At 45.2% G+C, this 70,875-nt stretch overlaps 1 protein-coding gene across 4 annotated transcripts; it reads right to left on the minus strand.

The window, feature by feature from the left end:
* Nucleotides 1-28,052: 28,052 nt before the first annotated feature.
* hdac11 (histone deacetylase 11) lies at nt 28,053-59,745 on the minus strand. 4 transcript variants are annotated; one of them, XM_084167753.1, is made up of 10 exons: nt 59,586-59,745; nt 53,200-53,348; nt 50,912-51,012; nt 48,867-48,983; nt 46,867-46,909; nt 41,258-41,334; nt 39,959-40,021; nt 37,437-37,533; nt 31,570-31,748; nt 28,053-31,247 (listed from the first exon to the last, which is right to left on the minus strand). In XM_084167753.1, exons 1-10 carry the CDS (start codon nt 59,597-59,599, stop codon nt 30,981-30,983), a joined length of 1,107 nt encoding a protein of 368 aa, XP_084023879.1. In that variant the 5' UTR covers nt 59,600-59,745; the 3' UTR covers nt 28,053-30,980. The 4 variants fall into 4 exon arrangements, with proteins under 4 accessions (XP_084023879.1, XP_084023880.1, XP_084023882.1 ...); XM_084167754.1 differs by lacking the exon at nt 59,586-59,745 and adding an exon at nt 58,790-58,838; XM_084167756.1 differs by lacking the exon at nt 59,586-59,745 and adding an exon at nt 58,779-58,821.
* Between the last annotated feature and the right edge of the window lie 11,130 nt (nt 59,746-70,875).

The raw sequence follows: 70,875 nt of genomic DNA on the forward strand, positions 1-70,875 counted from the left end.
AGAGTCTGTTTGCTCCTCATTACACACCACAGACCAACAAATATTCTTTACATCAACAACATAGGAATCACTACAAAACATATTGTATGGCCTCTTATACACTATATTAGGCCAAACATTTGGAACTTTGGTTTTCCTAGATATGGCTACTATATTGTGATCACTACATCCAATGGATTTAGATACTGCTTTAAAGCAAATTTCTGCAGCATTAGTAAAGATGTGATCAATACATGTTGATGATTTCATTCCTGTGCTGTTTGTAGCTACCCTGGTAAGGTGATTGATAACCTGAACCAGGTTGCAGGCAATAGTTACAGTTTGAAGCTTTTTCTTGAGTGGGCAGCCTGATGAAAGCCAGTCTATATTTAAATCACCCAGAATATATACCTCTCTGTTGATATCACATACAGTGGGGAAAAAAAGTATTTAGTCAGCCACCAATTGTGCAAGTTCTCCCACTTAAAAAGATGAGAGAGGCCTGTAATTTTCATCATAGGTACACGTCAACTATGACAGACAAAATGAGAAAAAAAAATCCAGAAAATCACATTGTAGGATTTTTAATGAATTTATTTGCAAATTATGGTGGAAAATAAGTATTTGGTCAACAACAAAAGTTTCTCAATACTTTGTTATATACCCTTTGTTGGCAATGACACAGGTCAAACGTTTTCTGTAAGTCTTCACAAGGTTTTCACACACTGTTGCTGGTATTTTGGCCCATTCCTCCATGCAGATCTCCTCTAGAGCAGTGATGTTTTGGGGCTGTCGCTGGGCAACACGGACTTTCAACTCCCTCCAAAGATTTTCTATGGGGTTGAGATCTGGAGACTGGAAATGCTTCTTACGAAACCACTCCTTCGTTGCCCGGGCGGTGTGTTTGGGATCATTGTCATGCTGAAAGACCCAGCCACGTTTCATCTTCAATGCCCTTGCTGATGGAAGGAGGTTTTCACTCAAAATCTCACGATACATGGCCCCATTCATTCTTTCCTTTACACGGATCAGTCGTCCTGGTCCCTTTGCAGAAAAACAGCCCCAAAGCATGATGTTTCCACCCCCATGCTTCACAGTAGGTATGGTGTTCTTTGGATGCAACTAAGCATTCTTTGTCCTCCAAACACGACGAGTTGGGTTTTTACCAAAAAGTTCTATTTTGGTTTCATCTGACCATATGACATTCTCCCAATCCTCTTCTGGATCATCCAAATGCACTCTAGCAAACTTCAGACGGGCCTGGACATGTCTGGCACTGCAGAATTTGAGTCCCTGGCGGCGTAGTGTGTTACTGATGGTAGGCTTTGTTACTTTGGTCCCAGCTCTCTGCAGGTCATTCACTAGGTCCCCCCGTGTGGTTCTGGGATTTTTGCTCACCGTTCTTGTGATAATTTTGCTCCCATGGGGTGAGATCTTGCGTGGAGCCCCAGATCGAGGGAGATTATCAGTGTTCTTGTATGTCTTCCATTTCCTAATAATTGCTCCCACCGTTGATTTCTTCAAACCAAGCTGCTTACCTATTGCAGATTCAGTCTTCCCAGCCTGGTGCAGGTCTACAATTTTGTTTCTGGTGTCCTTTGACAGCTCTTTGGTCTTGGCCATAGTGGAGTTTGGAGTGTGACTGTTTGAGGTTGTGGACAGGTGTCTTTTATACTGATAACAAGTTCAAACAGGTGCCATTAATACAGGTAACGAGTGGAGGACAGAGGAGCCTCTTAAAGAAGAAGTTACAGGTCTGTGAGAGCCAGAAATCTTGCTTGTTTGTAGGTGACCAAATACTTATTTTCCACCATAATTTGCAAATAAATTCATTAAAAATCCTACAATGTGATTTTCTGGAGAAAAAAATTCTCAATTTGTCTGTCATAGTTGACGTGTACCTATGATGAAAATTACAGGCCTCTCTCATCTTTTTAAGTGGGAGAACTTGCACAATTGGTGGCTGACTAAATACTTTTTTCCCCCACTGTACATTATCAAGCATTTCACACGTTATCCAGATACTGACTGTTAGCACTTGGTGGTCTATAGCAGCTTCCCACCAGAATGGGCTTTAGGTGAGGCAGGTGAACCTGTAGCCATATTACTTCAACAGTATTTAACATGAGATCCTCACTAAGCTTCACAGGAATGTGGTTCTGAACATAAACAGCAACACCTCCACCATTGGCATTTCTGTATTTTCTGTAGATGTTATAATCATGTGTTGCTACCACTGTATCATCAAAGGTATTATCTTAGTGAGTTGCAGAGATTGTCCGAATATTAATGTAATCTGTTACTAGCAAATTATTGATTTCATGAACCTTGTTTCTTGTTATGGTGGGCTATTTTTAATACTTTTCTAGGATGCTTGATTGCTTTCATTGCTTTACTGGGAAGCTTAGCAGAAGTATGCATGCTCATGTTATACAGTTGAAGTCGGAAGTTTACATACACTTAGATTGGAATCATTAACTGCCAAGTGGCACAGTGGTCTAAGGCACTGCATCGCAGTGCTAGCTGTGCCACTAGAGATCCTGGTTCGAATCCAGGCTCTGTCGTAGCTGGCCGCGACCGGGAGACCCATGGGGCGGTGCACAATTGGCCCAGTGTCGTCCAGGGTAGGGCAGGGATGTAGCTCAATTGGTAGAGCATGGCGTTTGCAACGCCAGGGTTGTGGGTTCATTTCCCATGGGGGTCCAGTATGAAAAAAATAAAATAAATGAAACTGTAAGTCGCTCTGTATAAGAGCGTCTGCTAACTAACTAAAATCAAAACTCATTTTCAACCACTACACTAATTTCTTGTTAACAAACTATAGTTTTGGCAAATCGGTTAGGACATCTACTTTGTGCATGACACAAGTAATTTTTCCAACTATTGTTTACAGACAGATTATTTAACTTATAATTCACTGTATCACAATTCCAGTGGGTCAGAAGTTTACATACACTAAGTTGACTGTGCCTTTAAACAGCTTGGACAATTCCAGAAAATGATGTCATGGCTTTAGAAGCTTCTGATAGGCTAATTGACATCATTTGAGTCAATTGGAGGTGTACCTGTGGATGTATTTCAAGGCCTACCTTCAAACTCAGTGCCTCTTTGCTTGACCTCATGGGAAAATCAAAAGAAATCAGCCAAGACCTCAGAAAAAAAATTGTAGACCTCCACAAGTCTGGTTCATCCTTGGGAGCAATTTCCAAATGCCTGAAGGTACCATGTTCATCTTTACAAACAATAGTATGCAAGTATAAACACCATGGGACCACGCAGCCGTCATAATGCTCTGGAAGGAGATGCGTTCTGTCTCCTAGAGATTAACGTACTTTGGTGCAAAAAGTGCAAATCAATCCCAGAACAACAGCAAAGGACCTTGTGAAGATGCTGGAGGAAACAGGTACAAAAGTATCTATATCCACAGTAAAACGAGACCTATATCGACATAACCTGAAAGGCCGCTCAGCAAGGAAGAAGCCACTGCTCCAAAACTGCCATAAAAAATCCAGACTACGGTTTGCAACTGCACATGGGGACAAAGATCGTACTTTTTGGAGAAATGTCCTCTGGTCTGATGAAACAAAAGGATGCCTACAAACCTGACTCAGTTACACCAGCTCTGTCAGGAGGAATGGGCCAAAATTCACACAATTTATTGTGGGAAGCTTGTGGAAGGCTACCCGAAATGTTTGACCCAAGTTAGACAATTTAAAGGCAATGCTACCAAATACTAATTGAGTGTATGTAAACTTCTGACCCACTGGGAATGTGATGAAAGAAATAAAAAATGGAATAAATAATTATCTCTACTATTATTTTGACATTTCACATTCTTAAAATAAAGTGGTGATCCTAACTGACCTAAAACAGGGAATTTTTACTAGGATTAAATTGTGAAATTGTGAATTGTGAAAAACTGAGTTTAAATGTATTTGGCTAAGGTGTATGTAAACTTCCGACTTAAACTGTATATGTTAGTGCAGGGTGAGCTGCACACAGCGGCCTTCCTTCTAGGGCGCACCGCCTCAGTGCTAACATTATAACTCTCATTCATAGGCACATGATTACTGCATACAATAGCTTTAGGATCAGCAGAGGCATTTAGGGCAATTAGTTTACTTACATTGTGTCTTCCAACACCCCTAGGATAATGTACATTTGCTGAAGCATTATGACAACTCAGCAACACAATGGTAGGGATTAACTGAGCTAGGCTTGGGTCATTGATAAATCATTGTCTCAACGCAGCCTTATAATGCTGTGAAAGGTTCCACGAACTCAAATGATTTGGGTGGATCCCATCCTCTTTATAAATGTTACACCCACAGAGCTGCAATAGTCTCGTAGCCAGTTATGTAGGGCTAAAAGTCTGCTGAAACGTTCAATGCCATGATTTAGGGAGGGCACGGGACCAGATATTATGGGGGTGTTTGTTGATGTCAAGCAGAGACCCAATCGGTTCTTTAAAATCCATCTTCAGCTATTCTGAGCTGCCCTTCATAATGTAATTGAATCCCACATGAACTATGATAGACTCAATTTCCTGATGTATGTTTAAAATGTTTGGGAGCAGCTTATTGATGTCCTGTACTCGTGATCCTGGATAGCACACAGTTTTTGCTCCAGGGACTGAGACATTTCTCACCATTGAACTGCCCAATACAACGGCCGGAGAAAGGGATGGAAAAGTCCGCCCATTCCTACCCATCACACAATTAGTTGATCCTTTCACGGGCCCATGAGAACAGGATAGCATACGCCCGCTGCTCCCGGCAATAGGTCTAGACCACCCACAGCAGGCAGTGCCCCGTCAAATCCAGAGAGAGGGAAAGGAGCCGAACTCAACGACGAAGCCGCTACTAGAGTCAGCGTAGTTGGAGTCAGCACCGGCATCGCAGACACAGGCAGTCCCAGACACAGGCAGTCCCAGACACAGGCAGTCCCAGACACAGGCAGTCCCAGACACAGGCAGTCCCAGACACAGACACAGGCAGTCCCAGACACAGGCAGTCCCAGACACAGGCAGTCCCAGACACAGACACAGGCAGTCCCAGACACAGCCGTCCCAGACACAGGCAGTCCCAGTGATGAAGGCGCAGGTAGATCAGGCACCAGGGCGACGAAGCTATTCCTCATGTCACAGACACTCCAGTCCACTTCAGTTTCCACGACTTGTGACATGCTGTCGTCGCCGCCTGCACGATCTGTGAGCAGAACAAGACTCCTCTGCTGGTCTCCTCCAACCTCTGCCTGTTCCTCACCGTCCCTGGTCTCACCTATCCCTGGACTTTGTCATGGTTCTTCCCCCGTCTGATGGCAACACCGCCATCCTTACTGTTGTGGACCGGTTTTCCAAAGCCGCCCACTTCATTCCTCTCCCCAAGCTTCCCTCCGCCAAAAAGACGGCCCAGCTCATGGTGCAGCACGTCTTCCGGATCCATGGACTCCCAGTGGACATGGTCTCTAAATGAGGTCCTCAGTTCTCATCCCGGTTCTGGAAGGCATTCTGCACATTCATTGGGTCGTCAGCTAGCCTGTCCTCCGGTTTCCACCCTCAGTCCAACGGCCAGTAGGAGCGAGCCAACCAAGACCTGGAGACGACTCTGCACTGCCTGGTCTCCACCAAACCTACCACCTGGAACCAGCAACTAGTGTGGGTCGAATACGTCCGCAACACCCTTCCCTGCTCTGTCACAGGTCTTTTGCCCTTTGAGTGTTCTCTGGGTTATTAGCCCCCGCTCTTCCCGGAGCAAGAGGAAGAGGTCGGCGTACCCTCGGCCCAAATGTCGTCGTGCCTGGAGGAGAGCCCGGTCGGCTCTTCTCAAGACCACCTCCAGGTATCGACGACAAGCAGACAGCCATCGGACCCCGGCTCCCCGGTATCGTCTCAGGTTGAAGGTATGGCTGTCCACCTGAGATCTGCTCCTCCGGGTGGAGTCCCGCAAAATTTCCCACCGGTTTATTGGCCCTTTCCCCTTTCCCCATCTCCAAGATCATTATTCCCTCTGCTGTTCGTCTTCTGTTGCGCCGTACCCTCCGTATACATCCCACTTTTTATGTGTCTAGGATCAAACCCATGTCTCACAGACATTTGTCTCCTGTTTCCAGGCCCACCCCTCTCCCCGTCTCATCGATGGCAAACCGGCGTACACTGTGAGGCGTCTCCTGAAGGTTCGACCTCCGGGTAGGGGATTCCAGTACCTGGTTGACTGGGAGGGTTATGGCCTGGAGGAGAGGTGCTGGGTCCCCGCTAGAGACATCCTGGACCCATGCCTCATCGCTGAGTTTCAACGCCGGCACCCTGGTCAACCAGGTATACGCCAGGTGACACCCCTAGAGGGGGGGGGGGGGGGGGTACTGTCACACCCTGATCTGTTTCACCTGTTTTTGTGATTGTCTCCACCCCCCTCCAGGTGTCGCCCATCTTCCCCATTATCCCCAGTGTATTTATACCTGTGTTCTCTGTTTGTCTGTTGCCAGTTAGTTTTGTTTCGTCAAGCCTACCAGCGGTTTTCCCCTTGCTCCTGTCTTTCTCAACTTCCTGTTTTCTAGTTTTCCTGGTTTTGATCATTCTGCCTGCCCTGACCCTGAGCCTGCCCGCCGTTCTGTACCTTGTCACACCACCCTGATCTGGATTACTGACCTCTGCCTGTCTTTGACCTGTTGTTTGCCTGCCCCCTGTTTATGTAATAAATGTTTGTTACTTCGACACTGTCTGCATCTGGGTCTTCTCCTGAAACGTGATAGCTGTGGTTAATCAGAGTTGTATGTGCTTTAAATGATCCTCTGTCATTCTGCAGATCACACTGAGATCACTGAGGGGACCTACAGAGACCTTCAGGACGTTGTGTAGCAACCAGCAACCTAGACTATCCTGAATTTAGTCTAGTCCAATTGCTAACCTGAACTTAGTCTGGTCCAATAGCTAACCTGAATTTAGTCTGGTCCAATAGCTAACCAAGACTTCAAAAACTGTTGGTTGGTGTAATCTGTGAACCATGTGTTGAGTGGAGTGGTGTTATGTACACTGAGTATACAAATATTAAGAACACTGACTGGTTTTCATCAAGCTGTCCGCACAAGAGGAAGTTTCTCACTGTAACCAGTGCCTGTAATCTGGTTCAGGTTATTAATCAACCTACCAGGGTGTTTACAAACACTACAAGAACAAGATCATCCACATGTATCAATCACATTTGTACTAATACTGTAGAACTTTGTTCTGAAGCTGTATCCGTACCCATTGGATGCAGTGATCACAATATAGTGGCTATATCCAGGAAAGCCAAAGTTCCAAAAGCTGGGCCTAAAATAGTGTATAAGAGATAATACAAAATATTTTGCTGTGACTTTTATGTGGATGATGTTCAAAATATATTTGTTGGTCTGATGTGATTAATAAGGAGCATCCAGACGCTGCACTTTATGAATTTATGAAATTACTTCTTCCAATTACTGATAAACATGCACCTGTTAAGAAACTGACTGTTAACATTTTTAAGGCTCCATGGATTGATGAGGAATTGGAAAACTGTATGGTTGAAAGAGATGGGGCAAAAGGATTGGCTAATAAGTCTGGCTGCACATCTGACTGGCTGACTTACTGCAAATTGAGAAATTATGTGACTAAACTCAACAAAAAGAAGAAGAAACTGTATTAAGAAGCCAAGATCAATGATATAAAGAATTATGGAAAAAAAACTTTGGATTATTTTAAATGTTAAATGAAATTATGGGCAGAAAGACAAATTCAACTCCATCTTTCTTTGAATCAGATGGCTTAATCATCACAAAAACATTTAATTTTTAAAACATTTTTATTTCACCTTTATTTAACCAGGTAAGCCAGTTGAGAACAAGTTCTCATTTACAACTGCGACCTGGCCAAGATAAAGCAAAGCAGTGCGATAAAAACAACAACACAGAGTTACATATGGGATAAACAAAAACATACAGTCAAAAATACAACAGAAAATATATATACAGTGTGTGCAAATGTAGTAAGTTATGGAGGTAAGGCAATAAATAGGCCATAGTGCAAAATAATTACAATTTAGTATTAACACTGGAGTGATAGATGTGCAGAAGATGATGTGCAAATAGAGATACTGGGGTGCAAATTAGCAAAATACATAACAATATGGGGATGAGGTAGTTGGGTGGGCTAATTTCAGATGGGCTGTGTACAGGTGCAGTGATCGGTAAGCTGCTCTGACAACTGATGCTTAAAGTTAGTGAGGGAGATAAGAGTCTCCAGCTTTAGAGATTTTTGCAGTTCGTTCCAGTAATTAGCAGCAGTGAACTGGAAGGAATGGCGGCCAAAGGAGGTGTTGGCTTTGGGAATGACCAGTGAGATATACCTGCTGGAGTGCAGACTACGGTTGGGTGTTGCTATGGTGACCAGTGAGCTAAGATAAGGCGGGGATTTGCCTAGCAGTGATTTATAGATGGCCTGGAGCCAGTGGGTTTGGCGATGAATATGTAGTGAGGACCAGCCAACAAGAGCGTACAGGTCACAATGGTGGGTGGTATATGGGGCTTTGGTGACAAAACGGATGGCACTGTGATAGATTACATCCAATTTGCTGAGTAGAGTGTTGGAGGCTATTTTGTAAATGACATCGCCGAAGTCAAGGATCGGTAGGATAGTCAGTTTTACGAGGGCATGTTTGGCAGCATGAGTGAAGGAGGCTTTGTTGCGAAATAGGAAGCCGATTCTAGATCTAACTTTGGATTGGAGATGCTTAATGTGAGTCTGGAAGGAGAGTTTACAGTCTAACCAGACACCTAGATATTTGTAGTTGTCCACATACTCTAGGTCAGACCCGCCGAGAGTAGTGATTCTAGTCGGGTGGGCGGGTGAAAGCAGCGTTCGGTTGAAGAGCATGCATTTAGTTTTACTAGTGTTTAAGAGCAGTTGGAGGCTAAGGGAGGAGTGTTATATGGCGTTGAAGCTCGTTTGGAGGTTTGTTAACACAGTGTCCAATGAAGGGCCAGATGTATACAAAATGGTGTCGTCCGCATAGAGGTGGATCTGAGCTTCACCAGCAGCAAGAGCAACATCATTGATATACACAGAGAATAGAGTCGGCCTGAGAACAGGAGGTACCAGAGGTACAGGAGGTACAGGAGGTACAGGAGGTACAGGAGGTTCAGGAGGTACAGGGGGTTCAGGAGGTTCAGGAGGTACAGGAGGTTCAGGAGGTTCAGGGGGTACCAGAGGTACAGGAGGTACAGGAGGTACAGGAGGTACAGGAGGTTCAGGAGGTACAGGAGGTTCAGGAGGTTCAGGAGGTACAGGAGGTACAGGAGGTTCAGGAGGTACAGGAGGTACAGGAGGTTCAGGAGGTACCAGAGGCACAGGAGGTACAGGAGGTTCAGGAGGTACAGGAGGTACAGGAGGTACAGGAGGTACCAGAGGTACAGGAGGTTCAGGGGGTTCAGGGGGTACAGGAGGTACAGGGTGTTCAGGGGGTACAGGAGGTACAGGAGGTACAGGAGGTACCAGAGGTACAGGGTGTTCAGGGGGTTCAGGAGGTACAGGAGGTTCAGGAGGTTCAGGAGGTACAGGAGGTTCAGGGGGTTCAGGGGGTTCAGGAGGTTCAGGGGGTTCAGGAGGTTCAGGAGGTACAGGAGGTTCAGGAGGTTCAGGGGGTACCAGAGGTACAGGAGGTACAGGAGGTACAGGAGGTACAGGAGGTACAGGAGGTTCAGGAGGTACAGGAGGTTCAGGAGGTTCAGGAGGTACAGGAGGTACAGGAGGTTCAGGAGGTACAGGAGGTACAGGAGGTTCAGGAGGTACCAGAGGTACAGGAGGTACAGGAGGTACAGGAGGTACAGGAGGTACCAGAGGTACAGGAGGTTCAGGGGGTTCAGGGGGTACAGGAGGTACAGGGTGTTCAGGGGGTACAGGAGGTACAGGAGGTACCAGAGGTACAGGGTGTTCAGGGGGTTCAGGAGGTACAGGAGGTTCAGGAGGTTCAGGAGGTACAGGAGGTTCAGGGGGTTCAGGGGGTTCAGGAGGTTCAGGGGGTTCAGGAGGTACAGGAGGTACAGGAGGTACAGGGGGTACCAGAGGTACAGGGTGTTCAGGGGGTTCAGGAGGTACAGGAGGTTCAGGAGGTACCAGAGGTACAGGAGGTACAGGAGGTTCAGGGGGTTCAGGAGGTACAGGAGGTTCAGGAGGTTCAGGAGGTTCAGGAGGTACAGGAGGTTCAGGAGGTACAGGAGGTACAGGAGGTTCAGGAGGTTCAGGAGGTACAGGAGGTACAGGAGGTTCAGGAGGTTCAGGAGGTACCAGAGGTACAGGAGGTTCAGGAGGTTCAGGAGGTTCAGGAGGTACAGGAGGTACAGGAGGTTCAGGAGGTTCAGGAGGTACCAGAGGTACAGGAGGTACAGGAGGTTCAGGGGGTTCAGGAGGTACCAGAGGTACAGGAGGTACAGGAGGTTCAGGAGGTTCAGGAGGTACAGGAGGTTCAGGGGGTTCAGGGGGTTCAGGAGGTTCAGGGGGTTCAGGGGGTTCAGGAGGTACAGGAGTTACAGATGTTTTGTTACTTACCACCTGGGGGCAGCCCGTCAGGAAGCCCAGGATCCAGTTGTAGAGGCAGGTGTTTTACATCATCAGATGTCACAAAGTGCTATACATTTACATTTACATTTACGTCATTTAGCAGACGCTCTTATCCAGAGCGACTTACAAATTGGTGCATTCACCCTATAGCCAGTTGGATAACCCCCCAATTTTTTTTGGGGGGGGGGTAGAAGGATTACTTTATCCTATCCCAGGTATTCCTTAAAGAGGTGGGGTTTCAAATGTCTCCGGAAGGTGGTGAGTGACTCCGCTGTCCTGGCGTCGTGAGGGAGCTTGTTCCACCATTGGGGTGCCAGAGCAGCGAACAGTTTTGACTGGGCTGAGAGGGAACTATGCTTCCGCAGAGGAAGGGGAGCCAGCAGGCCAGCGGTGGATGAACGCAATGCCCTCGTTTGGGTGTAGGGACTGATCAGAACCTGAAGGTACGGAGGTGCAGTTCCCCTCACTGCTCCATAGGCAAGCACCATGGTCTTGTAACGGATGCGAGCTTCAACTGGAAGCCAGTGGAGTGTGCGGAGGAGCGGGGTGACGTGAGAGAACTTGGGAAGGTTGAACACCAGACGGGCTGCGGCATTCTGGATGAGTTGTGGGGGTTTAATGGCACAGGCAGGGAGCCCAGCCAACAGCGAGTTGCAGTAATCCAGACGGGAGATGACAAGTGCCTGGATTAGGACCTGTGCCGCTTCCTGTGTAAGGCAGGGTCGTACTCTCCGAATGTTGTAGAGCATGAACCTGCAGGATCGGGTCACCGCCTTGATGTTAGCGGAGAACGACAGGGTGTTGTCCAGGGTCACGCCAAGGCTCTTCGCACTCTGGGAGGAGGACACAACGGAGTTGTCAACCGTGATGGCGAGATCATGGAACGGGCAGTCCTTCCCCGGGAGGAAGAGCAGCTCCGTCTTGCCAGGGTTCAGCTTGAGGTGGTGATCCGTCATCCATACTGATATGTCTGCCAGACATGCAGAGATGCGATTCGCCACCTGGTTATCAGAAGGGGGAAAGGAGAAGATTAGTTGTGTATCGTCAGCGTAGCAATGATAGGATAGGCCATGTGAGGATATGACAGAGCCAAGTGACTTGGTGTATAGGGAGAAAAGGAGAGGGCCTAGAACTGAGCCCTGGGGGACACCAGTGGTGAGAGCACGTGGTGCGGAGACAGCTTCTCGCCACGCCACTTGGTAGGAGCGACCGGTCAGGTAGGACGCAATCCAGGAGTGAGCCGTGCCGGAGATGCCCAGCTCGGAGAGGGTGGAGAGGAGGATCTGATGGTTCACAGTATCAAAGGCAGCAGACAGGTCTAGAAGGACAAGAGCAGAGGAGAGAGAGTTAGCTTTAGCAGTGAGGAGAGCCTCCGTGACACAGAGAAGAGCAGTCTCAGTTGAATGACCAGTCCTGAAACCTGACTGGTTTGGATCAAGAAGGTCATTCTGAGAGAGATAGCAAGAGAGTTGGCTAAAGACGGCACGCTCAATAGTTTTGGAAAGAAAAGAAAGAAGGGATACTGGTCTGTAGTTGTTGACATCAGTGGGATCGCGTGTTGGTTTTTTGAGAAGGGGTGCAACTCTCGCTCTCTTGAAGACGGAAGGGACATAGCCAGCGGTCAAGGATGAGTTGATCAGCGAGGTGAGGTAGGGGAGAAGGTCACCGGAGATGGTCTGGAGAAGAGAGGAGGGGATGGGGTCAAGTGGGCAGGTTGTTGGGCGGCCTGCAGTCACTAGTCGCAAGATTTTATCTGGAGAGAGAGGGGAGAAAGAAGTCAAAGCATAGGGTAGGGCAGTGTGAGCAGGACCAGCAGTGTCATTTGACTTAACAAACGAGGATCGGATGTCGTCAACCTTCTTTTCAAAGTGGTTGACGAAGTCATCCACAGAGAGGGAGGAGGGGGGGGGGGGGGGGGGTGGGGGGGAGGATTCAGCAGTGAGGAGAATGTGGCAAAGAGCTTCCTAGGGTTAGAGGCAGATGCTTGGAATTTAGAGTGGTAGAAAGTGGCCTTAGCAGCAGAAACAGATGAAGAAAATGTAGAGAGGAGGGAGTGAAAAGATGCCAGGTCGGCAGGGAGTTTAGTTTTCTTCCATTTCCGCTCAGCTGCCCGGAGCTCTGTTCTGTGAGCTCGCAATGAGTCATCAAGCCACGGAGCTGGAGGGGAGGACCGAGCCGGCCGGGAGGATAGGGGACACAGGGAGTCAAAGGATGCAGAAAGGGAGGAGAGGAGGGTTGAGGAGGCAGAATCAGGAGATTGGAGGGAGAAGGATTGAGCAGAGGGAAGAGATGATAGGATGGAAGAGGAGAGAGTAGTGGGAGAGAGAGAGCGAAGGTTGCGGCGGCGCGTTACCATCTGTGTAGGGGCAGAGTGAGTAGTGTTGGAGGAGAGCGAGAGAGAAAAGGATACAAAGTAGTGGTCGGAGACATGGAGGGGAGTTGCAGTGAGATTAGTAGAAGAGCAACATCTAGTAAAGATGAAGTCAAGCGTATTGCCTGCCTTGTGAGTAGGGGGGGACGGTGAGAGGGTGAGGTCAAAAGAGGAGAGGAGTGGAAAGAAGGAGGCAGAGAGAAATGAGTCAAATGTAGACGTAGGGAGGTTGAAATCCCCCAAAACTGTGAAGGGTGAGCCATCCTCAGGAAAGGAACTTATCAAGGCGTCAAGCTCATTGATGAACTCTCCAAGGGAACCTGGAGGGCGATAGATGACAAGGATATTAAGCTTAAATGGGCTAGTGACTGTGACAGCGTGGAATTCAAATGAGGAGATAGACAGATGGGTTAGGGGAAAAATTGAGAATGACCACTTGGGAGAGATGAGGATTCCTGTGCCACCACCCCTCTGACCAGATGCTCTCGGGGTATGCGAGAACACATGGTCAGACGAGGAGAGAGCAGTAGGAGTAGCAGTGTTTTCAGTGGTAATCCATGTTTCCGTCAGCGCCAGGAAGTCGTGGGACTGGAGGGTAGCATAGGCTGGGATGAAGTCAGCCTTGTTGGCAGCAGAACGGCAGTTCCAGAGGCTGCCTGAGACCTGGAACTCCAGGTGTGTGGTGCGTGCAGGGACCACCAGGTTAGAGAGGCAGCAGCCACGCGGTGTGAGGCGTTTGTGTAGCCTGTGCGGAGAGGAGAGAACAGGGATAGGCAGAGGCATAGTTGACAGGCTGTAGCAGATGGCTACAATAATGCAGAGGAGATCGGAATGAAATGAACTAAACATCTGGGAAAGGAGAGAGCAGGGCCTCCCTCACCAAAAAAATATAACTCTCCCAACTTCCACTTTAGAAATTAGAATTGTTGTAAACTACAGCGGTTCAATGTTTCAAGGAATGTACTCAACTTACTTTATTCAGCTAGCTAACTATGACACCATAGCTAACTAGCATGCTAGCATCCAATAACACACAGTTTAGCACCAATACTTGGTTACAACAAACTACCAATAGTGTGTTAACACACTAAACAGATAATTTGTGTCCGTGTCTAGTTCTTTCATAACGCAGCAATAATTAAACGTTGGCTAACTAGCACAAAGATATTGTATTTAGCTACTACAGTACAGCTAGCTGGTAGTGTTGGCTAGCTAGCAATGGCTGCTGTGTTGACTTTGTTTGAAAAACGGCGTCGCTGCGCACGAATGTAGCTGGCTAAAAGGTTACCGTTGCTAATAGCTACTAGCCAGCTAGTCCAGGAGGTGAGTTAGCTAGCTAGCTTCGTGCTACACCCGGCACCGCCGAATACAAAAGTAACCTACAATAACTACATACAACAACTACCCACAACAGCCCACGATGCCTACCTATAATACCTAATAATATACAGCCCACGATGCCTACCTATAATACCTAACTACAACCTAAATACATAGTTTAAGCCTTACTCGACAAAGCCCAAGCTATGTATAAAGCCAGTAGCTGTAATTAAGTACAGCAGCCACCAACCACCTAACGTTAATGCCTCGGATAATGAGGTTAGAAAAACAGCTGAATGGTAGGTAGCTAGCTGGCTCAATTACAGGTACTCTTAAGCGTGAAATAACATTGGAAACAACTAACCATAGTTGCTAAAAGTTACCAGTAGCTACCCGCTAGCTAGCTAGCTTTGTTGGTCCAAGTAGTGGGTTAGCTAGCACTCGTGCTTCGCCGGGGTCCGCCGAATACAATACTTACCTACAATAATTACCTACAATAACATACAATAACTACCTAAGTAAACTACCTATAATACCTAACTACAATACCTACCTACAATCTAAATACATGGTTTAAGCTTTACTCAACACCATATAAGAAGCCAAGCTTACCTCCTGCTAGAGAAAACACAACCTCTCCCGACCACTGTATCTAGAAACCCAGCCTAAAACCCCAAACAGCAAGCAATGCAGATGTAGAAGGACAGTGGCTAGGAAAAACTCCCTAGAAAGGCAGGAACCTAGGAAGAAACCTAGAGAGGAACCAGGCTCTGAGGAGTGGCCATTCTCCTTCTGGCTGTGCCGGGTGGAGATTATAACAATACATGGCCATTAAGGCCAGATTTTTTCTCCAAGATGTTCAAACGTTCATAGATGACCAGCAGGGTCAAATAATAATCACAGTGGTTGTAGAGGTTGCAACAGGTCAGTACATCAGGTGTAAATGTCACTTGGCTTTTCATAGCCGGGCATTTAGAGGTTGAAACAGCAGGTGCGGTAGAGAGAGAGAGTTGAAAACAGCAGGTCTGAGACAAGGTAGCACGTCCAGTGAACAGGTCAGGGTTCCATAGCCGCAGGCAGAAGAGTTGAAACTGGAGCAGCAGCACGACCAGGTGGACTGGGGACAGCAAGGAGTCATCAGGCCAGGTAGTCCTGAGGCATGGTCCTAGGGCTCAGGTCCTCCGGGAGGGGAGGGAAAGAGGGAGAGAGAGAGAATTAGAGGGAGCATACTTAAATTCACACAGGAAACCAGATAAGACAGGAGAATAACACCAGATATAACAGACTGACCCTAGCCCCCCGGCACATAGACTATTGCAGCATAGATACTGGAGGCTGAGACAGGGGGGGGTTGGGAGACACTGTGGCCCCGTCTGACGATACCACCGGACAGGGCCAACCAGGCAGGATATAACCCCACCCACTTTGTCAAAGCACAGCCCCCACACCCCTAGAGGGATATCAACAGACCACCAACCTACTACCCTGGGACAAGGCTGAGTATAGCCCACGAAGATCTCCTCCACTGCACGAGCCCGGGGGGGCGACAAACCAGACAGGAAGATCACTCAACCCACTCAAGTGACGCACCCCCTCTTAGTGACGGCATGGAAAGCACCAGTAAGCCAGTGACTCAGCCCCCGTAATAGGGTCAGAGGCAGAGAATCCCAGTGGAGAGAGGGGAGCCGGCCAGGCAGAGACAGCAAGGGCGGTTTGTCGCTCCAGTGCCTTTCCATTCACCTTCGCACCCCTGGGCCAGACTACACTCAATCATAGGACCTACTGAAGAGATGAGTCTTCAGTAAAATACTTAAAGGTTGAGACCGAGTCTGCGTCTCTCATGGATAGGCAGACCATTCCATAAAAATTGAGCTCTATAGGAGAAAGCCCTGCCTCCAGCTGTTTGCTTAGAAATGTTAGGGACAATAAAGAGGCCTGCGTCTTGTGACCGTAGCGTACGTGTAGGTATGTACGGCAGGACCAAATCGTAGAGATAGGTAGGAGCAAGTCCATGTAATGCTTTGTAGGTTAGCAGTAAAACCTTGAAATCAGCCTTAGCCTTAACAGGAAGCCAGTGTAGAGAGGCTAGCACTGGAGTAATATGATCAAATGTTTTGGTTCTAGTCAAGATTCTAGCAGCCGTGTAGCACGAACTGAAGTTTGTTTAGCATTGAGGGCACTATGGTGTTGAACGCTGAGCTGTAGTCAATTAATAGCATTCTCAAGTAGGTGTTCCTCTTGTCCAGGTGGGAACTTCATGGCTACAGATGTGAGTGCTACGGGTTGGTAGTCATTTAGGCAGGTTACCTTAGTGTTCTTGGGCACAGGGACTATGGTGAAAATTATCTTGGTAAATAGTGTGGTCTACATCTTATCATGAGATTTGTATTTGTATTTGAATTTATTATGGATCCCCATTAGCTTCTGCCAAGGCAGCAGCTACTCTTCCTGGGGTCCAGCAAAATTAAGGCAGTTCATACAATTTTTTTAACATTACAATACATTCACAACACACTGTGTGCCCTCCGGCCCCTACACCACCTCTACCACATATCTACAGTACAGAATCCATGTCAACTATACCTCAGGCGAGCAAAACCTTGAGACTTCCTTAATATTAGATTTCGTGCACCAGTTGTTGTTTACAAATATACACAAACCGCCACCCCTTGTCTTACCGGAGTCAGCAGTTCTATCCTGCCGATGTACAGTATTGTATATCCCGCCAGCTGTATGTTATCCATGTCGTCGTTCAGCCACGACTCGGTGAAACATAAGATATTACAGTTTTTAATGTCCCGTTGGTAGGATAACCGTGATCGTAGCTTGTCTATTTTGTTATCCAATGATTGTACGTTGGCTGATAGGACTGATGGTAGAGGCAGATTACCCACTCGCCGTCGGATCCTTACAAGGCACCCCGACCTACGTCCCTGATATCTCCCTCTCTTTCTCATGCGAATGACAGGGATTTGGGCCTTGTCGTGTGTCTGAAGAAAATCCTTCGCGTCCGACTCGTTAATTAAAAAATCTTTGTCCAGTACGAGGTGAGTAATGCTGTCCTGATATCCATAAGCTATTTTCGGTCATAACAGACGGCGGCAGAAACATTATGTACAAAATAAGTTACAAATAACGCGAGAAAACACACACAATAGCACAATTGGTTAGGAGCCCGTAAAACGGCAGCCATCTCATCCGGCACCATTCTCCTCCGGCACCATTCTCCTCCGGCACCACTACTCCGGCGCACATGCTGTGTACTGTAAGACAATATCACCTGTTAACTAGCAAATACAGTACATGTCAGGTGGTTCTGACTTGTTCAAAAGCAAAGCAGCTGTGGAAGGGTTACTGAAGTGTTGAGTAAACAGTAGAAGAAATAGAGAGTAAGACTGTGGATTGGACTAGCTCTCTGAATGCTTCCGAATGTGGCTTACAATAGCTCTCTGAATGCTTAAGAATGTGGATTGGATTAGCTTTTTTAATGCTTAAGACTGTGGCTTGGACTAGCTCGCTGAATGCTTAAGAGTGTGGCTTGGATTAGCTCTCTGAATGCTTAAGAATGTGGCTTGTACTAGCCCTCTGAATGCTTAAGAATGTGGATTGGATTAGCTCTCTGAATGCTTAAGACTGTGGATTGGACTGAATGCTTAATAATGTGTCTTGGACTAGCTCTCTGAATGCTTAAGAATGTGGCTTGGACAAGCTCTCTGAATGCTTAAGAATGTGGATTGGATTAGCTCTTTGGATGCTTAAGAATGTGGATTGGATTAGCTCTTTGGATACTAAAGACTGTGGATGGGAATTAATGGTTAATAATGTGGCTTGGACTAGCTCTCTGAATGCTTAGGAATGTGGATTGGATTAGCTCTCTGAATGCTTAAGACTGTGGATTGGACTGAATGCTTAATAATGTGTCTTGGACTAGCTCTCTGAATGCTTAAGAATGTGGCTTGGACAAGCTCTCTGAATGCTTAAGAATGTGGATTGGATTAGCTCTTTGGATGCTTAAGAATGTGGATTGGATTAGCTCTTTGGATGCTAAAGACTGTGGATGGGAATTAATGGTTAATAATGTGGCTTGGACTAGCTCTCTGAATGCTTAAGAATGTTGATTTGATTAGCTCTATGGATGCTTAAGAATGTGGCTTGGACTAACTTTCTGAATGCTTAAGAATGTGGATTGGATTAGCTCTGTGAATGCTTAAGACTGTGGATTGGACTGAATGCTTAACAATGTGGATTGGACTAGCTCTCTGAATGCTTAAGAATGTGGCTTGGACTAGTTCTCTGAATGTGTAAGACTGTGGCTTGGACTAGCTCTCTGAATGCTTAAGAATGTGGATTTGATTAGCTCTTTGGATGCTAAAGACTGTGGATTGGACTGAATACTTAATAATGTGGCTTGGACTAGCTCTCTGAATGCTTAAGAATGTGGATTGGATTAGCTCTTTGAATGCTTAAGACTGGATTGGAATGAATGCTTAATAATGTGGCTTGGACTAGCTCTCTGAATGCTTAATAATGTGGCTTGGACTAGCCCTCTGAATGCTTAAGAATGTGGCTTGGACTAGCTCTCTGAATGCTTAAGAATGTGGATTGGATTAGCTCTTTGGATGCTAAAGACTGTGGATTGGATTAGCTCTCTGAATGTTTAGGACTGTGGATTGGACTGAATGCTTAATAATGTGGCTTTGACTAGCTCTCTGAATTCTTAAGACTGTGGCTTGGACTAGCCCTCTGAATGCTTAAGAATGTGGCTTGGATTAGCTCTGTGAATGCTTAAGACTGTGAATTGGACTGAATGCTTAACAATGTGGATTGGATTAGCTCTCTGAATGCTTAAGACTGTGGCTTGGACTGAATGCTTAACAATGTGGATTGGATTAGCTCTGTGAATGCTTAAGACTGTGAATTGGACTGAATGCTTAACAATGTGGATTGGATTAGCTCTCTGAATGCTTAAGACTGTGGATTGGACTGTGTTACGTGAGACATGTTTTTCTTTCTCCCAATCGTCCTTTGTAGTGTGTGTTTGGTTCAGAGTGGTTGTTCTGTTTGTGTGTTCTTATACACTAACTTTCACACATCTAGATGGCCGGGCGGGGTGGTTGTGGAGCCAGAGACAGCAGGGGTTCAAACTGTAGAACCCAGGTCCTACATTTGAATATAAAAATGGATTTTATCAAACAAAACTATGCTACATTTTATCTCTGGGACCCTCAGGATGACAAATCAGAGCAAGATTACTGAGTGTAAGTACCTTATTTACCTTCAGAGGTGAATGTATCAAACCAGTTGCCGTGATACGTTTTTTGTTGTTGTGCACTCTCCTCAAACAATAGCATGGTATTTTTTCACTGTAATAGCTACTGTAAATTGGACAGTGCAGTTAGATTAATTAGAATTTAAGCTTTCTGCCCATATAAGACAGGTCTATGTCCTGGAAAGTTTGTTGTTACTTTCAACAATCATGCTAATCACATTAGCGCACGTTAGCTCACACAGAATAACAGAGACAGTAAAACAGACGGCCTCAATCTCACACAAATTATCAAGTAACCTACCAGGTACAACCCTAAATCCGTAAACATGGGCACCCTCATAGATATCATCCTGACTAACTTTACCCTGTAAATACACCTCCGCTGTCTTCAACCAGGATCTCAACGATCACTGCCTCATTGCCTGCGTCCGTAATGGGTCCGCGGTCAAATGACCACCCCTCATCACTGTCAAACGCTCCCTAAAACACTTCAGCGAGCAGGCCTTTCTAATTGACCTGGCCCGGGTCTCCTGGATGGATATTGACCTCATTCCGTCAGTAGAGGATGCCAGGTTGTTCTTCAAAAGTGCTTTCCTCTCCATCTTAAATAAGCATGCCACATTCAAAAAATGCAGAACTAAGAACAGATATAGCCCCTGGTTCACCCCAGACTTGACTGCCCTTGACCAGCACAAAAACATCCTGTGGCGTACTGCATTAGCATCAAACAGCCCCCGCGATATGCAACTTTTCAGGGAAGTCAGGAACCAATATACACAATCAGTTAGGAAAGCAAAGGCTAGCTTTTTCAAACAGAAATTTGCATTCTGTAGCACTAACTCCAAAACGTTTTGGGACACTGTAAAGTCCATGGAGAATAAGAGCACCTCCTCCCAGCTGCCCACTGCACTGAGGCTAGGAAACACTGTCACCACCAAAAAATCTACGATAATCGAGAATTTCAATAAGCATTTTGCTACGGCTGGCCATGCTTTCCACCTGGCTACCCCTACCCCAGCCACCAGCTCTGCCACCCACCGCTGCAACTTGCCCATGCCCAAGTTAACAAACAGATCACCGTCCATTTCAAATCCCACCGTACCTTCTCCGCTATGCAATCCGGTTTCCGAGCTGGTCATGGGTGCACCTCAGCCACGCTAAAGGTCCTAAACGATATTATAACCGCGATCGATAAAAGACAGTACTGTGCAGCCGTCTTCATCGACCTGGCCGAGGCTTTCGACTCTGTCAACCACCGCATTCTTATTCAGACTAAATAGCCTTGGTTTCTCAAATGACTGCCTCGCCTGGTTCACCAACTACTTCTCAGATAGAGTTCAATGTGTCAAATCGGAGGGCCTGTTGTCTGGACCTCTGGCAGTCTCTATGGGGGTGCCACAGGGTTCAATTCTCGGGCCGAATCTATTCTCTGTGTATATCAATGATGTCGCTCTTGCTGCTGGTGACTCTCAGATCCACCTCTACGCAGATGACACCATTTTGTATACATCTGGCCCTTCATTGGACACTGTGTTAACAAACCTCCAAACGAGCTTCAATGCCATACAACACTCCTCCCTTAGCCTCCAACTGCTCTTAAATGCTAGTAAAACTAAATGCATGCTCTACAATCGAACGCTGCTTGCACCCGCCTGCCCGACTAGAATCACTGCTCTCGGCGGGTCTGACTTAGAATATGTGGACAACTACAAATACCTAGGTGTCTGGTTAGACCGTAAACTCTCCTTCCAGATTCACATTAAGCATCTCCAATCCAAAGTTAAATCCAGAATCGGCTTCCTATTTCGCAACAAAGCCTCCTTCACTCATGCTGCCAAACTTGCCCTCGTAAAACTGACTATCCTACCGATCCTTGACTTCGGCGATGTCATTTACAAAATAGCCTCCAACACTCTACTCAGCAAATTGGACGTAGTCTATCACAGTGCCATCTGTTTTGTCACCAAAGCCCCATATACTACCCACCATTGTGACCTGTACGCTCTCGTTGGCTGGCCCTCACTACATATTCGTCGCCAAACCCACTGGCTCCAGGTCATCTATAAATCACTGCTAGGCAAATCCCCGCCTTATCTTAGCTTTAGTCACCATAGCAACACCCACCCGTAGTATGCGCTCCAGCAGGTATATCTCACTGGACATCCCCAAAGCCAACACCTCCTTTGGCCGCCATTCCTTCCAGTTCTCTGCTGCTAATGACTGGAACGAACTGCAAAAATCTTTGAAGCTGGAGACTCTTATCTCCCTCACTAACTTTAAGCATCAGTTGTCAGAGCACCTTACCGATCACTGCACCTGTACACAGCCCATCTGAAATTAGCCCGCCCAACTACCTCATCCCCATATTGTTATTTATTTTGCTCATTTGCACCCCAGTATCTCTATTTGCACATCATCTTCTGCACATCTATCACTCCAGTGTTAATACTAAATTGTAATTATTTTGCACTATGTGTCACGCCCTGACTCAGGGGACGCTTATATGTTGAGTCAGGGTGTGTATTTTCTATGTTGTATATTTTCTATGTTTTGATCTAGTATGTGTATATCTATGTTGGCCGGTGTGGTTCCCAATCAGAGGCAGCTGTAGCTGGTTGTCTCTGATTGGGGATCATACTTAGGCAGCCTATTGGCACTGTCTAGTTGTGGGATCTTGTTCCGTGTAAGGTATGTTGTGTGTGCTACCTTGGATTTCACGTTTCGTTTATTGTTTTGTCGAGTGTTTATTGGTTTAATAAACATGTACATATATCACGCTGCGCCTTGGTCTGTCCCGTCATTCAACGGACGTGACACTATGGCCTATTTATTGCCTTACCTCCATAACTTGCTACATTTGCACACACTGTATATATATATTTTCTATTGTGTTATTGACTGTACGTTTTTGTTTATTCCATATGTAACTCTGTGTTGTTGTTTTTATCGCACTGCTTTGCTTTATCTTGGCCAGGTCGCAGTTGCAAATGAGAACTTGTTCTCAACTGGCTTACCTGGTTAAATAAAGGTGAAATAAAATAAAAGTTCCCCTCCGGACCTGATCACCCTGTCTCAACCCCCCTCGCTCCAGCCTCAGCCTCCGCACCTGGTTTCCAGCAGTTTCCCCTGACATGCACTCCATCTTCCCCGTTTCAATAAATACCTTGATTACTTCATCCCAGTCTCCTCGTCTGAGTCTGCTCTTGGGTTCCCCCGTTCCACTCCAAATAACCCTCTCAATGGAATGTTGACCAGTATTCTGCCTCCTCAGTAATCTCTCTCTCAATGGAATGTTGACCAGTATTCTGCCTCCTCAGTAATCTCTCTCTCAATGGAATGTTGACCAGTATTCTGCCTCCTCAGTAATCTCTCTCTCAATGGAATGTTGACCAGTATTCTGCCTCCTCAGTAATCTCTCTCTCAATGGAATGTTGACCAGTATTCTGCCTCCTCAGTAATCTCTCTCTCAATGGAATGTTGACCAGTATTCTGCCTCCTCAGTAATCTCTCTCTCAATGGAATGTTGACCAGTATTCTGCCTCCTCAGTAATCTCTCTCTCAATGGAATGTTGACCAGTATTCTGCCTCCTCAGTAATCTCTCTCTCAATGGAATGTTGACCAGTATTCTGCCTCCTCAGTAATCTCTCTCTCAATGGAATGTTGACCAGTATTCTACCTCCTCAGTAATCTCTCTCTCAATGGAATGTTGACCAGTATTCTGCCTCCTCAGTAATCTCTCTCTCAATGGAATGTTGACCAGTATTCTGCCTCCTCAGTAATCTCTCTCTCAATGGAATGTTGACCAGTATTCTGCCTCCTCAGTAATCTCTCTCTCAATGGAATGTTGACCAGTATTCTGCCTCCTCAGTAATCTCTCTCTCAATGGAATGTTGACCAGTATTCTGCCTCCTCAGTAATCTCTCTCTCAATGGAATGTTGACCAGTATTCTGCCTCCTCAGTAATCTCTCTCTCAATGGAATGTTGTAATAGCGATGTGTTCTGACTCAGAGTTAGCATGCGATTTTAATGTGTATTTTATTAGCAGCAGCTACTCTTCCTGGGATCCACACTAAGCATGAACCATGACAGAACATTAACAGACAAGAACAGCTCAAGGACAGAACTACATCAATTTAAAAAAGGCACACGTTGCCTACATATCAATACATACACACAAACTATCTAGGTCAAATATGGGGAGAGGCGTTGTGCTGTGAGGTGTTGCTTTATCTGTTTTTTGAAACCAGGTTTGCTGTTCATTTGAGAAAACATGAGCTGGGAGTTCCATGCAATAATGGCTCTATATAATACTGTACACTTTCTTGAATTTGTTCTGGATTTGGGGACTGTGAAAAGACCCCTGGTGGCATGTATGGTAGGGTAAGTGTGTGTGTCAGAGCTGTGTGTAAATTGACTATGCAAACAATTTGAAATTTAACATATTGTTTCTTATAAAAAGAAGAAGTGATGCAGTCAGTCTCTCCTCAACTCTTAGCCAAGAGAGACTGGCATGCATAGTATTAATTTTAGCCCTCTGATTACAATGAAGAGCAAGACATGCCGCTCTGTTCTGGGCCAGCTGCAGCTTAACTAGGTCTTTCCTTGCAGCACTGGACAATAATCAAGAAGCCTGCAAGACTTGCTTTGTGGAGTGTGGTGTCAAAAAAGCAGAGCATTTCTTTATTACGGACAGACCTCTCCCCATCTTTACAACCATTGAATCTATATGTTTTGACTATGACAGTTTACAATCTAAGGTAACGCCAAGTAATTTAGTCTCCTCAACTTGTTCAACAGCCACACTATTCCATACCAGATTCAGCTGAGGTCTAGGACTTAGGGAATGATTTGTACCAAATACAATGCTCTTAGTTTTAGAGATGTTCAGGACCAGTTCATTACTGGCCACCCATTCCAAAACCGACTGCAACTCTGGTTTCAGTGACTTCATTAGCTGTGGTGCTGACACATAAATGTTTGTAATAGCGTTTAATTACCTTAGAGTTAGCTCAGTCTATCTTATTCATATATCAGACAGTGGTCTAACCCCATATCTAGCTTGAGATGCAACAACCTGAAACCAATGAATGACTGCAGACTAGTGTTTAGCATTACGTTGTGCTGACAGCAGGGTCACTTTGTCTGGTGAAGACTAGACAGCCTCCAGCTCAGCCCTAGACAGCCTCCAGCTCAGCCCTAGACAGTCTCCCAGCTCAGCCCTGGACAGTCTCCCAGCTCAGCCCTGGACAGTCTCCAGGACAGCCCTAGACAGTCTCCAGCTCAGCCCTAGACAGTCTCCAAGCTCAGCCCTAGACAGTCTCCAGGACAGCCCTAGACAGTCTCCAGGACAGCCCTAGACAGTCTCCAGCTCAGCCCTAGACAGTCTCCAGCTCAGCCCTAGACAGTCTCCAGCTCAGCCCTAGACAGTCTCCAGGACAGCCCTAGACAGTCTCCAGGACAGCCCTAGACAGTCTCCAGGACAGCCCTAGACAGTCTCCAGCTCAGCCCTAGACAGTCTCCAGGACAGCCCTAGACAGTCTCCAGGACAGCCCTAGACAGTCTCCAGGACAGCCCTAGACAGTCTCCAGGACAGCCCTAGACAGTCTCCCAGCTCAGCCCTAGACAGTCTCCAGGACAGCCCTAGACAGTCTCCAGGACAGCCCTAGACAGTCTCCAGCTCAGCCCTAGACAGTCTCCAGCTCAGCCCTAGACAGTCTCCAGGACAGCCCTAGACAGTCTCCAGGACAGCCCTAGACAGTCTCCAGGACAGCCCTAGACAGTCTCCAGCTCAGCCCTAGACAGTCTCCAGGACAGCCCTAGACGGTCTCCAGGACAGCCCTAGACAGTCTCCAGGACAGCCCTAGACAGTCTCCAGGACAGCCCTAGACAGTCTCCAGCTCAGCCCTAGACAGTCTCCCAGCTCAGCCCTAGACAGTCTCCAGGACAGCCCTAGACAGTCTCCAGCTCAGCCCTAGACAGTCTCCCAGCTCAGCCCTAGACAGTCTCCAGGACAGCCCTAGACAGTCTCCAGCTCAGCCCTAGACAGTCTCCAGCTCAGCCCTGGACAGTCTCCAGCTCAGCCCTAGACAGTCTCCAGGACAGCCCTAGACAGTCTCCAGGACAGCCCTAGACAGTCTCCAGGACAGCCCTAGACAGTCTCCAGCTCAGCCCTAGACAGTCTCCAGCTCAGCCCTGGACAGTCTCCAGCTCAGCCCTAGACAGTCTCCAGGACAGCCCTAGACAGTCTCCAGCTCAGCCCTAGACAGTCTCCAGGACAGCCCTAGACAGTCTCCAGGACAGCCCTAGACAGTCTCCAGGACAGCCCTAGACAGTCTCCCAGCTCAGCCCTAGACAGTCTCCAGGACAGCCCTAGACAGTCTCCAGGACAGCCCTAGACAGTCTCCAGCTCAGCCCTAGACAGTCTCCAGCTCAGCCCTAGACAGTCTCCAGGACAGCCCTAGACAGTCTCCAGGACAGCCCTAGACAGTCTCCAGGACAGCCCTAGACAGTCTCCAGCTCAGCCCTAGACAGTCTCCAGGACAGCCCTAGACAGTCTCCAGGACAGCCCTAGACAGTCTCCAGCTCAGCCCTAGACAGAACCATACGTGGTACAAAAGACCACAAATATTTGGGAATATGGTCCTTCGAGCCAGATTGATAACAATACATTTCTTTTTTGCATGGGAAATCGGCAAAAAAAATGTGGTTTAATGATGCTCTCTCAAACTTTTGTAGTTTTGAAAGTGTTGCTCACGGGCCAAAAGTGGTCGCCGTTCTTTGTGCACTACATCATCCAATTGTGTACTATGTCATGCATTTTGTGTACTATGTCATGCATTTTGAGTGATATGTTCCGAATTTTGAACTGTGTATATCATACGAATTTTGCAATTCATGTGATATGTTATGAATCCAACTTGCTCAATATGTTACCAATTTGTTGTGCTTAAGATCCTGGAGTGCATCTTTAACTATAAGTTAATGTGAAGTGTACCATATTACATATTGGATTGTTAAAAGACAACTTCTACATTAACCTGTAGTTTACTATAGAATGGGCTGATGGTGAATAATAATAATATGCCATTTAGCAGACGCTTTTATCCAAAGTGACTTACAGTCATGTGTGCATACATTTTTTGTGTATGGGTGGTCCCGGGGATCGAACCCACTACCTTGGCGTTACAAGCGCCGTGCTCTACCAGCTGAGCTACAGAGGACTAGACATACTTGGTATTCATATCCCTTAAGATATAAAAACACACTTCAATAGAAAGTTAGCAAAAAGCTCCTGCAACCATGGAGAGGTAAATACCTGTCTATTTGTGGAACAATCACCCTGATGAACAGTTTAGTCATATCACAGTTTACGTCTTGACTTATGGCGCTGCCTACTCCAGACAAAGTTATTTTTTCAATTATGTGAAAAAAATAAAATAATAATAATAATTTATTTGGAACGCTAAGCCAGACAAAATTAAACATGCCTATTTATATAATGAATATCATTTTGTGGGGGAAGAAATGATTAAATATTAAACAATTAAACCTCTCATCTAAAGCTTCACTCATACATAAATTAAACCCCAACTGGTTCTTCAGTAAATTACTAAGAAAGGCTTTGTTCAAAAATGGCCTTTTTGCCTTTATACAGATTACAACTTCTTATTTTTGGTTAATTGAAAATGAAACCTTGCTCAAAGTATCGCCCTTTCTTAAACAAGCCATACAAAGCTGGTTACAATTTCAATTTTATCCTCCAGAAAATACAGAACAAATACTACAACAAATATTATGGTTAAACTCAAATATACTGATCGATCAAAATAAATATAAATCTTTATGGAAATTTAAACAAAAATATGATTTATATTTATTAATGAAATAATGAATAGAAATGGTGGAGTTGTCACACATGCAGCTATCAAAATTATATGGGAATGTTTGCTCAATACAAAGTTACAACCAATTGATTGCAGCATTACTGCAGAAATGGAGAAGGCAAGTGTCTGCCCTATTTTTAAAGATCAACATTGGCTGAAAAAAGATTGGCATAAATAAACAAATATATACCAGTTTCATTTGAGGACAAAATGTTGCCAGCTGTGCCATACAGGTTGGAAAATAGCTGAGAAGCCATTTTCGACGTAGTGATTCATCGGTTTATGAACTGATACACAAAACCACGCTGGATTCAACACAGATTTTTTCAATTAAAATGTTTATACAACATTCTTGCCACTAACAGAATGTTGTATATAAGTGGAATACAACAGAATGTTATATATAAGGGGAATACAACATATTTGTTATATATATATGGGGAATACAACAATCTCAGCTCTGGAGATTTTGCTGCGAAGAAACAGAATCACTAGATCATTTATTCTGGTATTGTCCCCATATAGCTTGTTTCTGGTCACAGGTTCAGGTGGTTAAAAAAATCACAACATTCATTTAAAGTTAACCCTACTAATAGCAGTGTTAGGTGATGGAAAGCCATAGCCAATCAATCAACAACATAATAAAACTCTTAGGAAAAATATTAATGTTTAATATACAATCTGTGGATACTATGAGATTAGAAAGGTTCAGAATTCATGTAAGACATCGCAGCAAAGTTGAACAATATACGGTACAGTATAAACATATAGTACATCGAAAACAGGAGAGGGGGTCTATGGAGATAGATGGGATGGGCTGGGGGTCTATGGAGATAGATGGGATGGGCTGAGAGTAGCAGGAGAGGGGGTCTATGGAGATAGATGGGATGGGCTGAGAGTAGCAGGAGAGGGGGTCTATGGAGATAGATGGGATGGGCTGGGAGTAGCAGGAGAGGGGGTCTATGTAGATAGATGGGATGGGCTGAGAGTAGCAGGAGAGGGGGTCTATGGAGATAGATGGGATGGGCTGGGGGTCTATGGAGATAGATGGGATGGGCTGGGGGTCTATGGAGATAGATGGGATGGGCTGGGGGTCTATGGAGATAGATGGGATGGGCTGGGGGTCTATGGAGATAGATGGGATGGGCTGGGGGTCTATGGAGATAGATGGGATGGGCTGGGGGTCTATGGAGATAGATGGGATGGGCTGAGAGTAGCAGGAGAGGGGGTCTATGGAGATAGATGGGATGGGCTGAGAGTAGCAGGAGAGGGGGTCTATGGAGATAGATGGGATGGGCTGAGAGTAGCAGGAGAGGGGGTCTATGGAGATAGATGGGATGGGCTGGGAGTAGCAGGAGAGGGGGTCTATGGAGATAGATGGGATGGGCTGAGAGTAGCAGGAGAGGGGGTCTATGTAGATAGATGGGATGGGCTGAGAGTAGCAGGAGAGGGGGTCTATGGAGATAGATGGGATGGGCTGAGAGTAGCAGGAGAGGGGGTCTATGGAGATAGATGGGATGGGCTGAGAGTAGCAGGAGAGGGGGTCTATGGAGATAGATGGGATGGGCTGAGAGTAGCAGGAGAGGGGGTCTATGGAGATAGATGGGATGGGCTGAGAGTAGCAGGAGAGGGGGTCTATGGAGATAGACGGGATGGGCTGAGAGTAGCAGGAGAGGGGAATCTATGGAGATAGATGGGATGGGCTGAGAGTAGCAGGAGAGGGGGTCTATGGAGATAGATGGGATGGGCTGAGAGTAGCAGGAGAGGGGGTTTATGGAGATAGATGGGATGGGCTGAGAGTAGCAGGAGAGGGGGTCTATGGAGATAGATGGGATGGGCTGAGAGTAGCAGGAGAGGGGGTCTATGGAGATAGATGGGATGGGCTGAGAGTAGCAGGAGAGGGGAATCTATGGAGATAGATGGGATGGGCTGGGAGTAGCAGGAGAGGGGGTCTATGGAGATAGATGGGATGGGCTGAGAGTAGCAGGAGAGGGGGTCTATGGAGATAGATGGGATGGGCTGGGAGTAGCAGGAGAGGGGGTCTATGGAGATAGATGGGATGGGCTGAGAGTAGCAGGAGAGGGGGTCTATGGAGATAGATGGGATGGGCTGAGAGTAGCAGGAGAGGGGGTCTATGGAGATAGATGGGATGGGCTGAGAGTAGCAGGAGAGGGGGTCTATGGAGATAGAAGGGATGGGCTGAGAGTAGCAGGAGAGGGGGTCTATGGAGATAGATGGGATGGGCTGAGAGTAGCAGGAGAGGGGGTCTATGTAGATAGATGGGATGGGCTGAGAGTAGCAGGAGAGGGGGTCTATGGAGATAGATGGGATGGGCTGGGAGTAGCAGGAGAGGGGGTCTATGGAGATAGATGGGATGGGCTGAGAGTAGCAGGAGAGGGGGTCTATGGAGAAAGATGGGATGGGCTGGGAGTAGCAGGAGAGGGGGTCTATGGAGATAGATGGGATGGGCTGAGAGTAGCAGGAGAGGGGGTCTATGGAGATAGATGGGATGGGCTGAGAGTAGCAGGAGAGGGGGTCTATGGAGATAGATGGGATGGGCTGAGAGTAGCAGGAGAGGGGGTCTATGGAGATAGATGGGATGGGCTGGGAGTAGCAGGAGAGGGGGTCTATGGAGATAGATGGGATGGGCTGAGAGTAGCAGGAGAGGGGGTCTATGGAGATAGATGGGATGGGCTGAGAGTAGCAGGAGAGGGGGTCTATGGAGATAGATGGGATGGGCTGAGAGTAGCAGGAGAGGGGGTCTATGGAGATAGATGTAAGTAGTGCACTAACTAGTAGGGAATCGGGTGTTAGGCCACGGCCCCCATGAGTTTTCCCTGACCAAACCATGTGATTAGACCAGGTAAAAGCCCTTTTTTCATAGATTGGTCCTTCAAGTCGAATATGAACTCGCAACCTAAATCAGTGGCAGTATCAAACCTTACAGGCCCCTTGGCTGAATGTAGTGCACTAAATAAGGAATAGGGTGCCATTTGGGTCATAGCCCAGGAGTTTTCCCAGACCAGGTGAAACTCTAACCCAGACATAACCAAGTTCCTGACCGTCATCAATATTAGGGGGAAATACCTTCTTTCTCCCTAGATCGGTCTTTCAAGCTGGATATGAACCAGAAACCTAAAGTCTATCTTAATGTCTAATGTCTGTGAAGTCTCTACATGGTTCAGTGTTAGTTTTAAACGCTACTGTCCACAGAATGCTGTACCTCTCTGTCTAAGACATTTACATTTTAGTCATTTAGCAGACACTCTTATCCAGAGCGAATTACAGGAGCAATTAGGGTTAAGTGCCTTGCTCAAGGGCACATCGGCAGATTTTTCACCTAGCCGGCTCGGGGATTCAAACCAGCGACCTTTCGGTTACTGGTCCAACGCTCTTAACCACTAGGCTACCTGACCAGCCCTGTCCCACTGCCTACCCCTGCCACAGTCACAGTGGGCATCAGTAAGATCGGGGGGAAGTCTGAAACGGCACTCTATTCCTGGAGCACACTATTTTTCCTCTAGTGCACTAGGGAGCCAGGAGAGGCTCTGGGCCCTAGGATCCAACTCATGTTCAGTTCCAGTCAGATGGTGTTGGGGGCTGGTCCTGGTGACACACAGGAAGGGGAGGAGTCAGAGCTGCTCATCATGAGGGTGACTCCGCCCGCACACTCCTCTGGCCCCTCCCCATCCTCGTCCCCTCCAATCAGGCCCTGGCATCGCAGGTTGATGATGGAGTCAGCGATGATACGAGCGGTCTTCTTCTGGTATCCACCAGACGTCACCATCAGGATGGAAATCCCTCTCCTCCGCGCTGCCCGGAACACTATTTCATCCCTTCTTACTATGCCCTGGAGGAGAGGAGAATTTACACCCCAGTTTGAGTCAAGACAGCCTCTAAAAAACGGTTTCATCATTTTGTCTTTGTCCTTTAATCTTAGCAATAACAACCCAAAGCTATGAGGATGAGGAAACATAACGTCATACTATGATAGAATCATTCCACACCCTTTCCCCTGAGGGCTATGTTACTACTCCTCCCCTAACCCTAACCCTTTCCCCATCTGGACAGGGGGGAGAGGTGGAGACATAACAATGAGGTCAGCTGATCTGGAGAGAAAGAAATAGTGATTACCATTACAGGGAATGGAAAAACTCCTCTACCAACACTACCTGTGGTGAGATAGCCAGTCCTCCCAGGGGGTCTCCGTCCAGGACGTCTGTCCCGGCGTTGTATACTATGATGTCAGAACGGACCTCGTTGAGAGCACCCTCCAAGTGGAGCTCTACCTTCTGGAGGTACTCATCATCCTCCGTCCCCCAGTCCAGCTCCACCTTACGCTTTATGGCTCCTGAGAGAGAGAGAGAGAAAGGTGTTCAGACAGACAGGTAGACAGACAGGTCCTCCGTCCCCCAGTCCAGCTCCACCTTACGCTTTATGGCTCCTGAGAGAGAGAGAGAAAGGTGTTCAGAGACAGGTAGACAGACAGGTCCTCCGTCCCCCAGTCCAGCTCCACCTTACGCTTTATGGCTCCTGAGAGAGAGAGAGAAAGGTGTTCAGAGACAGGTAGACAGACAGGTCCTCCGTCCCCCAGTCCAGCTCCACCTTACGCTTTATGGCTCCTGAGAGAGAGAGAGAAAGGTGTTCAGAGACAGGTAGACAGACAGGTCCTCCGTCCCCCAGTCCAGCTCCACCTTACGCTTTATGGCTCCTGAGAGAGAGAGAGAAAGGTGTTCAGAGACAGGTAGACAGACAGGTCCTCCGTCCCCCAGTCCAGCTCCACCTTACGCTTTATGGCTCCTGAGAGAGAGAGAGAAAGGTGTTCAGACAGGCAGGTAGACAGACAGGTCCTCCGTCCCCAAGTCCAGCTCCACCTTACATTTAATCGCCCCGGAAACACAAGAATGTACAGTGCATTCGGAAAGTATTCAGACCCCTTGACTTTTTCCACATTTTGTTACGTTACAGCCTTATTCTAAAATGGATTAAATCAAATAATTTCATCAATCTACACACAATACCCAATAATGACAAAGTGAAAACAGGTTTTTAGAACATTGTGCTAATTTACAAAAAAACTAAAACAGAAATACCTTATTTACATAAGTATTAAGCCCCTTTGCTATGAGACTCTAAATTGAGCTCAGGTGCTTCCTGTTTCCATTGATCATCCTTGAGATGTTTCTACAACTTGATTGGAGTCCACCTGTGGGAAATGCAATTGATTGGACATGATTTGGAAAGGCACACACCTGTCTATATAGGATCCCACAGTTGACAGCGCATGTCAGAGCAAAAACCAAGCCATTAGGTCGAAGGAATTGTCCGTAGAGCTCAGAGACAGGATTGTGTCGAGGTACAGATCTGGGGAAGGGTACCAAAACATTTCTGCATCATTGAAATTCCCCAAGAACACAGTGGCCTCCATCATTCTTAAATGTAAGAAGTTTGATGTTTTTCTGTGGAGATGGGAGAATCTTCCAGAAGGACAACCATCTCTGCAGCACTCCACCAATCAGGCCTTTATGGTAGAGTGTTGCCAGACGGAAGCCACTCCTCAGTAAAAGGCACATGACAGCCCGCTTGGAATTTTCCAAAAGGCACCTAAAGGAATCAGACCATGAGAAACAAGATTCTCTGGTCTGATGAAACCAAGATTGAACTCTTTGGCCTGAATGCCAAGCGTCACGTCTGGAGGAAACCTGGCATCATCCCTACGGTGAAGCATGGTGGTGGCAGCATCATGATGTGGGGATGTTTTTCAGCGGCAGGGACTAGGTGACTAGTCAGGATCGAGGGAAAGCTGAACGGAGCAAAGTACAGAGAGATCCTTGATGAAAACCTGCTCCAGAGCGCTCAGGACCTCAGACCGGGGTGAAGGTTCACCTTCCAACACGACAACGACCCTCAGCACACAGCCAAGACAACGCAGGAGTGGCTTCTGGACAAGTATCTGATTGTCCTTGAGTGGCCCAGCCAGAGCTCGGACTTGAACCCGATCGAACATCTCTGGAGAGACCTGAAAATAGCTGTGCAGCGACGCTCCCCATCCAACCTGACAGAGCTTGAGAGGATCTGCAGAGAAGAATGGGAGAAACTCCCCAAATACAGGTGTGCCAAGCTTGTAGCGTCATACCCAAGAGGATTCGAGGCTGTAATCGCTGCCAAAGGTGCTTCAACAAAGATCTGAGTAAAGTGTCTGAAAACCTATGTAAATGTGATATTATTACTTATGTTTCATATAAATATATATATTTACATTTGCAAAAATGTCAAAAAACCTGTTTTTGCTTTGTCATTATTGGTTATTGTGTGTAGATTGATTAGAGAAAAAAACAATAAGGCAACAAAAGGGTCTGAATACTTTCCCAATGTACTGAATACAGGTATATAGACAGACAGGTTATTAGATGTGTTCCAACTGGTCTTTCAGGACTATTAAGGTTATTAAAACCCATCATATCTGGCCCTGTGTCTCTGAATCGTGGCATTGAACGCTTTAGCAGGACTGGCCCCTCAGGGGCCCCTCAGGGGTGCGTGCTCAGTCCCCTCCTGTACTCCCTGTTCACCCACGACTGCATGGCCAGGCACGACTCCAACACCATCATTAAGTTTGCCGACGACACAACAGTGGTAGGCCTGATCACCGACAACGATGAGACAGCCTATAGGGAGGAGGTCAGAGACCTGGCCATGTGGTGCCAGGATAACAACCTCTCCCTCAACGTGATCAAGACAAAGGAGATGATTGTGAACTACAGGGAAAAAAAGAGGACTGAGCACGCCCCCATTCTCATCGATGGGGCTGTAGTGGAACAGGTTGAGAGCTTCAAGTTCCTTGGTGTCCACATCACCAACAAACTATCATGGTCCAAACACACCAAGACAGTTGTGAAGAGGGCACGACAAAGCCTATTCTACCTCAGGAGACTGAAAAGATTTGGCATGGGTCCTCAGATCCACAAAAAGTTCTACAGCTGCACCATCGAGAGCATCCTGACTGGTTGCATCACCGCCTGGTATGGCAACTGCTCGACCTCTGACCGCAAGGCACTACAGAGGGTAGTGCGTACGGCCCAGTACATCACTGGGGCAAAGCTTCCTGCCATCCAGGACCTCTATACCAGGCGGTGTCAGAGGAAGGCCCTAAAAAGTATGAAAGACTCCAGCCACCCTAGTCATAGACTGTTCTCTCTGCTACCGCACGGCAAGCGGTACTGGAGTGCCAAGTCTAGGTCCAAAAGACTTCTTAACAGCTTCTACCCCCAAGCCATAAAACTCCTGAACAGCTAATCATGGCTACCCGGACTATTTGCATATTTAAATATTGACTGGCTTTCATCAGGCTGCCCACTCAAGAGAAAGATTCAAACTTTAACTAGTGCCTGCAACCTGGTTCAGGTGACCAGTCAACCTACCAGGGTAGTTACAAACAGTACAGGAATTAAATCATCAACATGTATTGATCACATCTTTACTAATGCTGCAGAGATTTTTTTGAAGCAGTATCCAAATCCATTAGATGTAGTGATCACAATATAGTAGCCATATCTAGGAAAACCAAATTCCAAAGGCTGGGCCTAATATTGTGAATAAGAGGTCATACAATTTTGTAGCGATTTCTATGTTGTTGATGTAAAGGATATTTGTTGGTCCGTGGTGTGTAATGAGGTGCAAACAGACGCTGCACTTGACACATTTATGAAATTGCTTATTCCAGTTACTAATAAGCACGCACCCATTAAGAAAATGGCTGTCAAAACTGTTAAATCCCTGTGGATTGATGAGGAATTGAAACATTGTATGGTTGAGAGGGATGAGGCAAAAGGAATGGCAAATAAGTCTGGCTGCACAACCGATTGGCAAACGTATTGCAAATTGAGAAATCATGTGACTAACCTGAATAAAAAGAAGAAGAAACTACACTATGAAACAAAGATAAATGACATAAAGAATTATAGTAAAAAGCTTTGGAGCACCTTAAATGAAATGTTGGTAAAAAAGGCAAATTCAGCTCCATCATTCATTGAATCAGATGGCTCATTCATCACAAAACCCACTGATATTGGCAACTACTTACATTATTTTTTCATTGGCAAGATTAGCAAACATAGGCATGACATGCCAGCAACAAACGCTGACACTACACATCCAAGTATATCTGACCAAATTATGAAAGACAAGAATAGTAATTTTTGAATTCCATAAAGTGAGTGTGGAAGAGGTGAAAAAATAATTGTTGTCTATCAACAATGACAAGCCACCGGGGTCTGACAACTTGGATGGAGAATTACTGAGGATAATAGTGGACGATATAGCCACTCCTATTTGCCATATCTTCAATCTAAGCCTACTAGAAAGTGTGTGCCCTCAGGCCTGGAGGGAAGCAAACGTCATTCCGCTACCTAAGAATAGTAAAGCCCCCTTTACTGGCTCAAATAGCCCACCAATCAGCCTGTTACCAATACTTAGTAAACTATTGGGAAAAATGGTTGTTTGACCAGATGCAATGCTATTTTACAGTAAACAAAATGACAACAAACTTTCAGCACGCTTACAGAGAAGGACATTCAACAAGCACAGCGCTTACACAAATGACTGATGATTGGCTGAGAGAAATTGATGATAAAAGGGTTGTGGGGGCTGTTTTGTTAGACTTCAGTGCGGCTTTTGACATTATCGATCATAGTCTGCTGCTGGAAAAACGTATGTGTTATGGCTTTACACCACCTGCTATATTGTGGATAAAGAGTTACCTGTCTAACAGAACACAGAGTGTGTTCTTTAATGTCTAGACCCATTACTTTTTTCAACCTCTACTAATGACATGCCACTGGCTCTGAGTAAAGCCAGTGTGTCTATGTATGTGGATGACTCAACACTATACACGTCAGCTACTACAGCGACTGAAATGACTGCAACACTTAAGAAAGAGCTGCAGTTAGTTTCAGAGTGGGTGGCAAGGAATAAGTTAGTCCTAAATATGTCAAAAACTAAAAGCACTGTATCTGGGACAAATCATTCACTAAACCTCAACTAAATATTGTAATGAATAATGTGGAAATTGAACAAGTTGAGGTGACTAAACGGCTTGGAATAACCCTGGATTGTAAACTGTCATGGTCAATACATTGATACAACAGTAGCTAAGATGGGGAGAAGTCTGTCTATAATAAAGCTCTACCTTCTTAACAGCACTATCAACAAGGCAGGTCCTACAGGCCCTAGGTTTGTCACACCTGGACTACTGTTCAGCTGTGTGGTCAGGTGCCACAAAAAAGGACTTAGGAAAATTGCAATTGGCTCAGAACAAGGCAGCATGGCTGGCCCTTTGATGTACACAGAGAGCTAATATTAATAATATTCATGTTGATCTCTCCTGGCTCAAAGTGGAGGAGAGATTGACTTCATCACTACTTGTATTTATGAGAGGTATTGACATGTTGAATGCACCAAGCTGTCTGTTTGAACTACTGGCACACAGCTCAGACACCTATGCATACCCCACAAGACATGCCACCAGAGGTCTCTTCACAGTCCCCAAGTCCAGAACAGACTATGGGAGGCGCACAGTACTACATAGAGCCATGACTACATGGAACTCTATTCCACATCAGGTAACTGATGCAAGCAGTAGAATCACAATACTGTAGATATGTGGTAGTGGTGGAGTAGGGGCCTGAAGGCACACAGTGTGTTGTGAAATCTGTTATGAATGTATTATAATGTTTTTAAAATTGTATGAACTGCCTTAATTTTGCTGGACCCCAGGAAGAGTAGCTGCTGCCAAATACAAATACAAATATATCGGTTGTAGAGGGTTAGGGGTCATAGGTTAGGGGTCAGGGGTTAGGGGTCATAGGTTAGGGGTCAGGGGTTAGGGGTCAGGGGTCATAGGTTAGGGGTCATAGGTTAGGGGTCAGGGGTCATAGGTTAGGGGTCATAGGTTAGGGGTTAGGGGTCAGGGGTTAGGGGTTAGGGGTCATAGGTTAGGGGTCATAGGTTAGGGGTTAGGGGTCAGGGGTCAGGGGTGCCTTACTCTTAGCGTATCCGTCTCCAGGGTAGATGTATCGGTTGTAGACGTCCATGATGAAAACACGTCTGTCATCCAGGAAGTCACGCTCATGACCGTTCCCCTAGGCAGGAAGACGAAGTGATGTCAGAGCCAGTTTACACAGAGACCCTTTAGCATTCCTGATAGTATTCCTGATAGTATTCCTGATAGTATTCCTGATAGTATTCCTGATAGCATTCCTGATAGCATTCCTGATAGTATTCCTGATAGTATTCCTGATAGTATTCCTGATAGTATTCCTGATAGCATTCCTGATAGTATTCCTGATAGCATTCCTGATAGTATTCCTGATAGTATTCCTGATAGTATTCCTGATAGTATTCCTGATAGCATTCCTGATAGTATTCCTGATAGTATTCCTGATAGTATTCCTGATAGTATTCCTGATAGCATTCCTGATAGTATTCCTGATAGCATTCCTGATAGCATTCCTGATAGCATTCCTGATAGCATTCCTGATAGCATTCCTGATAGTATTCCTGATAGTATTCCTGATAGCATTCCTGATAGTATTCCTGATAGTATTCCTGATAGTATTATATTACCTGCTGACAGCCAGAGTGACAGCGTGAGATGAGGGCTAAATAATGCTGCCGTCCGTTCAAAGATGTTCCTGTTGAAATGATTCTCATCCCAAAGTCAATGCCTCTCCATCACTCTCCATCACTCTCCATCACTCTTCATCACTCTTCATCACTCTCCATCACTCTCCATCACTCTTCATCACTCTCCATCACTCTCCATCACTCTCCATCACTCTCCATCACTCTCCATCACTCTCCATCACTCTCCATCACTCTCCATCACTCTTCATCATTCTTCATATCCTTCCATTTCTCGATCTATTCACTAGTGTCAGGAAGCTGTCACGGCTGCTGTCACTTTTACATTACAGTGTCAGGAAGCTGTCATGGCTGCTGTCAGTTTTACATTACAGTGTCAGGAAGCTGTCATGGCTGCTGTCAGTTTTACATTACAGTGTCAGGAAGCTGTCATGGCTGCTGTCAGTTTTACATTACAGTGTCAGGAAGCTGTCATGGCTGCTGTCAGTTTTACATTACAGTGTCAGGAAGCTGTCATGGCTGCTGTCACTTTTACATTACAGTGTCAGGAAGCTGTCATGGCTGCTGTCAGTTTTACATTACAGTGTCAGGAAGCTGTCATGGCTGCTGTCAGTTTTACATTACAGTGTCAGGAAGCTGTCATGGCTGCTGTCAGTTTTACATTACAGTGTCAGGAAGCTGTCATGGCTGCTGTCAGTTTTACATTACAGTGTCAGGAAGCTGTCATGGCTGCTGTCAGTTTTACATTACAGTGTCAGGAAGCTGTCATGGCTGCTGTCAGTTTTACATTACAGTGTCAGGAAGCTGTCATGGCTGCTGTCACTTTTACATTACAGTGTCAGGAAGCTGTCATGGCTGCTGTCAGTTTTACATTACAGTGTCAGGAAGCTGTCATGGCTGCTGTCACTTTTACATTACAGTGTCAGGAAGCTGTCATGGCTGTCATCCTCCTCCTCTCCTCCCCCTCCCCCTCCCCCCACCCCACCCTATCCTCCTCCTCCCCCTCCTCCCCCCACCCTATCCTCCCCCTCCCCCCACCCCACCCCACCCTATCCTCCTCCTCCCTCCCTGGTCTGTGCTGATCAGGCTGTTTTCAGACTCATTTGTATTCCTTCATGCAGATTCAGTCTTTTGTTCTCTTCTTGAATTATTAACATAGCAGCACCTGTATGGATCTGTTCTGATCCTTAACTTTACTTCAGTCAATATCCTGATGGAATGTCATTATAGAATCAGGGCCTCTATTCCCTATACAGGGCCCATAGGGCTCTGGTTAAAAGTAGTGCATTATCTAGAGAACAGGGTGCCATTTGGGCCTCAGCCTGATTATCACAGAGCCGTATGTATTCTGGAACCTTGAGGTAACAAACATTACTAAGATAATTGGGAGGACGTGGCTCATTAGAACACAAGATGAGAGCTAAATATGCTAATCAGCAGTCCAGTCAGAATCAACTGGACTGAACATATGATCAACCTCAGAGAGAGATGAGAGGACTGAGCATCTCAATATCAACTGGACTGAACATATGATCCACCTCAGAGAGAGATGAGAGGACTGAGCATCTCAATATCAACTGGACTGAACATATGATCCACCTCAGAGAGAGATGAGAGGACTGAGCATCTCAATATCAACTGGACTGAACATATGATCCACCTCAGAGAGAGATGAGAGGACTGAGCATCTCAATATCGACTGGACTGAACATATGATCCACCTCAGAGAGAGATGAGAGGACTGTGCATCTCAATATCAACTGGACTGACTCATCTTTACTGAGGGACTACTTAGACAGTGACGCTGGTGAGTGGGCCCTAGTGAATAGGATGCTATTTGGGATGCTGAGACAGTTACAGCGACCATCTCAGGACTTCACCTGCTGATTAGACAGTCAGACAGGAAGTGACCTCACAGCTCACCTGGTGTGCATCCAGATCTATGATGGTGGCTCGGGAGATTCCCTCCACCCTCTCAAACAGAAACTAGGACAGACAGACAGACAGACAGACAGACAGACAGGAGGAGAACAGACAGACAGACAGGAGGAGAACAGACAGACAGGAGGAGAACAGACAGACAGACAGACAGACAGACAGACAGACAGACAGACAGACAGACAGACAGACAGACAGACAGACAGACAGACAGACAGGAGGAGAACAGACAGACAGACAGACAGGAGGAGAACAGACAGACGGAGAACAGACAGACAGACGGAGAACAGACAGACAGACAGACAGGAGGAGAACAGACAGACAGACAGGAGGAGGACAGACAGACAGGAGGAGAACAGACAGACAGACAGACAGACAGACAGACAGACAGACAGACAGGAGGAGAACAGACAGACAGACAGGAGGAGGACAGACAGACAGACGGAGAACAGACAGACAGACAGACAGACAGACAGGAGAACAGACAGACAGACGGAGAACAGACAGACAGACAGACGGGAGAAGGACAGACAGACAGACAGGAGGAGGACAGACAGACAGACGGAGAACAGACAGACAGACAGACAGACAGGAGGAGAACAGACAGACAGACAGGAGGAGAACAGACAGACAGGAGGAGAACAGACAGACAGACAGACAGGAGGAGAACAGACAGACAGACAGGAGGAGGACATACAGACAGACAGACAGAGAACAGACAGACAGACAGGAGGAGAACAGACAGACAGGAGGAGAACAGACAGACAGGAGGAGAACAGACAGACAGGAGGAGGACAGACAGACAGGAGGAGGACAGACAGACAGACAGACAGACAGGAAGAGAACAGACATATTACTCTTTACCTTTGTCTCTGTCATGTATGAGACATTCACATCATACATTATTGTGGAATCGTAGACACAAATCTATACTGAACAAAATATAAACAGAACATGCAACAATTTCAACGGTTTTACTGAGTTACAGTTCATATCAGGAAATTAGTCAATTGAAATAAATAAATTAGTCCCTGATCTATGGATTTCACATGACTGTTTAATCAGCTTCTTGATATGCCACACCTGTCATGTGGATGGATATTTTGGCAAAGGAAAAATGCTCAGTGACAGGGATGTAAACAAAATGATGCATCAAATTTGAGAAAATATGCTTTTTGTACATATGGAAAATATCAGGGATCTTCGATTTCAGCTCATGAAACATGGGACCAACACTTTACGTTGCGTTGATATTTTTGTTCAGTGTAGTTGCATAGTGATTACCTTTATAGCTAAGGTGATGTCAGCGTAGGCACAGAATCCTCCCCCTTTATCACTGGAGCAATGGTGGAAGCCCCCACCTGGGAGAGAGGAGAGGGGGAGAGGGGGGAGGGGGAGAGAGAGGGGTGGGAGAGAGAGGGGGGGAGAGAGGAGAGAGAGAGAGACAGAGAGAGAGACAGAGACACAGAGACACAGAGAGACAGAGAGACAGAGAGACAGAGAGACAGAGAGACACAGAGACACAGAGACACAGAGAGAGAGAGAGAGAGAGAGAGAGAGAGAGAGAGAGAGAGAGAGAGAGAGAGAGAGAGAGAGAGAGAGAGAGAGAGAGAGAGAGAGAGAGAGAGAGAGAGAGAGAGAGAGAGAGAGAGAGAGAAGTCACACATACGCCCAGGCCGTGAGCAGGCAAACAGGCCCAACCCCCACTCTTACACTAGCTCAAGCCAATGGCATGTACCAGATGCTCAGCAGGCTCTGCTCACACTTAATGGTCTGAGGCCAAACCACACGACCAACAACATTAGACACTTTATGGAACACAACACCTTCACTATCTCATCCTGGAATATCCAAGGCCTGAGGTCATCTGTCTTTGACCTAAAGAGCAGGAACCTGGACTTCACCAAAGAAAATAAAGACATTGTCATCCTACAAGAAACATGGTATAGAGGAGATGGACACACTGGTTGCCCTCTAGGTTACAGAGAGCTGGTAGTCCCTTCCACCAAACTACCAGGTGTGAAACAGGGAAGGTACTCAGGGGGTATGCTAATTTGGTATAGAGCAGACCTAACCTACTCTATTAAATTAATCAAAACAAGAACATTTTACATTTGGCTAGAAATTCAAAAGGAAATGATCTCAACAGAGAAAAATGTCCTTCTGTGTGCTCCCGATATCCCCCCACTAGAATCCACATCCTCTAATTGTTTTATATATTTCACCTTTATTTAACCAGTTGAGAACAAGTTCTCATTTACAACTGCGACCTGGCCAAGATAAAGCAAAGATAAAGCCAGCTTCTCCATCCTGGAGGAGAAATCAATCATTTCCAGACCCAGGGACACGTACTAGTCTGTGGCGACTGGACAAGAACCTGACACCCTCAGCACACAGGGGGACAAACACCTACCTGGAGGTGACAGCATTCCCTCCCCCATATGCCCCCCTAGGCACAACTACGACAACATAACCAACAAAAACGGGTCACAACTCCTGCAGCTCTGTCGCACGCTGGGTCTGTTCATAGTCAATGGTAGGCTTGGAGGGGACTCCTATGGTAGGTACACCTATAGCTCATCTCTTGGCAGTAGTACCGTAGATTACTTTATCACTGACCTCAACCCAGAGTCTCTCAGAGCGTTCACAGTCAGCCCACTGACACCCCTATCAGACCACAGCAAAATCACAGTCTACTTGAACAGAGCAATACTCAATCATGAGGCATCAAAGCCAAAGGAACTGAATAATATTAAGAAATGCTATAGATGGAAGGAAAGTAGTGTAGAAACCTACCAAAAAACAATTAGGCAGCAACAAATTCAAACCCTTTTAGACAACTTCCTGGACAAAACGTTCCACTGTAATAGTGAAGGTGTAAACTTGGCAGTAGAAAACCTAAACAGTATATTTGACCTCTCAGCTTCCCTATTAAATCTAAAAATCTCTAACAGAAAACCAAAGAAAAGCAACAACAATTAATGGTTTGATGAAGAATGAAAAAACATAAGAAAGAAATTGAGGAACCTATCCAACCAACATTTGGATAAACTCCCTTATCTACTGGGTGAAATACCACAGTGTGCCATCACAGCAGCAAGATTTGAGACCGGTTGCCACAAGAAAAGGGCAACCAGTGAAGAACAAACACCATTGTAAATACAACCCATATTTATGTTTAGTTATTTTCCCATTTGTACTTTAACTATTTGCACATCATTGCAACACTGTATATAGACATAATATGACATTTGAAATGTCTTTATTCTTTTGGAAATATTTATTGTTTATTTCACTTTTGTTTACTATCTACTTCACTTGCTTTGGCAATGTTAACATATGTTTCCCATGCCAATAAAGCCCTTCAATTGAACTGAATTGAATTGAGAGACAGAGACAGAGACAGAGACAGAGACAGAGACAGAGAGAGAGAGAGACATTTAGGGTTAGGGTGTTGGAGGAAAAACATACAACATTATAAAATCCATGTAGTCTAAAGTAGTGGACTATATAGGGAATAAGGCCCTGGTCTAAAGTAGTGGACTATATAGGGAATAAGGCCCTGGTCTAAAGTAGTGGACTATATAGGGAATAAGACCCTGGTCTAAAGTAGTGGACTATATAGGGAATAAGGCCCTGGTCTAAAGTAGTGGACTATATAGGGAATAAGGCCCTGGTCTAAAGTAGTGGACTATATAGGGAATAAGGCCCTGGTCTAAAGTAGTGGACTATATAGGGAATAAGGCCCTGGTCTAAAGTAGTGGACTATATAGGGAATAAGACCCTGGTCTAAAGTAGTGGACTATATAGGGAATAAGGCCCTAGTCTAAAGTAGTGGACTATATAGGGAATAAGGCCCTGGTCTAAAGTAGTGGACTATATAGGGAATAAGGCCCTGGTCTAAAGTAGTGGACTATATAGGGAATAAGACCCTGGTCTAAAGTAGTGGACTATATAGGGAATAAGACCCTGGTCTAAAGTAGTGGACTATATAGGGAATAAGGCCCTGGTCTAAAGTAGTGGACTATATAGGGAATAAGACCCTGGTCTAAAGTAGTGGACTATATAGGGAATAAGGCCCTGGTCTAAAGTAGTGGACTATATAGGGAATAAGGCCCTGGTCTAAAGTAGTGGACTATATAGGGAATAAGGCCCTGGTCTAAAGTAGTGGACTATATAGGGAATAAGGCCCTGGTCTAAAGTAGTGGACTATATAGGGAATAAGACCCTGGTCTAAAGTAGTGGACTATATAGGGAATAAGGCCCTGGTCTAAAGTAGTGGACTATATAGGGAATAAGACCCTGGTCTAAAGTAGTGGACTATATAGGGAATAAGGCCCTGGTCTAAAGTAGTGGACTATATAGGGAATAAGGCCCTGGTCTAAAGTAGTGGACTATATAGGGAATAAGGCCCTGGTCTAAAGTAGTGGACTATATAGGGAATAAGGCCCTGGTCTAAAGTAGTGGACTATATAGGGAATAAGACCCTGGTCTAAAGTAGTGGACTATATAGGGAATAAGGCCCTGGTCTAAAGTAGTGGACTATATAGGGAATAAGACCCTGGTCTAAAGTAGTGGACTATATAGGGAATAAGGCCCTGGTCTAAAGTAGTGGACTATATAGGGAATAAGGCCCTGGTCTAAAGTAGTGGACTATATAGGGAATAAGACCCTGGTCTAAAGTAGTGGACTATATAGGGAATAAGGCCCTGGTCTAAAGTAGTGGACTATATAGGGAATAAGACCCTGGTCTAAAGTAGTGGACTATATAGGGAATAAGGCCCTGGTCTAAAGTAGTGGCCTATATCGGGAATAAGGCCCTGGTCTAAAGTAGTGGACTATATAGGGAATAAGGCCCTGGTCTAAAGTAGTGGACTATATAGGGAATAAGGCCCTGGTCTAAAGTAGTGGACTATATAGGGAATAAGGCCCTGGTCTAAAGTAGTGGACTATATAGGGAATAAGGCCCTGGTCTAAAGTAGTGGACTATATAGGGAATAAGGCCCTGGTCTAAAGTAGTGGACTATATAGGGAATAAGGCCCTGGTCTAAAGTAGTGGACTATATAGGGAATAAGGCCCTGGTCTAAAGTAGTGGACTATATAGGGAATAAGGCCCTGGTCTAAAGTAGAGGACTATATAGGGAATAAGGCCCTGGTCTAAAGTAGTGGACTATATAGGGAATAAGGCCCTGGTCTAAAGTAGTGGACTATATAGGGAATAAGGCCCTGGTCTAAAGTAGTGGACTATATAGGGAATAAGGCCCTGGTCTAAAGTAGTGGACTATATAGGGAATAAGGCCCTGGTCTAAAGTAGTGGACTATATAGGGAATAAGGCCCTGGTCTAAAGTAGTGGACTATATAGGGAATAAGGCCCTGGTCTAAAGTAGTGGACTATATAGGGAATAAGGCCCTGGTCTAAAGTAGTGGACTATATAGGGAATAAGGCCCTGGTCTAAAGTAGTGGACTATATAAGGAATAAGGCCCTGGTCTAAAGTAGTGGACTATATAGGGAATAAGGCCCTGGTCTAAAGTAGTGGACTATATAGGGAATAAGGCCCTGGTCTAAAGTAGTGGACTATATAGGGAATAAGGCCCTGGTCTAAAGTAGTGGACTATATAGGGAATAAGACCCTGGTCTAAAGTAGTGGACTATATAGGGAATAAGGCCCTGGTCTAAAGTAGTGGACTATATAGGGAATAAGGCCCTGGTCTAAAGTAGTGGACTATATAGGGAATAAGGCTATCCCATGTATTGTTATATATCCCATGTATTGTTATATATCCCATGTATTGTTCCCTAGGTACTAATGCAACCAGCTGCTACTAACACCTCTCTCCTTAACCATCATCCTACCATCTACTACCACCTCTCTCCTTAATCATCATCCTACCATCTACTACCACCTCTCTCCTTAATCATCATCCTACCATCTACTACCACCTCTCTCCTTAATCATCATCCTACCATCTACCACCACCTCTCTCCTTAACCATCATCCTACCATCTACTACCACCTCTCTCCTTAATCATCATCCTACCATCTACTACCACCTCTCTCCTTAATCAACATCCTACCATCTACTAACACATCTCTCCTTAATCATCATCCTACCATCTACTACCACCTCTCTCCTTAATCATCATCCTACCATCTACTACCACCTCTCTCCTTAATCATCATCCTACCATCTACTACCACCTCTCTCCTTAATCATCATCCTACCATCTACTACCACCTCTCTCCTTAATCATCATCCTACCATCTACTACCACATCTCTCCTTAATCATCATCCTACCATCTACTACCACCTCTCTCCTTAATCATCATCCTACCATCTACTACCACCTCTCTCCTTAATCATCATCCTACCATCTACTACCACCTCTCTCCTTAATCATCATCCTACCATCTACTACCACCTCTCTCCTTAATCATCATCCTACCATCTACTAACACATCTCTCCTTAATCATCATCCTACCATCTACTACCACCTCTCTCCTTAATCATCATCCTACCATCTACTACCACCTCTCTCCTTAATCATCATCCTACCATCTACTACCACCTCTCTCCTTAATCATCATCCTACCATCTACTAACACCTCTCTCCTTAATCATCATCCTACCATCTACTAACACCTCTGAGCTGCAGCGGAAGAACTGATCCTCCTCTCCTCTCCTACTTAACATAAAGCAGAGAGAAGATGAGCTTTCATCAGAATGAGGAAGTTATAACAGCGAATCAGAAACTTCCAATGTCCGACAATTAGGTTATACAACACATTCTCCATCCCGCACTCTCTCCAACCTCCAACTCACTGTCATTAAGTGGTGAAGTCGCTGTTAAACTGAAAAGCCAAGAAAAGGACAGGAGACAAAACTCACCTACATTTATGGCCCAGCCTCGGTCTACAGCCAGCTTCCCTGCCTACAGACGGTAAACACAACACCATACATTACATTAGAAACAACACAATACATTAGATTAGAAACAACACAATACATTAGAAACAACACAATACATTAGATTAGAAACAACACAATACATTAGATTAGAAACAACACAATACATTAGACGAGAAACAACACAATATGTTAGAAACAACACAATATATTAGATTAGAAAAAACACAACACAATACATTAGAAACAACACAATATGTTAGAAACAACACAATACATTAGATTAGAAACAACACAATACATTAGATTAGAAACAACACAATACATTAGATTAGAAACAATACAATACATTAGACGAGAAACAACACAATATGTTAGAAACAACACAATACATTAGATTAGAAAAAACACAACACAATACGTTAGAAACAACACAATATGTTAGAAACAACACAATACATTAGATTAGAAAAAACACAACACAATATGTTAGAAACAACACAATACATTAGACTAGAAACAAATAGCACCCTATTCCCTATATAGTGCACTACATTTGACAATGGCCTTCAGGGGCTAGGACTATACAGGGAAATGGTAATGTTGTTCTGTGCATGGATCCAGTAATGCAAGCTAGCCAGCCAGTCAGTCAGTAAGCAATGCTAGCCAGCCAATCAGCTAGCCAGCCAGTCAACCAGCCAGCCAATAAACCACCCACCCAGCAAGCCAACAAGCAAGCCAGCCAATCAGCCAGCAAGTCAAACATCAGCCAGAGAGAGAGGAGGGGTTAAGGAGAGAGAGAGAGAGAGAGAGAGAGAGAGAGAGAGAGAGAGAGAGAGAGAGAGAGAGAGAGGAGGGGTTAAGAGAGAGAGAGAGAGAGAGGGAGGAGGGGGAAGAGGAGAGAGAGAGAGAGAGAGAGAGAGAGAGAGAGAGAGAGAGAGGAGGGGTTAAGGAGAGAGAGAGAGAGAGAGAGAGAGGGAGGAGGGGGAAGAGAGAGAGAGAGAGAGAGAGAGAGAGAGAGAGAGAGAGAGAGAGAGAGAGAGAGAGAGAGAGAGAGAGAGAGAGAGAGCTCATGTTTTGCTGAATAGGCAGTATCGGACGCTAAGAGGGATGACCCAAACCATACTGCAGCAAATGAACCCTGCCTCATGGCCTAGAACCAAATAAAAGAAGCACATTAGTGTGACTGACTGGGTTTCAACAGAGGTCATCAGAACCCAACCAGACTGTGTTATCTCTCTGAGGCCATGGGTCTCAGGGAAGGTTAGTACAGCACCTGGGTTTCAACAGAGGTCATCAGAACCCAACCAGACTGTGTTATCTCTCTGAGGCCATGGGTCTCAGGGAAGGTTAGTACAGCACCTGGGTTTCAACAGAGGTCATCAGAACCCAACCAGACTGTGTTATCTCTCTGAGGCCATGGGTCTCAGGGAAGGTTAGTACAGCACCTGGGTTTCAACAGAGGTCATCAGAACCCAACCAGACTGTGTTATCTCTCTGAGGCCATGGGTCTCAGGGAAGGTTAGTACAGCACCTGGGTTTCAACAGAGGTCATCAGAACCCAACCAGACTGTGTTATCTCTCTGAGGCCATGGGTCTCAGGGAAGGTTAGTACAGCACTTCTTCTCTATCCGTCAAGTTGAACAGAAGCCAAGTAATGAATTTATCCCAATAGTAATTTGAGAAGAGTCTTTCCCCTCAGAGGCTCTGTTACCTGTGAAGGTCCTAGGACTAAGATCTCCATCACGGCTGTTGAAACTCTAAGAAGCAGCCTGTCTCTCCCAGGATACCCCAAACACTCAAAAACAACCAAATAGAACTGGTTTTGAATAAAACATTCAATAACACCCTGTGAATCTATTTCCTGAACACAAAACTCCAGACTGGACTATGACAACAGATTCCTCCCGTTACAGTAGCAGCTAATACAAAGAAACCAAAGCTGACAAGCTTCCTCTATGGTAGACATCCATCCAACCTACCATGATGGTGCCGCCGGTCTGTGTTCTGAGTGGTCTCAGGACCCGTCTCTGAACCAGGAAGTTAGGTAGGAATAGGAGGGGCGGGATCTCTGTGATGGTCGCTACGACCAGGGACCACTGGATCGGAGGAAGAAAACAACAACACATCACCATCATCATCATCACACACACACACACACACACACACACACACACACACACACGGGATTGATTACTGCTGGCAAAATGTCTAGGCGTTATCAACAACAGTTTCAACTTTAACTTACACCGTAAAACAATAAATCTAATAATACATATATACACAATAAATATAATAAAGCAGATATATAATTTTAAAAAAGCATATAGTGAATGCAACAGAATACTGAGGTAGTAGGGAGGTAGGTAGGTAGGGAGGGAGGGAGGGAGGGAGGGAGGTAGGGAGGGAGGGAGGGAGGTAGGGAGGGAGGGAGGGAGGGAGGGAGGTAGGTAGGTAGGTAGGTAGGTAGGTAGGTAGGGAGGGAGGTAGGTAGGTAGGTAGGGAGGTAGGTAGGTAGGTAGGGAGGTAGGTAGGGAGGTAGGTAGGGAGGTAGGTAGGTAGGGAGGTAGGGAGGTAGGGAGGGAGGTAGGTAGGGAGGTAGGTAGGTAGGGAGGTAGGTAGGTAGGGAGGGAGGTAGGGAGGTAGGGAGGGAGGGAGGGAGGGAGGGAGGGAGGGAGGGAGGTAGGGAGGTAGGGAGGTAGGTAGGGAGGTAGGTAGGTAGGTAGGTAGGTAGGTAGGTAGGGAGGTAGGTAGGGAGGTAGGTAGGTAGGTAGGGAGGTAGGTAGGGAGGGAGGGAGGTAGGTAGGTAGGGAGGTAGGTAGGGAGGTAGGTAGGTAGGTAGGTAGGGAGGGAGGGAGGTAGGTAGGGAGGTAGGTAGGTAGGTAGGTAGGTAGGGAGGTAGGTAGGGAGGTAGGTAGGTAGGGAGGTAGGTAGGTAGGTAGTGTGGTGAATTATTATTAATGAACTGTTGAGTTGAATGGACTATGAGGTAGAACTGGGTTAATCAAGAGCATAAAGTTAGAATTCTTTGTTACTGGGCCAGGAATTGTATTGGGTCATTTAATTTCACTGTGTGGGTGAGTAGAGAGGGAACCTGCCCTAGGGTCAGATTGCTTGCTCTTACTTAGATCCATGGTTGTCTTATCATAACAAAGACTGAAAACTGGCTTGGGCCGTTTGTTTTTGTCTTCAAACACAGTGAAAAGAGCCAGGGTTGAACAGAGTTGAAACTAAACATGAGTGTTTTTGCAAGATAAAGATTGATTGATTGTAGTACTCTGAACTTAATGAAAGTTTAGTTTAGCCGCTCTCAGAGACAAAGGAAGTGGGCGGAGCAATAAAAGAGCGGGAAAACTGAAGAGGACTATATAAGAAGGAGGGAGACCGTAAGGGGGTGTGCCACTCTGCAGACTGGTATCGGCTTTGTTGAAACTTTAATAAAGTCATTTCTTGATGCAACAAAAACTCTGTAAGACCTTATTTGTAATAAAGTATAGTGGTTATTTTCCACAACAGTAGGTAGGTAGGTAGGTAGGTAGGTAGGTAGGTAGGTAGGTAGGTAGGTAGGTAGGTAGGTTGGTAGGTACCAGAGAAGAGCTAGGAGAGAGGACTAGGAGATTTATCTGCTGACCTGATATTGATCTGGTTGTGATCATGAACCCAGCAGGCCTCTGGGGGATTGCTCATTAATCAACGAGTCATCCTGTATCTATGCTATCCCTGCTTGCAAAACAACATGAGTAACAATCATCAGGAATAAAGCACAATCACCATCAACAAACCTATCTGGGGCACTACACCATGCCACGTTGACTCATAGGACAACCAGAGAGAAGCAATACAGAGTCTGTTGAGGAAGCGTTTGGTGTCAACCCACCTTGAGTCTGTTGAGGGAGAGTTTGGTGTAATGTACACCATGCCATGTTGACTCATAGGAGAACCAGAGAGAAGCAATAGATTCTGTTGAGGTAAAGTTTGATTTCAACTCACCTTGAGACTGTTGAGGTATAGTTTAGTGTCAACCCACCTTGAGTCTGTTGAGGTAGCGTTTGGTGTGAACCACCAGTAGGTCTTCCTCTGTAGCCTCCCGTGCCTCAACGATGCTGCCATCACTGATCAACTTCTCCTCTGAGAGAGAAAGACAGAGGAGAGAGCGAGAGAGTGAGATAGAGTGAGAGAGAGCGCGAGAGAGCGCGAGAGAGAGCGAGAGAGAGCGAGAGAGAGCGAGAGAGAGCGAGAGAGAGCGAGAGAGAGCGAGAGAGAGCGAGAGAGCGAGAGAGCGCGAGAGAGAGAGAGAGAGAGAGAGAGAGAGAGAGAGAGAGAGCGAGAGAGAGAGACAGAGAGAGAGAGAGAGAAACAACAGGTTAGAGCTGCTAGGTTAGTAAGGATGACCCAGAGTCCACCCTACAAGCCATATAAGTGGTGAAGTGGACACACCTGTAAGTAACCTTAGTAAGGATGACCCAGTGTCCACCCTACAAGCCATATCAGTGGTGAAGTGGACACACCTGTAAGTAACCTTAGTAAGGATGACCCAGAGTCCACCCTCCCAGCCATATCAGTGGATGACCCAGTGTTCAACACACCTGTAAGTAACCTTAGTAAGGATGACCCAGTGTTCAACACACCTGTAAGTAACCTTAGTAAGGATGACCCAGTGTCCACCCTACAAGCCATATCAGTGGATGACCCAGTGTCCACCCTACAAGCCATATCAGTGGATGACCCAGTGTCCACCCTCCCAGCCATATCAGTGGATGACCCAGTGTCCACCCTCCCAGCCATATCAGTGGATGACCCAGTGTCCACCCTCCCAGCCATATCAGTGGATGACCCAGTGTCCACCCTCCCAGCCATATCAGTGGATGACCCAGTGTCCACCCTCCCAGCCATATCAGTGGATGACCCAGTGTCCACCCTCCCAGCCATATCAGTGGATGACCCAGTGTCCACCCTCCCAGCCATATCAGTGGATGACCCAGTGTCCACCCTCCCAGCCATATCAGTGGATGACCCAGTGTCCACCCTCCCAGCCATATCAGTGGATGACCCAGTGTCCACCCTCCCAGCCATATCAGTGGATGACCCAGTGTCCACCCTCCCAGCCATATCAGTGGATGACCCAGTGTCCACCCTCCCAGCCATATCAGTGGATGACCCAGTGTCCACCCTCCCAGCCATATCAGTGGATGACCCAGTGTCCACCCTCCCAGCCATATTCAACACACCTGTGTTCAAGAGTCTCAGAGTAGGAATGCTGATCTAGGATCAGTGTTGCCCTTTAAATGGTAATGAATAAGGTCATATGGACAGGAAGGACCTGATCCGAGATCAGCACTCCTAACCCGAGATGCTTTATGAACAGAGGCCTTGATCTGTAATAAGAATAAAGCTATAACAGGTGACAACATTTAGATAAGACTAGTTGATCTGCAGTAGGTACTTCTCCTCTAGTATTACATTTAGATAAGACTATCTGAGAGAGCGATAGAGACTGAGAGAGAGAGAGAGAGACTTAGAGAGAGTTAGAGAGAGAGGGGGAGAGAGAGAGAGAGGGAGAGAGAGACAGAGAGGGGGAGAGAGAGAGAGAGAGAGAGGGAGAGAGGGAGAGAGAGAGAGAGAGAGAGAGGAGAGAGAGAGAGGGAGAGGGGGAGAGAGAGAGGGAGAGGGGGAGAGAGAGGGAGAGAGAGGGAGAGGGGGAGAGAGAGGGAGAGAGAGAGGGAGAGATGGAGAAAGAAAGAGAGAGGGAGAGGGGGAGAGAGGGGGAGAGAGAGAGGGAGAGGGAGGTCTGTGGACCCCAGATGCTTGAGATGCGCGCCCCCCCCCCCCCCCCCCACGGGTTCTGTTATTTATAAATCTATTATTTTGTTTATCTCTTGTATGGAAAAAGTATACAACAGAAAAAGTAAAAAAGTTTGATAGGCATACCGGTTTGATAGGCCTACCCTAACCCTAACCCTAACCCTAAACCCTAACCCTAACCCTAACCCCTAACCCTAACCCTAACCGCACACATTTTAGTTTTTGTCCCGGACAAGCACAAGGCTTGATGATTAGACGCAGACTTTCTGGACGGTTCATTTATATATTTCTGCTGTTTGTTTTTGTAAGTCCTTTTTGATTATATTGCTGATATTAACTACCACTAAAGCCTATCATTATTTTTGTGAATAAAACCACCATTTTCGTACCTTATCCTTTGCCACCTTCTTGCCCACCTGTTCAGCATACTACCAGGCTACACCACCTGACCCGAACTGCTCATGTAAAACATTCTAAAATGTGATTGATTGATTGATTACTCTACCCCTGTACCTTTTAGGAAGTGGATGACTTTCCCCCACTTCCCGCTGTCGAAGGGATGTAGTTTCTCAAGCCCCATGAAGGTGATGTTGTATACTGGAGAGTAGATGATCGGCAGACACGTCGACGGCACGTCCAGGTACAGCTGGGTGCTGTGACTCCTGGAAATAACAAACAACACATACAAACTTCATGGTCACCTGTAAACTTTCTTCTTCAGAAAATGAGCACTGTAACTAAGGTGGAATAGATGCATCCCAACTCCAAACTATCCTATTTATTAATAATGTATCAGTTATTTAATTTGGCACGGTCACTCCACTGTAGGACTAAATGTATGATGTAACTACCCATGTCAATTCAATACAAAACTAAACCTCAACCACTTTGAACCTCAACCACTTATGATGCATCCAACCCCCAACTTTGCTTTGGTGCCTCAATATCAGTTATTTGGCGCCTACCTATTTCCCCCTTATCTTCTGTGTGAGACATGCTGTCCAGGGGTGTAATCATTATGCCAATTCTGTTGCAAAATGTTTCACCATTTGCAAAACGTTTTCAGCAGAAACTGTTTACTCCAAACGGAAAACGCAAACGAGAGTTTCTATTGGACAAATTCAGGTAAATTGAGATTGATACGTGAATCCAACATATCAATTATTAACTTGTAGACAAACTGGAATTAAAGCCAGACTAAGTCAGTGACACAGTTGGAACTAGGCCTACATGTATAAGCTTGAAACCCTCTGCCTATAAGTACTGTCTATTTTTTGTTGAACCATTGGGTTGAATTGAAACAATAGCTGTGGATGACTTCCCTAATGTTATACAGGCCTAAATAGCATCATTGATGATATATGTTATACAGGCCTAAATAGCATCATTGATGATATATGATTGATAAAGTATGGTTACATTTCATTTTCTATGTTAAACCTATCCTTAGGAATGACTTTGATAGCAACAGTAAATATATTTAGTTATTAAGAGATCTCTCAATAATCATTCTCACCATAGCACATTGGTAGCAGTCAGTGACAAATATCAAGGCTAAGCTGAGCTTGGTTAAAACCCTGGACGGGAGACCACATGAACAGCTGTTGACAGGAGGTGCTGCCCAGACTGTCATTTTTTTTTTCTGATACTGGATATAATGTTGAAGATCTGATGTTGTTTCAAAGGTACAAATTCAACATATTTTATACAAGGTTTGTCTATGTTGAAAATTGGTTGCAATGATAACATAATCCTGTGGTTGAAATGTCACCCTCAAAACGAAGGTTACATACGTAACCACGGTTATGTGAGCTATATGGATCACTCCAATATATTGGTATCACTCCGCGGCGGAGGGATACATCCGTGGTGAGGATTTACAGATTTCCTCCGGTGTACACCTGTGTCACGGCTGGGTCCGCCCCTATATATAGACACACGTTCTCTACATCATTTCTGAGGCGCCTCTAGCACCGTAGAGGATTGGAGTGATCCGTGGTTACATACGTAACCTTCGTTACGTTTCACTCTATTGGATCACTCCAATATATTGGTATACCCGTACCAGATTTAGTCGGTGCTAGAGGGACCTGGCCAGCCAACAGCGAAATCCCAGCGCGGAACCGAGACATAGGGGCCGTCAATGTGGAAGGGGTGTCCCGGCACAGTCCCCGGAAGGGGACACGACGCCCAGGACCGCTGAACCAACCGCAGAGGGAGGTGCCACATTTACCCGATAGTACCTAGCAAAGGTGCAAGAGGAAGCCCAGCTGAAGCAGCAGAGATATCAGCGAGGGGCACTCCTCTCAGCAGACCCAGGACACATCCATACCTCGTGTTGAATGTGCCACCACAGATCCCAGCACTGGCCTGCCAGCCAGGCGGTATGCTGTCGTAATCTTGTCCACGATCCAGTGAGACAAAGAGCTGGTCTGTTGTTCTCACTGAGCGTGTCCTCTCCCCATAGGCAGCCTGTGCCCGCACAAGGCACAGCATGCCGGAGGGAGGCCCAGACTCCCCCGCCACAGGATAAAAGGGATGTTCACATGCCCGTCTGACAGAACCTTCTGGAGGAATTAAGGGTTGGAGCGGATAAATATTATCCTCCCACCGGGGTCCATCCGGTAGCACTCAGAACTTACCAAAAAAGCATGGAGCTCACCCACCCCCTTCATGGACGTAATCGCTACCAAGAAAACCACCTTCATAGAGAGGTGTTTCAGGGAGGCAGACTCCAACGGTTCGAAAGGTGGCTTTGCCAAAGCTGCCAAGATCCCATCCAGACACCATCCAGATCCCATCCAGACACCATCCAGATCCCATCCAGACACCATCCAGATCCCATCCAGACCCCATCCAGGTCCCATCCAGACCCCATCTAGATCCCACCTAGCTGGACGCAGGCGACGAACCCCCTTCAGAAACCTGGAGACCAAGGGATGGCGCCCAACTGGCCTGTCCATCCACCCCACATGGCAGGCAGATACCCTCTCAGTGTAGAGGAGGGCATACTGCACCCCGCAGGGCACCAAGAGCAGAACAACCGCCAGCGCAACTGGTATGCCACGGTTGTAGCCGGTGCCCTTGCGCTCTGCATGGTGTTCATTACGCCCTCCTGTAGTCCTAACATGGACCATTGGTGCCGTTCAGTGGCCAATCCCACAGACTGAGGCGGTGCGGTCTCGGATGCCACAGAGTTCCCCCGGCCTGAGACAGCAGGTCAGGTCTCAGGGTCAGTTGCCAAGGAGTCCCAGACAACAGGGACAGCAGATGGCTGAACCAGGGTCGTCTGGGCCACTATGGGGCCGCCAGCAGCAGACGATGCTCCTCCATCCTGGTCCTGTCACAGCCTGGATCAGGGGAAAAGGGGGGAATGCGTACAGCTCCAGCCACTTTTTTATTGAGCGAGTCACTGGTGCTTCCTGCTTTAGTTTTTGCTTCTAAGCAGGAATCAGGAGGATATAATTATGGTCAGATTTGCCAAATGGAGGGCGAGGGAGAGCTTTGTACGCATCTCTGTGTGTGGAGTAAAGGTGGTCTATAGTTTTTTTCCCCTCTGGTTGCACATTTAACATGCTGGTAGAAATGAGGTAAAACAGATTTAAGTTTCCCTGAATTAAAGTCCCCGGCCACTAGAAGCGCTGCCTCTGGATGAGTGTTTTCCTGTTTGCTTATGGCCGTATACAGTTAATTGAGTGTGGTCTTAGTGCCAGCATCGGTTTGTGGTGGTAAATAGACAGCTATGAGGAATATAGATGAAAACTCTCTTGGTAGATATTGTGGTCTACAGCTTATCATAAGATACTCTACCTCAGGCGAGCAAAACCTTGAGACTTCCTTAGTATTTGATTTTGTGCACCAGCTGTTGTTTACAAATATACACAGACCGCCACCCCTTGTCTTACCGGAGTCAGCAGTTCTATCCTGCCGGTAAATAATAAAAAATAATATGCCATTTAGCAGACGCTTTTATCCAAAGCGACTTACAGTCATGCGTGCATACATTTTTATGTATGGGTGGTCCCGGGGATCGAACCCACTACCTTGGCGTTACAAGCGCCGTGCTCTACCAGCTGAGCTACAGAGGACCACCGGTACAGTGTTTAACCCGTCAGCTGTATGTTATTCATGTCTTCGTTCAGCCACGACTCGGTGAAACATAAGATATTACATTTACATTACATTTTACAGTTTTTAATGTCCCGTTGGTAGGATATTCCTGCCTGTAGTTCGTCCACTTTATTATCAAGCGATTGTAAGTTGGCCAATAGTGTCGATGGCAAAGGCAGATTAGCCACTCGTCGCCGGCTACTTACCAAGCACCCCGATCTCATTCCGCGATATCTTCTTTTCTTTCTACTGTGGATGACGGGGATGGCAGCTATCATGGTGTCCATGGTCGGGTCCTCCATGGTCCAGTTTCTGCTGTGAGTCGGAAGCGCCCCCTGGCAGAGGCCCAGCTCTCCTGCAAGGCCTTGCACAACTCAGCAGAGATGGGGACAGATGGAGAGTCATCACTGTCCACCAGTGTGCAGTGGCTACCCAAGTGAGTAGGCACCTCATAGTCTCTCGAGCCACTGGGGGCGATGAAGCCCCGCTGCCGGCTTCTGATGGCCTGTCAGCCTGCTAGCCCCGCTGCTGGCTTCTGATGGCCTGTCAGCCTGCTAGCCCCGCTCACGGCGGTGAACAGAGCCTGCATCGTCCCCCAGGAACAGCCTATCACTGGCCAACAGGGAACAGCTGTCGTCGCCACCGAAGCTATCATGCGCCCTCCGTTCAAGGTGGTCCTCAGCGTGTCTCAAACACAGGCAGTGCTTACACGAGGCGATGCCACCATCACACCTGTCACAAAGGGAAGCCATAAGCTCAGCCAAGCCAACAAGGCCACAGAGCTGGGGTCCGACGCCCTGGGAGAACTTATGTCGTGACCTGCTTGGAGGAATAGGAACCCGGTGAGGGATAAATTACTCAGTACCTCCCGGGAAAAACAGGCAGACAAAAAAACAGCAACCAGGTAATGGATTTGAGTTATTTGTTTTACGCCAACTGCAATATTTCCTAGCCGGTTTAATATCCAAGCAGTAAAAACAGCACGATATGATGGAGTAACTCCGTTAAGGAACTCCAAAGTTAATGTCTCAATGTACTGGAAAGCCCACCACGATACTCTTACACTCTGCAGGGGAAAGAACAAGAAAAAGCACTGCAGGGTAATTAGCAGAGAACCAGCGCCTATGGCGCGGGGAGCAGCATGTTAAAACAATTCACTACACACACATAGAACAAGCCAGTCAGCAAGTCGTGTAAGGTAAATTACAGTTTGTGCAGCAAGAGCCACCATACTAATGGATGCACACAGAGTCGTAGTGTAACGCTAAAGAAACACAAGTACGACAAACCACGGGCGGAAGATACAGATCAACCGCACGCAGCGAGAGGAGGGGCTGGCCATGTGGCCTGCTGCAGCGAGTGGAGCACTCTAGAGGAGGGGCTGGCCATGTGACCAGCTGCAGCGAGTGGAGCACTCTAGAGGAGGGGCTGGCCATGTGACCAGCTGCAGCGAGTGGAGCACTCTAGAGGAGGGGCTGGCCATGTGGCCTGCTGCAGCGAGTGGAGCACTCTAGAGGAGGGGCTGGCCATGTGGCCTGCTGCAGCGAGTGGAGCACTCTAGAGGAGGGGCTGGCCATGTGGCCTGCTGCAGCGAGTGGAGCACTCTAGAGGAGGGGCTGGCCATGTGGCCTGCTGCAGCCAGTGGAGCACTCTAGAGGAGGGGCTGGCCATGTGGCTAGCTGCAGCGAGTGGAGCACTCTAGAGGAGGGGCTGGCCATGTGGCCTGCTGCAGCGAGTGGAGCACTCTAGAGGAGGGGCTGGCCATGTGACCAGCTGCAGCGAGTGGAGCACTCTAGAGGAGGGGCTGGCCATGTGGCCTGCTGCAGCGAGTGGAGCACTCTAGAGGAGGGGCTGGCCATGTGGCCTGCTGCAGCGAGTGGAGCACTCTAGAGGAGGGGCTGACCATGTGGCCTGCTGCAAACAGCCATGTGGCCAGCTGCAAACAGACAGTGAGTAACTTCCATGCAAGATATTACACTTACCAGTGACTTACCAAGTGAACATCAGAAAGTTTGTACCTCAAACCTTACGGACGTCCGCCGAGAAAATGAAAGAGAACGTGTGTCAGGGGGGAGGTCTATATATAGGGGCGGACCCCAGCTGTGAATCCTCACCTCGGATGTATCCCTCCGTGGCGGAGTGATCCAATATAGTGAAACATAACAACAGATTCCAAGTCACAATACATTTACAAACAAGGTTGATTCAACCAGTTTGTGGCTAGAAACATGTGCATTGTCATATTATGCATCAATCACAAAGAGGTTCATAATGACTTTATTTTCATTAGAAAATAAGGTATTGTGTTGTGTCATTGAACTTCATGAATTGATGTTATTGACTAAAATTGCTAAATGACTAAAATGTAAAATGTAAATGGTTTGATTTATTACATGATATCAGTGCCCATATTATTCAAAGAATAGGAATAGCTAAACGAGCCTTTTCACCGTGGAAAATAGAACTTGCCAATCTGGGTTAGTCAGAAAGACAGCGAAAGACTTCAGAAATGTAGAGTCGGTCTAAGTGACAGTGACACAGTCTGAAGTCCAATACAGGCCGGAAAGAGAAAAACTACAACAACCACATTTCCCCCACCGGCTGCACATGCGCAACGGAATTTCCAAAGACGCAATGCCATAATAAGGAAATATTTCTCTCGTCTCGTTTTCCCTGAATTGTAATCAACATAATTATAACAACTTTTGAAAACCAATTTTGAAGAATGACAGCGAGAAAATGAGCTGTCATCGGCTCTGCAACGCAGCTGGGAAATCATCTTGACTCACCTGTTACACATCATAACCGCTCTTAGTTGACGCTAAAATATTTTCTTCGAATGCTTTGGCATCTTCACAAATGCAATGTTAGGTTTTGGTCGTCCGATATCATTCTGTTAGTCATATATCCAACAGCTCCCAGAACAGAAAGCGATCAGATCATTGTAAAGCAGTGCATCCTGCCATGCGCACGTCGAACACGCATTCGACCACCACGTCATTTTACTGTTCGCTGCGCATCAGTTGTGATTTAACTTTTGTTTTTCAGTGTCAAACATTTACGTTTTCTATAACTTTTTTTTATATTGGTGGTGCAAGTAGGCTATATAAAATGTAAGGAATATGTGCATTCGTTTTCATGTTCCTTATTTGCAATTCCCACTGGGCACACCATCTCATTTCAACATGAACATTTGGATAATATTTGGTTGCGATTTGATCAAACTTTATTCACCCACTCAAAAAGACAGCCAGAAGTTTGTTGAATTTCCAATGTGTTATCACTGCGCTTTCAAACATTTAAAAGCACAACAAAGTTAAAATGGGAATACAATGTCAGATATTTTTGCATTTATACAACAATTTAATGTGTTATCACTGTACTTCATCTAATAGCAGAACCAAATGACCAGTTGAGATTACATTAAAAGTACATCCGATTATTATAGAAATAATGAAGATCTCCACAGACCTGAGACATTTGCAAGCTATCTTGAACATGGATGTGTTACTCATTGTAAGGTTGAATAAAAACTGTTACATTAGTTTGTAAGATAGCCTTAACTTTAGGCTATTTACTGAATTATAAAAAGATTATTGACAACGCAACCAAATATCAACATTTAAATTAACACTTGGATAGTTTCATCTGAGCCATTGGCTTAATCCTATTCTTTAACCTTGATTTTTGGTTGAGATGGAGATGTGAATCCAACATATCAATTATTAATTTGTAGACAAACTGGAATTAAAGCCAGACTAAGTCAGTGGCACAGTTGGAACTATCCAAGCAGAAGGTTCATCTCCTTCAAATTGTAATATTTTGTTGCGTTGACAAACAAACACAATTCAACATCCAGTTTGTCCGCAAATTAATGATATATATTATGGATTCACGTCTCCATCTAAACCAAAAATCTAAGTTAAAGAATAGGACTAAATCTTGGGTGACTGGAGTCTGCACTTTAAATAAAGTTTTATTTGATTTAGTCCTATTCTTTAACTTTTATTTTTGGTTGAGATGGAGACGTGAATCCAACATATTAATGATTCACTTGTAGATTCCATTTGAAATCAACCAATGCTTGAAACCCTAGGCCTATATGTATTGTCTATTTTTAGTTGAACCCTGGGTTTAGTTGAAACAATAGCTGTTGATGACTTCCCTAATGCTACAGAGGGTAGTGCGAACTGCCCAGTACATCACCGGGGCCAAGCTTCCTGCCATCCAGGACCTCTATACCAGGCGGTGTCAGAGGAAAGCCCAAAACATTTTCAAAGACTCCAGTCACCCAAGTCATAGACTGTTCTCTCTGTTACCGCACGCCAAGTGGTACCGGAGCGCCAAGTCTTCGTAACAGCTTCTACCCCCAAGCCATAAGACTGCTGAACAGTTAATCAAATGGCCACCCAGACTATTTACATTGACCCCCGTCCCCTCCATTTGTTTTTACACTGCTGCTACTCGCTGTTTATTATCTATGTATAGTCACTTTACCCCGACTAACCTGTACCCCGCACATTGACTCGGTACCGGTACCCCCTGTATATACAGTGGGGAAAAAAAGTTTTTAGTCAGCCACCAATTGTGCAAGTTCTCCCACTTAAAAAGATGAGAGAGGCCTGTAATTTTCATCATAGGTACACGTCAACTATGACAGACAAATTGAGAAATAAAAATCCAGAAAATCATATTGTAGGATTTTTAATGAATTTCTTTGCAAATTATGGTGGAAAATAAGTATTTGGTCACCTACAAACAAGCAAGATTTCTGGCTCTCACAGACCTGTAACTTCTTCTTTAAGAGGCTCCTCTGTCCTCCACTCATTACCTGTATTAATGGCACCTGTTTGAACTTGTTATCAGTTTTCTGGAGAAAAAAAATCTCAATTTGTCTGTCATAGTTGACGTGTACCTATGATGGAAATTACAGGCCTCTCTCATATTTTTAAGTGGGAGAACTTGCACAATTGGTGGCTGACTAAATACTTTTTTCCCCCACTGTAGGACTTGTTTTACTGTGGATATAGATACTTTTGTACCTGTTACCTCCAGCATCTTCACAAGGTCCTTTGCTGTTGTTCTGGGATTGATTTGCACTTTTTGCACCAAAGTACGTTAATCTCTAGGAGACAGAACGCATCTCCTTCCTGAGCAGTATGACAGCTGCGTGGTCCCATTGTGTTTATACTTGCGTACTATTGCTTGTACAGATGGACGTGGTACCTTCAGGCAATTGGAAATTGCTCCCAAGGATGAACCAGACTTGTGGAGGTCTACAATTTGTTTTCTGAGGTCTTGGCTGATTTCTTTTGATTTTCCCATGATGTCAAGCAAAGAGGCACTGAATTTGAAGGTAGGCCTTGAAATACATCCACAGGTACACCTCCAATTGACTCAAATGATGTCAATTAGCCTATCAGAAGTTTCTAAAGCCATGACATAATTTTCTGGAATTTTCCAAGCTGTTTAAAGGCACAGTCAACTTAGTGTATGTAAACTTCTGAACCACTGGAATTGTGATACAGTGAATTATAAGTGAAATAATCTATCTGTAAACAATTGTTGGAAAAATTACTTGTGTCATGCACAAAGTAGATGTCCTAACCGACTTGCCAAAACTATAATTTGTTAACAAGAAATGTGTGGAGTGGTTGAAAAACGAGTTTTAATGACTCCAACCTAAGTGTATGTAAACTTCCGACTTCAACTGTACATATACAGTTGAAGTCGGAAGTTTACATACACGTTAGCCAAATACATTTAAAATCAGTTTTTCACAATTCCTGACATGTAATCCTAGTTGCAAAGAAAAAGCCATATCTCAGACTGCCCATCTTAATCTTTTATTTTTATTGGCCAGTCTGAGAAATTGCTTTTTCTTTGCAACTCTGCCTAGAAGGTCAGCATCCCGGAGTCGCCTCTTCACTGTTGACGTTGAGACTGGTGTTTTGCGGGTACCATTTAATGAAGCTGCCAGTTGAGGACCTGTGAGGTGTCTGTTTCTCAAACTAGACACTCTAATGTATTTGTCCTCTTGCTCAGTTGTGCACCGGGGCCTCCCACTCCTCTTTCTATTCTGTTTAGAGCCAGTTTGTGCTGTTCTGTGAATGGAGTAGTACACAGCGTTGTACGAGATCTTCAGTTTCTTGATAATTTCTCGCATGGAATAGCCTTCATTTCTCAAAACAAGAATAGACTGATGAGTTTCAGAAGAAAGTTATTTGTTTCTGGCCATTTTGAGCCTGTAATCGAACCCACAATTGCTGATTCTCCAGATACTCAACTAGTCTCAAGAAGGCCAGTTTTATTGCTTCTTTAATCAGCACAACAGTTTTCAGATGTGCTAACATCATTGCAAAAGGGTTTTCTAATGATCAATTAGCCTTTTAAAATGATAAACTTGGATTAGCAAACACAACGTGCCATTGGAACAGAGGACTGGTGGTTGCTGATAATGGCCATCTGTACGTCTATGTAGATATTCCTTAAAAAATCTGCGGTTTCCAGCTACAATAGCCATTTACAACATTAACAATGTCTACACTGTATTTCTGATCAATTTGATGTTCTTTTAATGGACAAAGAAAAATGCTTTTCTTTTGAAAACAAGGACATTTCTAAGTGACCCCAAACTTTGGAACGGTAGTGTATATATACATATACAAACATACACACATGCTTTAAAAAAATATATTTCCCTTTATTATTTACTACATAAATTCATAATTAATAAACATAATTTAAGAAAATAAAAAATAGAAATTCCGGTGTTTCTATATCAAACGGTTTTGTTATATTTCAGTCTTCTGTGATGTATATCAAGTGTAATATTGGGATGCAAACTCAAAATTAAAGACATTTCAACTCTATATCTGGTACAAGTTTCCTATTTTTTTTAAGCCCATAACATTTACATTTTTACATTTTAGTCATTTAGCAGACGCTCTTATCCAGAGCGACTTACAGTTAGTGAGTGCATACATTATTTTATTTTTTTCATACTGGCCCCCCGTGGGAAACGAACCCACAACCCTGGCATTGCAAACGCCATGCTCTACCAACTGAGCTACATCCCTGCCGGCCATTCCCTCCCCTACCCTGGATGACGCTGGGCCAATTGTGCGCCGCCCCATGGGTCTCCCGGTCCCGGTCGGCTACGGCAGAGCCTGGATACCATGTGTGAGAGGTGTATACTTTTGTTTCAAAGTATCAATCAATCAATCAAATGTATTTATAAAGCCCTTTTTACATCAGCAGATGTCACAAAGTGCTATACAGAAACCCAGCCTAAAACCCCAAACAGCAAGCAATGCAGATGTAGAAGCACGGTGGCTAGGAAAAACTCCCTAGAAAGGCAGGAACCTAGGAAGAAACCTAGAGAGGAACCAGGCTCTGAGGGGTGGCCAGTCCCCTTCTGGCTGTGCCGGGTGGAGATTATAACAGTACATGACCATTAAGGCCTGATTTTTCTCCAAGATGTTCAAACGTTCATAGATGACCAGCAGGGTCAAATAATAATCCCAGTGGTTGTAGAGGTTGCAACAGGTCCTCTTCTGGCTGTGATTTGTTTATGACTACCAAGAAACCCTCTGATTTAGCCCACTGCAGTGATTCAGGTAAATCAAGTATTTTACACACATTATTTGTCTCTCCTCTGTACTACAGCATTATCACAGAGGAAAGGCTACAGCATATTATGTGATTTGAAGTCACACAGTGACCTCCTGTGGGCAGTTTAGGTAACAACGATGTAACTCCATTACTTTTCATTAACAACAGTATGATAATTACACCATACATGTTAAAAGTGAAAGTGATTTCCTGCAATCCTCAAACAGATCGATCTATATCTGATCTGAAGACTAAAATCATTCCATCATCTTTGCAGTAAATCCTGTATGACCTTTGTGCAATGATAAGTATCTAACACTAGAATTACATTATTATAAAGTTAGAAATATTTTAAAAGTTTCTGTTCAATTCAGTTTTTTATTTGAACAGTGAAATATCAATGTTGTCTAGATATTCCTGGATGATCTGCAATGTGTGGGATTTAGGCTGTTGTTGCGTGCGAAGGAAGGGGCGGGGTTTAAGTGAATAATTTATTGCAAGAGATGCTGGTATCCAGGGTTTAAATTCAAATAGTGGGATTTTCAATAGGATGAATCAGTGATTTATGGAATTGGCAACTGTAAGTTCTTCATTATCGATGCGTTCATTTAACTCAGTACTAATAACCTTTTATGAATATGCTCACCATGTCCAGATAGTGTCACTTTACAGCCTGCCTATGAAACTGGCTCTTTCAATACAGGGCTACATTTAATTATTCCCATGTTGTACATTTTTAATTGCATAATTTTATCAAATTAATTTCTAAACAGCGATCAAAACGTGAGTGTGTTTTAAGTAAAATGTGGGCCTCAGGAGAAAAAAAGAATTGAGCCTGGTATGAAGTGTCGCCTTGTGTGCGTCCCAGTCCTTCTGGAGCAACAAGTGGCAGTGAATTCACAGTGAACATTGAGCCTGGTATGAAGTGTCGCCTTGTGTGCGTCCCAGTCCTTCTGGAGCAACAAGCGGCAGTGAATTCACAGTGAACATTGAGCCTGGTATGAAGTGTCGCCTTGTGTGCGTCCCAGTCCTTCTGGAGCAACAAGTGGCAGTGAATTCACAGTGAACATTGAGCCTGGTATGAAGTGTCGCCTTGTGTGCGTCCCAGTCCTTCTGGAGCAACAAGCGGCAGTGAATTCACAGTGAACATTGAGCCTGGTATGAAGTGTCGCCTTGTGTGCGTCCCAGTCCTTCTGGAGCAACAAGTGGCAGTGAATTCACAGTGAACATTGAGCCTGGTATGAAGTGTCGCCTTGTGTGCGTCCCAGTCCTTCTGGAGCAACAAGCGGCAGTGAATTCACAGTGAACATGAAGCCTGGTATGAAGTGTCGCCTTGTGTGCGTCCCAGTCCTTCTGGAGCAACAAGCGGCAGTGAATTCACAGTGAACATTGAGCCTGGTATGAAGTGTCGCCTTGTGTGCGTCCCAGTCCTTCTGAATTCACAGTGAACATGATTGACGAAAGCGGCTCAGACTACAACAGGGACAACAGCCATTTACACGGATTATTACGAAATCGCTTTGCAATTACCTGCTATGAGAATATGAAAATAAACTGAAACAATGTTTGAGTCGAGGTAAGTACACTATTCTGCCTTTCACACAGTGAATGGTTATGCGGTTACTTTGTATCTTTGCACCTTGACTTGTTGAACAGCGGAACCGCTCTCTATCGCAGACTGGTTGTGGAGACAGCGGAACCGCTCTCTATCTATCTCTCTCTATGTTGCAGGACTTTAGTCTGCAAATGACTGTCACATTTTAGCAGTCACTTTAGTATGGGACCTGTAAAACCTATTTTGCTTTTTAATATGAAAACCAATGTGTTTATTTTTATTTTTTTATAGCCTAACCTACTGATAAGTAACCAAAACAATGTCTCAACTATTGTTTCATTAGAAAAATACACTCATATTTTGTTTATCTATAAATCACTGCTAGGCAAATCCCCGCCTTATCTTAGCTCATTGGTCACCATAGCAACACCCACCCGTAGTCTGCGCTCCAGCAGGTATATCTCACTGGTCATCCCCAAAGCCAACACCTCCTTTGGTCGCCATTCCTTCCAGTTCTCTGCTGCCAATGACTGGAACGAATTGCAAAAATCTCTGAAGCTGGAGACTCTTATCTCCCTCACTAACTTTAAGCATCAGTTGTCAGAGCAGCTTACCGATCACTGCACCTGTACACAGCCCATCTGAAATTAGCCCACCCAACTACCTCATCCCTATATTGTTATTTATTTTGCTAATTTGCACCCCAGTATCTCTTTTTGCACATCATGTTCTGCACATCTATCACTCCAGTGTTAATACTAATTGTAATTATTTTGCACTATGGCCTATTTATTGCCTTACCTCCATAACTTACTACATTTGCACACACTGTATATATTTTTTCTATTGTGTTATTGACTGTACGTTTTTGTTTATTCCATATGTAACTCTGTGTTGTTGTTGTTTTTAATCGCACTGCTTTGCTTTATCTTGGCCAGGTCGCAGTTGTAAATGAGAACTTGTTCTCAACTGGCTTACCTGGTTAAAAAAAGGTGAAATAAAATAAATAAGAATTATAAATGATAAAATAACCCTTTTGTTGTTTTTGTCCTTCTATAGATGATTAAGAGGTTAAAGGGTTTAGATATCAGTAGAGCTTTGGTGTCCTTGATGACAGGACAAACAGAAAATATTGAGGATAGCCACACATTTACCATTGAAGTTAGATATTAGAAAAAACAGTCAGTGCCACATGCAGAAGTCATCACAGCATGAAACATGGGACCAACACTTTACATGTTGCATTTATATTTTTGTTCATATTTTGTTTATATTTTTGTTATATATATATATATGTATATGATGCTATATTCTTTCAAAAAAAGATCACTTCATGAATTGTTGTAAGCATCAAAAACAGTCTCTCTCTCTCTCTGTAGTTGATGTAGTTGTCAGCAGACACTTCAAAAGCCATAGCATACAGTACTGTACAGTGGCTTGCGAAAGTATTCACCCCCCCATTGCATTTTTCCTATTTTGTTGCCTTACAACCTGGAATTAAAATGGAATTTTTGGGGGTTTGTATCATTTGATTTATTTACACAATATGCCTACCACTTTGAAGATGCAAAATAGTTTTTGTTGTGAAACAAACAGGAAATAAGACAAAGAAACTGAAAACTTGAGCGTGCATAACTATTCACCCCCCCAAAGTCAATACTTTGTAGAGCCACCTTTTGCAGCAATTACAGCTGCAAGTCTCTTGGGGTATGTCTCTATAAGCTTGGCACATCTAGCCACTGGGATGTTTGCCCATTCTTCAAGGCAAAACTGCTCCAGCTCCTTCAAGTTGAATGGGTTCTGCTGGTGTACAGCAATCTTTAAGTCATACCACAGATTCTCAATTGGATTGAGGTCTGGGCTTTGACTAGGCCATTCCAAGACATTTAAATGTTTCCCCTTAAACCACTCAAGTGTTGCTTTAGCAGTATGCTTAGGGTAATTGTCCTGCTGGAAGGTGAACCTCCGTCCCAGTCTCAGATCTCTGGAAGACAAAACAGGTTTCCTTCAAGAATTTCCCTGTATTTAGCGCCATCCATCATTCCTTCAATTCTGACCAGTTTTCCAGTCCCTGCCGATGAAAAACATCCCCACAGCATGATGCTGCCACCACCATGCTTCACTGTGGGGATCGTGTTCTCGGGGTGATGAGAGGTGTTAGGTTTGCGCCAGACATAGCGTTTTCCTTGATGGCCAAAAAGCTCAATTTTTGTCTCATCTGACCAGAGTACCTTCTTCCATATGTTTGGGGAGTCTCCCACATGCCTTTTGGCGAACACCAAACGTGTTTGCTTATTATTTTCTTTAAGCAATGGCTTTTTTCTGGCCACTCTTCTGTAAATCCCAGCTCTGTGGAGTGTACAGCTTAAAGTGGTCCTATAGACAGATTACCCAATCTCCGCTGTGGAGCTTTGCAGCTCCTTCAGGGTTATCTTTGGTCTCTTTGTTGCCTCTCTGATTAATGCCCTCCTTGCCTGGTCCGTGAGTTTTGGTGGGCGGCCCTCTCTTGGCAGGTTTGTTGTGGTGCCATATTCTTTCCATGTTTTAATAATGGATTTAATGGTGCTCTGTTGGATGTTCAAAGTTTCTGATATTTTTTATAACCCAACCCTGATCTGTACTTCTCCACAACTTTGTCCCTGACCTGTTTGGAGAGCTCCTTGGTCTTCATGGTGCCGCTTGCTTGGTGGTGCCCCTTGCTTAGTGGTGTTGCAGACTCTGGGGGCCTTTCAGAACAGGTGTATATATACTGAGATCATGTGACACTTAGATTGCACACAGGTGGACTATATTTAACTAATTATGTGACTTCTGAAGGTAATTGGTTGCACCAGATCTTATTTAGGGGCTTCATAGCAAAGGGGGTGAATACATATGCACGCATCACTTTTCCGTTATTTATTTTTTTGAAATTTTTTAAACCAGTTTTTTTTTTTGATTCACTTCACCAATTTGGACTATTTTGTGTATGTCCATTACACGAAATCCAAATAAAAATCTATTTAAATTACAGGTTGTAATGCAACAAAATAGGAAAAAAATGCCAAGGGGGATGAATACTTTTGCAAGGCACTGTATGTATTGACAGGCAGAGAATTCCAGTGTAGTTGAATTCTATGGAAAATACTTGCATGACCCCTGATTGAAAAACAACTGTGGGCCAGTCCACAACAGAAGCTGGCAGTTACTGAATTTATTCTCTGTAGTTATTTTGTCACCTCTGTTGTTGTTGACTCAATATGCTGTGGCTCCTTCCCATTGGCTCCTCAGAACATCAGCTCTAAAACTGCTGGGTTAATCTATTCTAATTACATCATACAGGTGTAATGCAAGTCTTGTTACAGACGTAAATCAGACACTTCAGTACTCTATGGAATTGTTTTATAGTTGCTGTATCTTTTAGAAACACGTTCTATCCTTCATAATCTCATCTATTTACTGGTGTTGTTGAGGCTGAAGTCCACAACCCTTTAAATCCTTCCTCCTCCCTGCTGAAGGCTTTTATATAATCACCTCCTATGAAATGCTGCAGAAAGCACATGATGAATAGTGGTTATTGCTGAACATTCCCCTCTGCTCTGCCGGACCCTCTGGAGACCATTTAGGTATAATTTCCTTGGTTGTTCCCATTGACTGAACTTTTTTCACAGCTATTTGTATTTGTATTTATTAGGGATCCCCATTACTACAAGGCAGCAGCTACTCTTCCTGGGGTTTATTATGGATCCCCATTACTACAAAGCAGCAGCTTCTCTTCCTGGGGTTTATTATGGATCCCCATTACTACAAGGCATCAGCTTCTCTTCCTGGGGTTTATTATGGATCCCCATTACTACAAGGCATCAGCTTCTCTTCCTGGGGTTTATTATGGATCCCCATTACTACAAGGCAGCAGCTACTCTTCCTGGGGTTTATTATGGATCCCCATTAGTTCCTGCCAAGGCAGCAGCTACTCTTCCTGGGGTTTATTATGGATCCCCATTAGTTCCTGCCAAGGCAGCAGCTACTCTTCCTGGGGTTTATTATGGATCCCCATTACTACAAGGCAGCAGCTACTCTTCCTGGGGTTTATTATGGATCCCCATTACTACAAGGCAGCAGCTACTATTCCTGGGGTTTATTATGGATCCCCATTACTACAAGGCAGCAGCTACTCTTCCTGGGGTTTATTATGGATCCCCATTAGTTCCTGCCAAGGCAGCAGCTACTATTCCTGGGGTTTATTATGGATCCCCATTACTACAAGGCAGCAGCTTCTCTTCCTGGGGTCCAAACACATTAAGGAACTTACATTACATAGAAATCAAAAGATAAAACAGTCCATCATATAACATTATTACACCACTACATATCTACAATACAACATGTATAATACCACCATACAACAATATTACACCACTACATATCTACAATACAAACTGTATAATACCACCATACAACATTATTACACCACTACATATCTACAATACAACATGTATAATACCACCATACAACAATATTACACCACTACATATCTACAATACAACATGTATATATACCACCATATAACATTATTACACCACTACATATCTACAATACAACATGTATATATACCACCATACAACAATATTACACCACTACATATCTACAATACAACATGTATATATACCACCATACAACAATATTACACCACTACATATCTACAATACAACATGTATATATACCACCATACAACAATATTACACCACTACATATCTACAATACAACATGTATATATACCACCATATAACATTATTACACCACTACATATCTACAATACAACATGTATATATACCACCATACAACAATATTACACCACTACATATCTACAATACAACATGTATAATACCATCATATAACATTATTACACCACTACATATCTACAATACAAC

This window comes from Coregonus lavaretus (assembly GCF_964263955.1).
Source record: "Coregonus lavaretus genome assembly, chromosome: 8".
NCBI lineage: Eukaryota > Metazoa > Chordata > Actinopteri > Salmoniformes > Salmonidae > Coregonus > Coregonus lavaretus.

Coding starts and splice junctions, on each gene's coding strand:
- hdac11 (XM_084167753.1), bottom strand. Junction 51,013..53,199: donor AGTCATCCACTTCCTAAAAG/GTACAGGGGTAG, acceptor TTTCTCTCTCAG/AGGAGAAGTTGATCAGTGAT. Junction 37,534..39,958: donor TAGATCTGGATGCACACCAG/GTGAGCTGTGAG, acceptor CTTCCTGCCTAG/GGGAACGGTCATGAGCGTGA.